We start from the raw sequence: 72089 nt of genomic DNA, 5'->3' as shown, positions 1-72089 counted from the left end.
TTTTATTATTATTTTTTTCAATTCCAGATAAGCACTGAAACTAAGGGCATAAGTAAGTCTCTTTACCCAGGTGGTCTATGTTTAACTTTTTGTTTTGTAGATTATAGATTCTTTCCTGGAAACACTGAGTGTAAGTTAATATATTTCTAAGTCTTGTCGTTTACTGATGTGTGTTCTAAAGTGATTTGTGCTGTAAAACTTGTTTAGTTTTGTTTGTGTAAACATTGGTGTTCTTTTTATAAAACTATCTTTGGTTCCTCTTCATATGCATTTTTGTTGATGATTTTATTATATTTCTCTGACCACTGATTCAATTGTGACTATTTCGTTGTAAAAACAGAGCCTAGGCATAATCTGCTGGTCTTCCGTTTTGGTTTGAAACCTAAATTTCTTCTTGATCTTTGTCTGATAATGAATAATTCAGTAGCTCCTATGCCTGTAACTACGGAGCCTGTTGATCCAGTTCATTGGTATGGTTGCTGGCTGGTAAAGTTTTTATTTTTGCGTATATAATTATAACCGTTTTGTCAACATCTTTCCATTCATGCATCTTGTAGATATATCAAGTTATAATAATCAGTTATATATTGTTCTCATGGCAGTATTACCGTTTGTATCTATCGATGGGTGGGTCAAGAAAAATAAGAGGTGTTCAAAATTTGTAAACAGTAAGACCACATCAATTACTAGAGCAAATGGTGTGTACTGCTTTCAGAGCTGCAGCTGACACTCTTAACCAGACTAGATTTGGTGGGTTAAAGAACATGACAATAAAAATCGACCAATTATACTTCACCATTGCTTCTGCATTGAAGCCTTTACAAGGTATGTGTAATGTCTCAATTACAATTTTTAGACACAAGGGTAAAATAGTCATTTTTTTAATCTGACTTATTACATTGGCAGCGAACAAGCTACCGGGTGATATGGAAATAATCCAAGATGTAAAATGGCTCTATGTTGTATTCGAACACGTGGAGAAGCTGCTAACACTTGGCAGTGGCAGTGGGAATCAATGGAGTCACCAACAGAGGGAGATTGGAATCTGGAGTTGCAAGGACTGTGGGAAAGTGAAAGCAGGGGGTCCATACACATTGAAGTAATAATATTTAATTTTTAAATTTTCTTCTGATATTTTAATATTTTTAATTTACTTATATATATTTTTTGTTTGTTTGTGTATGAAAGATTATATTACTGCAAGTGTTGTTACAGTTAGGACCACAATTTGAAGGCTAAATGAGCCAACTAAGAGTTAAGTAGAAGGTTCTTCAATGTTGAGGTCTTTCAAACATTTAATGGTATTTTGACCTTTAAAACAATGATTTTGTAGGTATATGCCCTCCTGTTACCAATCTACAAGAAGTGAAGTATAAACCAACTTTACATACAAATATTTACAAGCTCATTCTATTTATAAACAAGATGATATTTTATCAGTTGTGTTTTTACGTGTATAGTTACCGATACCTGAGATTTTGCTTTTCTATCACTTATTTTGGATTCAGGTTTGATGCAAACCTGAGACCAAAGACTAAGGTTCTAATAGATCAATGCCAGGTGCAACCATCAGGTTTTTATTTAAAATATCCTTTATTATTTTTATTATTATTATTATTATTATTATTATTAATTTCAATTTTTCTCAATCCATGCGGGCTTTATTATTATGAACAAGTTTATGATAAATCTGATGTTTTTGGTGCTCTTTATTTTACTGCAGCGGGCAGATGAAATCTGAACAGGAGACCATTATGGCCCAGGCTTAACAACATATAGCTATCCAGGTACTACAGAGTTTATTATTATTATTAATTATTATTATTATTATTGTACTTTCAATGCTTTGAAACTTCATGTTTTTATTTGTCGAAAATGGCCTTACAAGTTGGAGGGTTTAATCTTCCCGGATTACCTAGATTACCTGATGAGATTCCAACTAAAGTTTTGAGTTTAACTGAGGTACCTTATGTTTTTTCTTTTTTAAAAAGAAAAAATGTAAATGATGTTTAAATAATATTTTTGAGAAAATGTTAGGTGTTGGTTAATGTGGAAAACCTCATTTTGAGAAAATATGATATTTTTGAATAATTTTGGAACATTTTTGTCACTTCAGGGTTTTTTGAGGGCAGTGAGAGTAATTCTTGTCCAGATTGTGTTTGTGTTCTAATGAAATCGGGCAGGCTGAATCTCAATGGGCAGATTTGTTTGAGTATCAAAACTTTTTTGTAAGTGATTAATTAATCTTTCGTTTTTTATTTAATAAAAAACGGGTTGTGATGATGAAAGTAATTGACAACCCTTTTCTGTAAATGATGTTGTGATTGTGGGAGAGGTGTTGTGTTTTTTTTTCTGTTGCTAGGTAACCTTTTCAACAACAGCATTCTACTTAAGCAAGTGAGTAATCAAGATTAAGGGAGACTTGTAATCATGTTTGGCATTCCTTTTCGGTAAGAAACAGAGTTGTACGATTATTTTTTAGTTTTATAGGAATGTATAACACATTTTAGCAATGTATTATTTTTGTTTAACATTTGAATGATTCTTTGTATGACATTATAATTTGTGCAATTTATTTTATTTTTTGAGTATGAAATTTTATTTTATATTATGCAATGGATTGTATTTTTTATATATGGTATTTTATTTCTATTATAAGAAATTAAATGCAAATTTAATTTAAAAACTAATAAATATATAAATTTATTTTTTTAAAACATTTAAATTTACGATACGCAAAAATGTGTGTCATCTTCATTTATGACATGACCTTTCTTGATAGGGGCTTTCTTGACACGCATTGCGTGTCATTAACACGCGCGTCGTAAGGTTACGACACGCGAATGCGTGTCGTCTTCCTTTATCACAGGGCCTTCCTTGATACGCATTGTGTGTCGTAAACGCGCGTCGTAAATGAGCGTCGTAAATGCGCGTCGTCTCTCTTTATGACAGGACCTTCCTTGACGCACATTTGCGCATCGTCTGAGCCTTTTACGGTGCGCAATGAGCATCGTAAAATGCTGTTTTTCTAGTAGTGGACTCAATTTGATATGACCACTAGGATCAAAATATCAGTCATCTTTTTAGTCATTACCGAAACAATGGTAACGACATTCTTGACTAAAACGAGACCAAATCACTAGCTTCTTGGTAACCTTGTGACCTTCCCTGATCCAAGCGTGAGTCCTACTCATACTCGTCCCAAGTATTGTCTCTCAGTCCCCAAGTCCTAAAAATCACAAAACAGTTAAACACATACGAATGTGTCCAATTAATCATACAAATTTTCCTAGACTCTACTAGGACTTCTTCCATGTGTATCTTCAATCATCCACTTTACTTCAACTCAATTGGTGATGGAAATACCAGACGATGGGACAACTTCAAGAACTACACCAATCGTTCCATCGTCCTGCCAATCGAAGGTGTACTTCAGACGTACCGTACTCCTCTAAACGTTCCATTATTTTATCAAACATAAACTAAAGGCAAGACACCACTCTTACGATATCTTCCGATAGGTGTCATTCACTATCATAAGCCCTTTTCATTTCCTCCATTTACTCAATTTTCTACTGGTCTTCACCATGACCTCTTGTATACCCAAGCAGACGTTCAGTGTACTGAGCGAGAATTTAAGATAAGAAAGCTTTATTTACGATAGACGTATAAATCTCCTTATCACTCCGAAACGTTTACATGCTAGTTCTAATATCGTATCAAATGTTTAGAATCCTAAACACATTAGGTCTCCAGATCCGGTCGGCAACAGACCATAGATCCGAACAAATAATAGCATATATGGAAAACATATAACATTTAGCACATAAAAGCATTTTAGGCATCATTCCTAAAATATACTAGTGCTCGTGTCAATTTAGGTGTACTACCTAACATATTTTGGACACACTCCTCACAATCATTACTTAGCATCCTAAGTTTAAGTCTAGAAATCCTACAAATTCCTAGTTCGCTTAAACTAATGCTCTGATACCAACTGTGACATCCCTAATTTCGCGGCCAGAAAAAGACCGATTTTTTTATGCTTTGTTTTAAAATCAGAGTAATCCTTTTTAAGGAAAACAATCGCGGAAATTGTCCCAAAAACAAAATATGATAACCATTTATCAAAACATTTCTCAAAGAGAATGTATTTTCATTAAATAATAAAGCATCGGGATGCCATGTTCCGATACAGACCAAAAGCATAAACAATATAAAATAGACCTTACAACAGTTATTTATAACTACTGATCTATAAGCCAAATTCTCTCGTCAAGACCACCGACTTATACCCTTGTGTCATTACATGTAATGCAAAGAAAACTGAGTGGGTCAGGCTTGGGAGCCTGGTGAGCATATAGGGTTTTCAACCCACAATAATATAATTATTATATTCAATCATCAAACAATCAATCCAATTACCCATCCCCATTATCTTCGTTTATTCTTAAGTACCTTCCCTAAGGAATTATCCTAAGGGTCAACTCATACATCGTATTTACCTCTCATCTCCTTACATCACATTTCCTTATATGTTTGTTCCTAAGGATCATCGCATGAATACGTAGCCACAACATCGCCTGGACTAGTAATTCATAGTAAGGGTTAGACTATCATCGCATGAATACGCAGCCACAACATCGCCTGGACTGGTAATTCATAATAAGGGTTAGACTATCATCGCATGAATACGCAGCCACAACATCTCCTGGACTGGTAATTCATAATAAGGGTTAGTCTATCATCGCATGAATACGTAGCCACAACATCACCTGGAATCATAATTCATAATAAGGGTTAGACTATCATCGCATGAATACGCAGCCACTACATCGCCTGGACTGGTAATTCATAACCTATCTATCATCACCTAATTATCCTCACATTTCTATCCTCACCTATCTCTCATCACCTATTTCTCATCACCTAATTATCATCACACGTCATCTAATTCATATACCCATGTTTTAACCAATAGATTTGTAGATATAAAATACATTTATAGATTAACTCATTTAACACCTATATAAAACATCCATTCCACATTCATCTCAAATAAACAACAATATATAAACACATAGTACGTATTTCATAGCAAATACTTAATATATATATATATATATATATATATATATATATATATATATATATATGTTAGAAGAAAGTGATCACATACTCACCCAAAACATATACTTAATACATTCACACAATACTTGTATAAAATCGTGTTATGAAAGGGACTATACACTCACACATATAAACAACAATATATATACACATAGCACGTATTTTATAAAATACTTCATATCTATGCGTAAGATGAAAGTGACCACACACTCACTTGATCAGAAGATGATCGGACAGCACTACGGCTCTAAGAGTAGATATTCTTCGGTGAAACCGGGATCACTTCACACACCAGGTTTCTCGCGAACAGAGCTTCGGCTTGGAAACTCTTTTCTTCTCGGGATCTTCGGGCTTCAAAACTTGCTTCGGGTCTCGGGGTTGATACCGGGGCTTCGGGATATTTCATGCACATAAATCGAGGTAAAACGGGCGAGAGAAGAGAAAATAGCAACCCTAAACGGTTGGCCCTTCAAATCTATTTATAGGGCAAATTTGGCCCTTGCCATGTCGTGGCACCCTTTTTCCACGTCGTGGGCTTGGTCGTCACTGCGTACGTCATCTCAATTTTCTTCTGGGGGACTCCCAGAGGTGTCAGGAGACTTGCCACATCGTGGCACTGCTTGCCACGTCGTTGACTCTAACACAGCTTTGGGGTTCGCGCCCTGAACTTCAGAAATTCATAACTTTCGCATACGAACTCCGTTTTCAACGTTCTTTATATCGACGCGAAGGTGAGATTATGGTCTACAACTCTCGTTTAGACTCCATTGGCTAATTTTGACTTTATTTTTAATATATTATAATTATATTACTTATATATTATTTTTAGTAGGCCGGGACAGGAAAACTCCGTTATAAACTCATAACTCCTTCGTCTGACGTCCGTTTTCGTCCGTCTTTCCGTCGTTGCACTACTATCGATGAGATATTCAATTCTCATTTAGATTGTTTTGCATAAATATCTCTCTAATGTAAATTCACTATTTACGTCGCGCTGTGTCGTGCCGGTTCTGTCGCGAAACTTCGACAGGTCATAACTGATGGGTTTTAGCCATAAGAACTTTCCTATGTGCGCATGCAAAACCCTAATGCTCGGATCTAGGCTTTCTAATAAACATGCTTTGAATCCAAGACTTCTAATTACTAATTAGGTTAAATAACAACATTGAAACCGATCTAGAATCATACCTTTGAGTTCCTTGTTGATCTTGAGGTCTTGGAGCTTCTAGAGTCACAAATGTCACTCCTCTAATGGCTTACAAACACCAAAGCAAGAAGAATGATTTAAGAGAGAGGAGAGGGAAGGAATTTCGACCAGAGGTTCCTTACTTTAGGTCAAGTGTCGAATTCCCCATGCCATAGGGTCTATTTATACTTGTAGACTCCTTAAGGGTTACAACCTAAACCCTAATTGGATAATCTTCTCTTAAGGCTATCCAAATCCATTCCTAGATAACTCATATGGACGATTTTAGCTATCCCTAAGCTCTTAGAATCCGTCCAAAGTATATCCCAATGGATTTACAGTCTAAAGTTTAACTATCAAACAATTGACAGTTTATACCCCTTTATTTAATTAATCTCTTTAAGTCACCAAATTAATTCCAATTAAATCTATGACTTATATTAATTAAATAACCATATATTATTCTTTATAATATTTACTCTCTCTCAATAAATCATCCCATCAAGTTGCTATGGTGAAGGCAACCCAAAAGGACCATGCACAACCGGGTCAAGTACTTGCCCAATATAGTTGCAGCCTTAGACACTATTCCAACAGTCTCCCACTTGGATAAGTCTAGTAACTATACAAGTACAATTCGGTTTGCAATCGTAGCTCTCAAAGACGCTGTCAACTCTGATCTAATCAATCTTGTCCTTTAGATAAGGGAACGTACAGTCCTCTGTTAGATATCATGCTGACAATCCTATGGAATGGTTAGTCAAGCATTTAGGTTTCTCGATCTCTGATTTATTTGACATAGAACTTAATCGAACACATCAATTCAGTTCTGACCGGGCCCGGCACATAAGTCAAATCAAATCATCGAGCGGCCAAGATATCGCTTTTACCCTCTTAGAGAAAAGTTACAAATAAACTTCGACTTATATGCATTTACTTATTCATTAACCAACTATACACAACAATACGTTTTACAACACCAAGTTACTGATGCGTTTTCGTATTATCAATGTACAATCAATTAACAAATAATAAACCATATATCTAGGTTTTAAGACTATATGATATTATCATCTTGCGATCACCTTTTATATCGTATTCCATAAGGTGATTCCAGCAAGTGCGGGTTTGTTCCAATGCTCAAAACTTAGTTCATAAGCACTCATGAACGTTGCAGCAATCTTTTGCTATGTCTAACACCATTTAGACATTCTACACACCAGTTCATGACAATCTTCATTCATATCTACTCCCAACATATGAACGATTGTGGACCATTTGAACAATTCGATTATTCCTAATAAACTCAATTATTCTGGAAGTCAAAACATGCAAAGTGAAACAATAGCTAAACAATTAACATAAGATAGTAACATTACTCATGAATAAAACTCCTTTATTTAATCATCAAATGTTAATTACATTTATCTATTATACGTTTCTAATACTATCTAATCTATGCTAATATCATCCTTCAGCCCAATACTCCTAGCATGCTGCAAGTGCTTAACCCTACTCAGTCCCTTCGTAAGCGGATCTGCTGGGTTATCTTCTGATGATATCCTCTTTATACGAGTTGTCCTTCTTCTACACGATGTCTAATGAAGTGATACTTTCTGTCGATATGTCTTGATCTACCATGATCCCTCGGTTCCTTGGTCAAGGCAACCGCACCTTCGTTATCACAGAAAATCTCCATTGGCTCCTTTATGGCAGGTACAACTCCAAGATCACCGATGAAGTTCTTTAGCCATATTGCCTCCTTCGACGCTTCGCTCGCTGCAATGTACTCTGATTCGCACGTTGAATCAGCTACGGTTTCTTGTTTGGAACTCTTCCATGTCACTGCTCCTCCATTTAGGGTAAAGACCCAGCCCGACTGCGAACGGTAGTTGTCCCTGTCGGTCTGAAAGCTGGCGTCACTATACCCTCGCACCTTCAAGTCATCACTCCCTCCGAAGACTAAGAACCATTCCTTCGTCCTCCGAAGGTACTTAAGGATGTTTTTTCACCGCAATCCAATGTGCTTTGCCAGGATTCCCTTGATATCTGCTAACCATGCTCAAAGCGAAGGTTACATCAAGGCGAGTACAAGTCATAGCGTACATGATTGAGCCAACTGCGGAAGCGTATGGTACTCGGCTCATTTCCGCTATCTCAGCTTCAGTACTCGGACTTTGAGTCTTACTCAATTTGGCATTACTTTGTATCGGTAGTTCTCCCTTCTTTGAGTTTTCCATACTAAAACGTTTTAGTACCTTCTCTAAGTAAGTATTCTGACTAAGTCCAATTAGTCTCTTACTTCTCTCTCTTACTATCCTTATTCCCAAAATGTAAGAAGCCTCTCCGAGGTCCTTCATAGCGAAGCACTTCCCGAGCCAAGACTTAACCTCCTGCAGAGTCGGGATGTCGTTTCCTATGAGTAATATATCATCGACTATAGAACGAGGAAGCTTACTATACTCCCACTGGCTTTGACATATACACAAGATTCGTCTTCGCTTCGTACAAATCCAAACTCTTTGACTTTCTCATCGAAGCAAAGATTCCATCTGCGAGACGCTTGCTTAAGTCCATAAATGGACTTCTCAAGCTTACACACTCTATCCGGATGCTTCGGATCCACAAACCCCTCTGGCTGAGCCATGTAAACATCCTCAGCCAACTTTCCGTTAAGGAAAGCGGTCTTGACATCCATTTGCCAAATCTCATAATCATGAAATGCGGCAATTGCTAGCATCACTCTAATAGATTTAATCTTCGCAACTGGTGAGAAGGTCTCATCATAGTCAACTCCGGGAGTTTGAGTAAAGCCCTTCGCGACCAATCGCGCTTTATATGTGTGTACGTTTCCATCCACGTCGGTCTTCTTCTTGAAGATCCATTTGCACCCAACGGTCTTACGTCCGGGCACGTAATCAACCAAATTCCAAACTTGGTTATCATACATGGATTGGATCTCGCTATCCATTGCCTCTTTCCATTTTTCAGACTCCGGGCCTACTATGGCTTCCTTATAGCTATTAGGTTCATCAAGATTTATTAGTGTACTATCACTAATATACGTGTCCCCTTCGGTAGTAATATGAAGGCCATAAAACTGGGGATGAACTCTAACTCTATCGGAACGTCTAAGAGGTAAGGATTCGTCAATTGGTTCAACCGGAGTTTCCTCCTCGGGTTGAGTGCCAGCGGTAGAGGTTCCTTCATCTATCGATTCTTGAATATCTTCAAGTTCGATTTGCCTCCCACTGTCTCCTTGGCTTATGAGTTCTCGCTCTCGGAAAACTCCTCTCCTCGCAACGAAGACAACATTGTCCTTCGGTCTATAGAAGAGATATCCAAAGGATGTTTGCGGGTAGCCGATGAAAATACATCGCTCACTTCGAGGTTCAAGCTTGTCGTGAGTGTCTCGTCTTACGAAAGCCTCGCAACCCCAAACCTTGATATGTGCCAACGAGGGAGCTTTCCCTGTCCACATCTCGTGAGGTGTTTTGGCAACCTTCTTAGTAGGGACTCGGTTAAGGATATGGGCGGCAGTCTCTAAGGCATACCCCCAAAAAGAGATAGGTAGTGAAGCACGACTCATCATAGAGCGAACCATATCCAATAAGGTTCGATTATGCCTTTCTGCCACACCATTCAACTGCAGTGTCCTAGGAGGCGTCAATTGTGAAACTATTCCACACTCTTTGAGATAATCGTGGAATTCAAGACTTAGGTACTCTCCTCCTCGATCGGATCGAAGCATCTTGATTTTCCTGCCCAATTGATTCTCCACTTCATTCTTGAACTCTTTGAACTTTTCAAAGGTGTCTGACTTTTGCTTGATTAAGTAGATATACCCATATCTACTATAGTCATCGGTAAAAGTCACATAGAAGCGGTTCCCATCCTTCGTGGTTGATCTAAATGGTCCAGATACATCGGTATGTATTAGGTCCAATAGACCCTCGCCCCTCTCACATGTACTCGTGAAGGGTGACTTAGTCATCTTTCCAAGTAAACAAGACTCGCATGTGTCATCTTCCCTAAGGTCGAATGACTCCAACACTCCATCCTTTTGGAGTTGGGCTATGCGTTTCTTGTTGACATGTCCAAGACGACAATGCCACAAGGATGCTTTATCCATGATAGTGGAAGAATCAATATTCAAAACATCATTTCCTAAGTTATCAACAATCATAACGGTTTCATATATTCCATTACATGGTATAGCTTCAAAGTAAAAGACACCATTTAGATAAGCTAAAATAGAACCATTCTCATTATTAAAAGAAAATCTAAATCCTTGTCTATATAAACCATGAAATGAAATGATGTTTCTAGCCATTTCTGGCGAATAGCAACAATTGCTCAAATCTAAAACCAAACTATTCCTAAGCACTAAAGAATACACTCCAATCTTGGTCACAGGCGACGATCTTCTATTCCCCATGATTAGATTGATCCTTCCTTGCTCCACATCCCTACTTCTTCTTAGTCCCTGCACATTAGAACAAATGTGATAACCACAACCGGTATCAAGAACCCAAGAAATAGCATGATTAGAATCGTTAGATTTGATTGTGTATATACCTGCGAAAGATGGCTTGATCTTTCCTTCTTTGATTGCTTGCAGGTACTCTGGGCAGCTTCTCTTCCAATGTCCTATCTTGTGGCAGTGGTGGCACTCTGCCTCCTTCGGGTTAGGACAGGGCTTAGCGGGATCAACTTTGGTCCCACTAGAAGAGGCACCATCTCGGGCTTTCACCTTGCGATAGTTCTTTGATGAAGCTTTCCTCTTCTTTCCCTTTCCTTGACCAATAGCCAAGACAGGAACATCGTACGGATTGGGAGTAGGTGCAACAGACTTGTCCTTGAAGTTGCTCTCAGCAACCCTCAAGAGACCTTGGAGCTTGCTTAGGGTGACCTCTTCTTTGTTCATGTGGTAGGTCATCCTAAATTGGTTGTACATCGGAGGCAAAGAGTGAAGCACCATGTCGATCGCCAAGTCTTCACCGAAGTCAACATTTAACTTGCGAAGGCGGTCAACATACCTTTGCATCTTTTGCAAGTGCACGGTAAGAGATTCTCCATGACCCATCTTCGTGGAAATCATGTTAGTGAAAATCTCATACCGCTCTTGTCTCGCGTTTTGGTGGTACCTCTCCAATAAGTCTTGGTGCATCTCGTACGGGTACATGTCCTCGTAGGACTTTTTGAATTCGAAGTTCATGGTAGCAATCATGATGCAATGTACCTTCGTTGCATCTCGCTCATGAGTTTCAAAGGCGGTGATTTCGGCTGGAGTAGCGATTTCGGTGTTGATTTTCTCGAGCTTCTCATCAAGGACATACTCCTTGTCCTCATAGCGAGCAATGGTGCGAATGTATCTTATCCATTCGCTAAAGTTCGTTCCATCGAAGGTGACCTTTTGGCAAAGGCTCATCAACGTGAAAGAACTAGCAGCAGCGTTGTTAGCGTTTGACATCTACGATTAGAAAAAAAAAGGACAAAGATAGATTAGAATAAGAATCCCTAATTATCACCCAATAAGAAAATTAGGGCTAGGATCCAACAATAACATTTACATATTAGAAAAGGGATGCCGTAATCTAACATGCAAATAAATTGAAGGTAAGTGAATGACGATTCACTAATTCTCCATCACAAAAACCTAAACTATTAGTCCTGAGTGTTTTTGAGAATTCCTAGGTTCGGATGAGATTCATTGAAACTATTCAATGGCATGTTTAAATCTCGATATGCCCCTCTCGTTTGTGACTGGGATGCCGAGGATCACAAAGCGGGTGTGAATTACCATGCAAATTCACATGGTGCCTTCATTGTAACGATCACCTATTCGATGTGCCGGTAAACCACACACGCTCCATCGAACTATGATAAACAATGAATCACCCTTTGCCACCTTCGCTTAGAACCAATTAGTGTGCCGGTAAACCACACACGCTCCACTAACATCTCAGCAAGGTGCAAAGTGTAATTTCATGGGATTGCATCAATTCACTTTTCCTAAAGTAACTAGGATTGGGAAATTTTAAAAATATGTGTAGTTACTTTGTATTTCTTATTATACTTTTAATGAGAGGATGAGGTTTCCCTATCCTACCCGTTCGGCTAACGACACTCCACCAATCAAGCAAGCGGTGGGTGTGAGTGTACACCCATTAAGCGCCATTTTATAGGCCGCAACCTTATACCCACCTTATAGATTGGCTTCGTGAATGATGCCTACTAACGGTAAGACTAGCATTTAGTTATACATATATATATATATATATATATATATATATATATATATATTATACTAGTAATATCATATTAGTATAGGGTTGTATTTTAAAACTTTTTAAAATCTAGGGTTTGAAATTTAAGTTGTCTAAATTAAAGCTTTTAATCACAAATATAAATTTCAAAACTTGAGGGCAAGTTTTAAACATTTAAAACATGGAGGATCAAATAACAAATAATTCCAATTAACAATTAATATCCTAATTATCTATATTTGATTTATTCAAGATTTCTTTTAAGATAATTATCAAAATAATCAAAATAATTAATTAATTATCATATAAGGAAATTAAATATTTTATTATATGATAAATATCTTTAATTAGATCAAGATAATAGTCATATATATCATAAAATCGGATTTAGGTTGATCTATTATGATTAAGGTAAGTTTCCATAAGATAATCACAAAGAAATCCCGAATCTGGTCATTCCTGACGCCTGGACTCGCCGAGTGCACAAGGGGACTCGCCGAGTCAGTGACTCAGAAACCTAAAAATCGAATTTTGCAGGTTTGTTTCAGTTAATCAAGCAACAATTTAAAGAAAACCAAGCTAGGCTCTGATACCACTGATGGGTTTTAGCCATAAGAACTTTCCTATGTGCGCATGCAAAACCCTAATGCTCGGATCTAGGCTTTCTAATAAACATGATTTGAATCCAAGACTTCTAATTACTAATTAGGTTAAATAACAACATTGAAACAGATCTAGAATCATACCTTTGAGTTCCTTGTTGATCTTGAGGTCTTGGAGCTTCTAGAGTCACAAATGTCACTCCTCTAATGGCTTACAAACACCAAAGCAAGAAGAATGATTTAAAAGAGAGGAGAGGGAAGGAATTTCGACCAGAGGTTCCTTACTTTAGGTCAAGTGTCGAATTCCCCATGCCATAGGGTCTATTTATACTTGTAGACTCCTTAAGGGTTACAACCTAAACCCTAATTGGATAATCTTCTCTTAAGGCTATCCAAATCCATTCCTAGATAACTCATATGGACGATTTTAGCTATCCCTAAGCTCTTAGAATCCGTCCAAAGTATATCCCAATGAATTTACAGTCTAAAGTTTAACTATCAAACAATTGACAGTTTATACCACTTTATTTAATTAATCTCTTTAAGTCACCAAATTAATTCCAATTAATTCTATGACTTATATTAATTAAATAACCATATATTATTCTTTATAATATTTACTCTCTCTCAATAAATCATCCCATCAAGTTGCTATGGTGAAGGCAACCCAAAAGGACCATGCACAACCGGGTCAAGTACTTGCCCAATATAGTTGCAGCCTTAGACACTATTCCAACAATAACTTCTTCGTTATAAATCGGATTTCGGCGTTCTTTATATTTTAGGAAACCTTGAGACATATACTACAACTTGGTTAAGATTAATCCTTCTAAATAATCTTCCATAAAAAAGTCATTTTTGATGCTTATTGTCTCTAAATTGACTAGCCCTAATCTACGGGCGTTACAGATGTGACGAAGGATAAGATCGCCGCCATTGAAATCAATCTAAACTTTATAGAGAGCACTCCTTTGTAAAAGACCTAGATAGTGGTCCTTGCGATTTTTTTATAAGATAAATAGTTCGTGCGTTCATTTTAAGAATTATAAAGCGACATACTTACACGCCACACTTTTTATAAGGGGCGCTCTATGTGTTTCTATTTTTTTGGTTCTGACACTAATTTTAGGTCATATAAAAAAAGTGTGTCCTATATCCTTAAAATTTTGGGGGAGATGACATTATTTTAGGGCACACACTTTTGTGTATCATAAATCACTATGTGTCATGGTTTGCGTGTCATTAAAGCTCTATATTCTAGTAGTGATTATTATGGATAAAGTTGAAACCCTTTCATACTGAAACCAAGGCATGGCCAAGGAAGGCCCAATTCATTGTGGAAGGACTCATCGCAATTATTTCGTCGTTTAGCAGCCACGTTGTGGTGACCTATTGAGTTGACTTTGTCCGTTGACTATTTGAGTAGTTTGACTTTTGCTCAAACTTGTTTAGAATTTAGTATTTAGATAAGTATTGATCTTGGTTTGGCATTAGGTAGCTCTGGGTAGTTGTGTTGTTTTGGAGGTGGCTGTTGAGCTGATGTTGAGTAGTTCAGGTGAGTCTTCTCACTATACTATGTAGGATGCTAGCTGTCTTTGTGAGTCTTGCATAGAAGACCAGGGTTTGGCCCCTGGAATTTGTATGAAGAAATAAGGTTTGGCCCCAAGCATTTGCATGGAATACCTGGATTCGGACCCTAGAAATGGTATGGAAAAACAAGATTTGGCCACTGGCACTTGTACAAGTAAAGACCATAATTCGGCCTATGGTAGGAAGTGATTATAAGCTTATGATTTGGCCTATAGCATTCACATGGGGTTGATATAGACCTATTATCTTATGTATGGTATGTTGTATGTTAGGAAACTCACTAAGCTTTGTGCTTACAGTTTTATGTTTAAGTTGTTTTAGGTTTTCTTATATTAAAGGAAGGGTGTGCTCGATTTCATTGTATCCATTGGAGATTTCCATGCTTAATAACTTTATGACGATACTTTGATAAATGTTTTGAATCAAATGGTTTTATATAGATCTTTGAATTTGTAATTTAAACAAATGCTTTTATTTTCAAAAAAAAAATTGTCGAAATTTGGGACATTACAAGTTGGTATTAGAACCTTGGTTTAATGGATTTGGGCATACTTCCCAGTGTGTCTGAACTCAAACTGAGGACTAATAAATTATCTTAGAATAAAACTATTTTCTAAAAAGGTTTTTATAAACAAAGTGGTGTGATGCATGGAATCAGATAAGGCTCAAGTAAGTGATTCCCAAAATACCCATACATGTTGATATATTATATGTATTATAGTATGATATGTATGCTAGAAGTTAGAATATAGATCTGATCAAGGTTTCATGCTTGAATAATGTCTGCTTAGGAGAGATTTCATTTATGCCTGATATGTGAACCGGTAGAGATGCCTGATAACGAGTAGACTAAGGATCTTAAGGAATTTCGTGTGAGGATTACCCAATCTTTTTGATGCCTTATTGCCATTCAGTTTCACTACTCGAATGATGCTTGATGTGTGCTATGTGAGGCCTATATTTATGCTAATTAACTATTAAGAAAATACATTAGGTTGTATGCCACAAAGATTGGATAATTTTAGATTGCTTCATTTGGCTCTACTACGCAGTTCTTGTTTAAGTCCAATAGTTGTAGGGAAGGATTTAGTCGTAAGAATTTTTTTAATCTTTTTTGCATGTAATTGTATTCATAAGATAGTTAATTGACATTGGTAGAAGTTTCTTTTGTGGTTGAGAGCGGGGTGAGGTAGGGTTCCTAGTAGATTAGGAACAGTGTTAGAACATGCTTATATAGGATGTGGAATCCTAGGAGAGCCTAGGAAGTACCTTAGTACACTGTTTAGCATAAGGATCTATGAGTATGGTAATAGGGAAGTGACTTAGAGAATCCGGGATGATTCTTGTGGTAAGTACAAATAGGTGTGGAAGGTAGTATTGGTCTCGTACTATTGGAAACATAGGGTCCGTACTTAAATCGAGGGAAATCATGGGGATTCTAAGGAGCTAGTTGAGGTTAAATAGCATGGTTTGGCACCATGATTCATTGCAATGTTTATGTGTTTATCGGTCTTTCAGTTATGGTTGTCCATGATGAAGATGATTCTGGTATTTGTTCGGGCCTTAGTGGTCATGGTAGTTTGGATCTGAAGGGTACAGATCTGTAAGAGTCGGTTGATTTAAGGTGTCAAAGACCTTATTCAAGGCAGTTCCAGTTTGATTCATAGACTCATGTAGGAGGCGTATGTGATAATCGACTCGAGGATTGCAACCTGAGGATGGGTGGTTGGTCGATGGATTGGGACGTCGTTCTCTACGATGGGGTTATGTTCTTTCATCCTCCCATGTTTGCGAGCAGAAGAGATCAAATGTGTGTCAATCGATACATATAAGAAAGGGAGGGTGTTCTCTACATCATTTTCTACTACAAGGGAGTATCGTTCGACTCATGATGAATCATTTATGTCTTTCAGCAAGGAATTTTCAAGACTCGTTTGTTCCTTAGGTTTGATGGCCTAGGTGAAGACCATGTCATGATTTGGATATTTGACATATTTTTTAGATGATCGGGCGTACCCGATGAGTATCAACATGTTTCTGACTCGGAGAGGATAGTTCTATTGATATGTTGATTTCGAAAGAGCTATTATTTGAGCATCTATAAGGGATTTTTGAAGCTTTAGAGGAGGATATGGTTGTGGATAAATTCTTCTAATCCAAGTTTTAGTTGCACGAAGTTCAGTTTGTAAGGTGCGTCGTCAATCCAATGTTATTATGATCGATTTCGCTAATATTAAGGAGATGGTGTTGGGGAGAGTTTCTGAGGTTCATGGTTTCTTTATGATTATTTGTTCATTATCCGAATGATCGTCATATGCTATGATATATTCCAAGAGTCAAGGTTGGTATATATCTACTTGAGCCAGTCAGAGGCTCTAATGTAGTAGACTTGATTCCATGATGGTTTGAGCCTAAGTGGGGTAGAATTGGGTATTATGCTTGGAGGATCATCATCCGATTTAAATTTTATGGTTTCGGATCAATGGGTCCGAGCAATCTGCATTGCATGTATGCTAGATTTTTGGTTCAGTTTTATTGCGGCATAAAAGAAGGAAGGTGGGCTACCATCAAAGTTCTTAGAGTTGGGAAGTTTCTCATCGTGTTCTCAAGGATTCGTCGAAATCCTTCATCGTTACGAAATACTTATGGTTTGGTCAGACTGTAAGTGCAGAGTTAGTTGCCGCTAGGTTCTTGTCTTCAGGGATGTGTGTTTGCTCTTCACATCGGAAACTGTTAGAAAAAGACCTTGTTAGGGGCCAATAGTCCCTTTTAGGGACACTGAAGATTAGGTTAAAAGGTGATGGATCTACTTAGGTTGAGTATCAGTTGTTGAGGGATTGGTTAATTCGTTGTATAGACCATTATATGTAGTAAGGGGAAGAGTGGTTGTTGATTGGCAACCAGGATCAAAGTTGGGTATGTATACTTTTCGAATGGGATTTGTTCAATAGTTGGTTGAACCATTGGATTAATTTCCAATCCATTTTCGATAGTTGGTTATATCCTTCATCGTCATCAGTTGAAATTGTTCGAAGGTTTTGAGTTGTATCAGTTGAAAGTGTTATGGATGCCTCAATCTTTCATCAAGTTTTGTGTTGTGTATATCTTGTCTCTTTTGAATGTGTACCCTCAATTGATAGTTGTCGTTGTTAAGGACCAAGTGGTGTGGTGTGTTGATTGGCCTGAATTTTATATGGCCATGAAGTATCAGGGCATAACTAATTCTAATTAGGGGAGAGTCACTCCTTTAGGATGCAAGATCGTATAATTACAAGTTGTCTCGAGGTTTATATTTAGGGTTAGATGGAAGCAGATGTAGGTTGTTTTCAAGGATGAAACTTATGCAAGGAAATGTTGTCTAGTAGTAGGTAGTGACCAAGGAAATAGATGCTGATAATTAAAGGTTGTCTCGTCTATAGAATTGAAGCATTGGTAGCGGCGTTATATTGAGTTAGTGTCTAGGATCTGGTCGAGAGTTGTGTGAGGGAGTCTCTGCTTATACGTTTCTAATTAAGGCTTTGGGGTTCGAATCATGACCTAAACTTCTGATGAGTTCGAGCAGACTAGGGGTCCAACTCGTGTTAGTTCATGCTTGTTATCGTATAGTTTTTTTTGAATGACCATGGGGGAGCCTATAGAATTTGTAGGAGTATTGTACGACTATGATTTGGCCCGTAACAATGACTAGGTATGAAAGGAGACCGTTAGTTGAAATAGGTCGGAAGTGACTATAAGTTTGTTGTTGGATCATAGCATTCACATGGGTTGAATTTGACTCATTATTGTTTTTTACTTTTGCGTTCATTGAGGCTCGGGGGAGGGGTATTAGATTTGTATTGATGTATTGGATAGTCTATTCACAGGTTGTCAGGCACAACCTCGGAGCCTTCAGGTTAAGAGTAACGAGTTAGTTTCTCTCAAGGTTCATTAGATGAAATGTGTGGGTATATGTTTCATCATCGGATCAAATATGTGAATTCATTTGGTCAATGTGGTTGAATGGTATTACATCGTGTCATGAACCAGTGATTATATGAATTTTATGGGTGGGTTACATTAGTCATTTTTTTAGACTCTTAGGTCTCGCATCGTTAGTCTTATTGGCTTGGTTGGGTCTTAAAAAATTTAGGGAGGCGGAAGGCTCAGTGACCAACTGGTTTGGATCATGTGAATAGTATGAGTGTGTTTGTTGGAAGTATTGGTTGTGCATAAGAAGTCGCTTGTTGAATGTTTGCATATGTTGACCCCCGTTTTCTTATGGGTTGTTTAGTAGGAGTTTGGTTACCAATGTTGGGTATTGGTTCTGAAACTTCAGATCATAAAGTTCGTTGTAAACGTCTTGAAGGATTTGTTTGGTGGTTGTATTGTGACATCCCCTTTTTCACGGCCAGAAACGACCGATTTGTTTATGCTTTCTTTTATAAATCAGAGTAATCTTTTAAACAAAAAAGTTGCGGAATTTGTTCCCAAACAAGATATGATAAAACTTTATCAAAACATTTCTCAAAGAGAATGTACTTTACATTAAATAATAAAATATCGGGATGTCATGTTCCGATACAGACTAAAAGCAAAAACAGTATAAAATAGACCTTACAACAGCTATTTATAACTACTGATCTATCATCCAAAATCTCTCGTCATGTCAACTAACTTATGTTCTTGTGCCACTACCTGTGATACAAAGAAAACTGAGTGGGTCAGGCATAGGAGCCTGGTGAGCATATAGGTTTTTCTACCCATAATAGTATAATTATTATATTTAATCATCAAACAATCAACCCAATTACCCATCCCCATTATCTTCTTTATTTCTTAAGGTTTTACCCTAAGAATCAACTATCTTTCCTTCATTCATTCCTAAGGATTGACCTAACGAATTGGCACAAAGTCCATTGTTGCCTGAGGTTCATCTACACAGTACTAAATCCATAGCTACCAAGGCTCATCTACATAGTACTAAATCCATAGCTACCATTGTATTTATATAAGGCACTAACTCTATAGCTTCTAGGGTTTTTAGAGTACACCGGTGAACACATCGTTCACAACACCTACAGGTTATGAACCTACCAGCATTCCACTGGACTGTCTAGAATCGTCTGTGGTTGTCATCCCTACTCTGCTGAATGACGGGGTCATCGTTTGGGTAAAGGTTTCACTCATTTTTTACCTGTCACCCTCATCTCATGATCTATATCATCTTACGTCTCATCCTTAAACTCATCTTTCATCACACACCAACTATTTCATCTACCCATGTTCTACTCAACATATTTGTAGATATAAATTACATATATAGTTTAAATCATATACAAACCTGTATAAAACATTCATCCAACATCCATCTCAAATAAACAAACAATATATAAACACATAACACGTATTTCATAGCAAATACCTCATATCTATGTGTTAGACGAAAGTAACTACACACTCACTTGATTAGACGATGTTTGGACAGCACTACGGCTCTTCGAGTAGTATTCTTTGATGAAACTATAATATCTTCAAACACCGGGCTGCTCGCAGGTAGACCTTCGGCGTGGAAACTCTTTTTCTTCTCGGGATCTTTAGGCTTCGGGATTCGCTTCGGGTCTCGTGATGTTACCGGGGCTTCGGGGGTACTTCTTTGCACATAAATCGAGGTAATATGGGTGAGAGAAGGGTGAATTAGCAACCTTGGCCGGCTGCCCCTTCAAATCTATTTATGAGGCTGATTTCTCGATTTTCACGTCGTGAACAGTATTTTCACGCCATGGGCTTGATCGTCACTATGCGTCATCGCAAGTTGGGTCTGGCAGATTCCAGGAGGTATCAGAAGACATTTCACGTTGTGAACACTATTTTCACGTCGTGGTCTCTGACAGTTTTGGGGGTTCACGCCCCGAACTTCAGAAATTCATAACTTTCGCATATGAACTCCGTTTTTGACGTTATTTATATCGACGCGAAGGTGAGATTATGCTCTACAACTCTCGTTTAGACTCTGTCGACTAATTTTGAATTTAATTTTTATTATATTTATTTTTAGTAGGCCGGGACAAGAAAACTCCGTTATAAACTCATAACTTCTTCATCTGACGTCCGTTTTCGTCTGTCTTTTTATCGTTGAACTACTATCGACGAGACCTTTGATTATCATTTAGATTGTTCCAGCTAAAAAATCACTTCATCGTAAATTCACTATTTATGTCGCGTTGTTTCGTACCGGTTCTGTCGCGAAACTTCGACAGGTCATAACTTCTTCGCTATAACTCGGATTTCAGCGTTCTTTATATTTACGGAACCCTTGTAACATATACTAAAATTTAGTTAAGATTAGTCATTCTAAATAATCTTCCATAAAAAAGTCACTTTTGATGTTTATCGTCTCTAAATTGACTAGCCCGGATCGACGGGCGTTACATGTATACATGAGCTAATGTAGGAATTTGGATGCATTGTGAGATTCTTGGACTGACCATTATTACGCTTGTGAGAACGGTGGGTAGTGATGACTTTGTAGGAAGTCAAGTGTTTATTTGAGGTCGTTTGTGCAGAAATTTTGTATTTGATATTTGTTAAAATACATGATTAGGATGTTCCATGGTTTGGTGGCGATCCTAGTTACGGACTAAGGGTAGGTATGACCAAAGGATGATCATCAGTCTTAGGTATGGTTTCTATAGTTTAGACTGATGGGTTCCCAGTTTTGGGAAGTATATTGTTGGAGTTGGTTGTAGTACTAGTTTTGAGAGTTTACAGAATTTAATGGTTTTCACTATGAGACGGATCTTATACTTAGGGAGAAAGAGGTAGTTGTTGCAGTTGAATGTTTTCAAGTGTTGGGTCGTTTGTTGGCATCAGTAGGGTTCTGAGTAGTCACTCGAGTTTTCTTTATGGATGCTTTAATTTTATAAAGTGGTTGGAGGGAGCATATGGATTGTGTTGGTTTTGTTTTCAGAGATTCTAACCAAGACGGATTTCGATGACGAAATCCAATTTAAGTAGGGGAGAGTTGTAACACCCAATTTGGGGATGTTTCTTATTTCAGTATTTAAGGAAAGTTCTTGGTCTATAAAGGAATAAAAGTTTAGAAATTATTGGATGTTGATAGTGTTGATTAATTGATCTAAGCCCTTGATTTGTGCTTTGAACTAAAGGGTAAAATGGTAATGTGATATTTTAGACTTCTTGCATGAACTAATGAGTTTTAGTTATATATGTTTTTAGTCAAAAGTAACTAGACATAATTGTGGGCTTGTCAATACATCTACGTGCATATGCAGATCGCCGAAAATAGATTTGAAACAAAGAAGTTATGGTTGTTTGAAGTTGGAATATATTTAGGTGGAAACTCATCGACATGGAGCGGAGAATTGTCTTCGAAGGGGTGGCAATCACCATAGAGTGGAGAATTTTCTTCCACTCAGTGGAAGTTGAGTAGGCCTAAGCCCATGATTTTTCATGATTTTTAGGGTTTTCACCGTATTTAAAGGTAAGGATTCATATTTTAGGACATTTTCTCAGCCTCCATCTCATCTAGAACTCCTTAGGAGCAACCCTAGCATCCCTTTTCATGATTTAAGTCCCCCCCCTCTTTTCTCTCCTCTTTTGGATGCTTTTGGTGGTGTTTTGATGAAGCTTGAAGATCAAGAAAGTTCTTTTGTTTGGAAGGAATGTTGTTTCAAGTTTGGATCCATCAAAGTCACTTCATTTTTGTAGTATTTTGAGTATAAAGTTCCTAAGTTGCTCTTTAATTCTTTAGATCTTGACATTTGGGATTTTTGGCACTTTTGATCCATTTTATGGGTGATCTTGGAGTTAGGTGGACTCCAACATCTTTTGATCAGTTTGGAATGCTTCTTATACCTCATGAACTAGGAAAGTTATGATCTTTCACCTTCCCTTTAATTCATGCAAGTTATCTTAGTCCTTTAGGTCATTTTGGTGTATTAAAGTTTAGATCTTGAAAGTTTGTGGCATTATTATGGATAAAGTTGGAAACTTTATCCATCTAGACACCATGTTGATTAATATCTGAAGGTTAGAGACTTTGACTTAATGGATTAAGTTGAGAAAGATGCATTCTTGGTCCCTTTGAGACTTAAAGTCAAGATCCTGGTTGTTTGGACCATCCTAATGGATAGAGTTGGAAACTTTATCCATTATGAAGCTATTAAGGACCTGATATGATGTTATGAGCCTTGGTGTTTTTGTATTAAGCCCTTAATAAAGAAAAGCCATTCAGACGGAAACCACGGTGTGGCCAAGGAATGCCCACGGCATGGTGGCGGAACTCATCGCGATTGTTTTGTTATTTAGCAGACATGGTGTGGCCAAAAGTTCACCACGGCGTGTGACTAGCTGAATTAACTTTTGTTCATTGACTTTTTGACCGGTTTGACTTGTGGTCAAACTTTTGTAGAATTAAGTATTTGGCTAAGGAATGATCTTCATTTGGCATAAGGTCGCTCTGGGTAGTTGTGTTGTTGTGGAGGTGGCTGTTGAGCTGATGTTGAATAGTTTAGATGAGTTTTTTCACTATACTATTTAGGATGGTAGTTGCCTTTGTGACTCTTACATGAAAGATCAGGTTTGGCCACTGTCATTTGTATGAAAGACCAGGGTTTGGCCTCCTGACATTTGCATCGAAAACTAGGATTTGGACCCTTGCAATGGTATGGAAGACCAAAAATATGGCTCCTAACACTTCTACAAATAAAGACATGATTTGGCACATAACAGAAAGTGATTGTAAAACTATAATTTGGCTCATAGCATCGCCTAAGGTTAAAATAGGTCCGTTATGTTATATATGGTTTGTAGTATCTTAGGTTACTCACTAATCTTTATGCGCTTTCGATTTTATATTTAAATTGTTTCATATATTCTTATATTAAAGAAAGGACACGACTTGATTGCATCTCATGCATCGGAGATTTCTCCACTACATCATATGAACTTTGCTTTCTGGTCGGGAAGTGTGCCCTTTCCCCTTCTTATTACTCGTTTCATTCACTTTTTCTTTAGACGTAATTTAAAAGTATAATTTAGAAGGTTGGAAACAAAAAGTGTTTAGACCATGTAAAGGCTTAAGTAGTTAACAATTTTATTATGACATATTATAAACTTGTTATAAAAAAAATCAATTAAGAACCCAAAAGGCCAAAACTATAACGAGCGGGCCCCACTAAACTTCTTGACCGGGCCCATAAAAAAAGCCCAATAAGATCGAAAATTTTACAAATTACCTGACTTCACATGAAACAATACATGCAACTAATATTACACCATTACACAAACCAATCCCATGAATTTCAACTCAATTACATAACACCTGAAATGAAACCTAAGTTTGCATATAAACAAATTTTTATCATCATCTTTGATCTAATCAAAGAAGGAAAATAGGGCATTCTGCAACCCCTAAAGAAATCACCATTAAAAATATAACAAGAAATACGCTGATTATTTTAAACAAGGAAGACCTCAGAAAATGTCCACCACAGTATGCCTTCACCAAAATCAACGGCTGGATTTGAATGTTGGAAATAACACTAACACCCCCCTCTTGTTTCTTCTTCGATCTCAGCCGTTCATCTTCTCCTTGATCAGTTTTGTATGCATTTGAAGTTATCCCAGTGTCTTCTCCAGTGTCACAAACCTGTATAACCAAAATGTTGAAATGACTATAATGCCCCTCCATTATTAAAAAAATGTTGAAATGACTATAATGCCCCTCCATTAAAAAAAAATGTTGAAATGACAATAATGCCCCTCCATTATGACAAAACATGGGTGAGAAAGATTTGGAATTACCTCAGATACTGATGAACTTGTTTCTTCTTCATTCTCATGGTCGTTGCTACAGCTATCACCATGGCTGCTTGATCCAGAAGAAGAATCAATCTGCAGACGGATTCTTCTAGAAGCAGTCCCCTGCCCCATGACATGTTCCGGATTTGGATCCGTTTGAGATTGACGGGTCCGGATCTTGATGTCAGGTCGACCCGTTTGACCACTCCCACTCCCACTCCCACTAGCATTCGTTCCACTAGTTGATTCAGAAGATCTTGGAGGCATTAAAATCTGAAAGACATGAAAACTTCAATTAAAATTGATATAATGGAATGGAATCACAAAGGAATGGAATGGAATGAGTCATTTGTTACCTGTTTTTGGGGCAAATCATATCCATTGTCTATCATATGTGAATTAACAGGAAATATATGATGTGATGTCTGAAATGGTCCAGACATAAATGTTTCACTTCCCATTTCTTCATTTTTCAGACTACATGGATCTTTAAATGATGACTCACTACCCTTTTGTAGGAGTGACAACAATTCTGAAAGGGATACATCTGGTTCACATGTCCCATCTTGGAAACCTAGCCCATTGTCATCACTACCAAAATCATTTGCAAATCTTGAATCTAAGTATGCTCCGATTTCTGGAATCTTGTCCACGTCAGCAACCCTGCTTTCAAAACAAACAGGCTCGATTCCATTTGTTTGAAGATCGAGTGGTGATGGTGGTTGTAGGAAATCAAAAGATGCATTTTCAGGAGATGATTTATGTGGTGTAGGAGATAAACTACTTGGTTCCGGTTCATCATACTTTGAGGGATCCATGATTTCTTCTGATTTTCTGAACAAACGACAAAGAACATATGCTACCTGCATTACATGAACTGAGAAATCAAGAGATGCGTATAGAAATTTTGAAAATGGAAAACAGAAACAATTACCTGGCCAGGGTTTGTGCCATCGAGATCTTTTTCTGTGGGACGATACTCATGCATAATCCAATGGGTGCGCTCGCCTTTGGGAGCTCGACCTCTGTAGAAAACTAGCGTCTTCTTCATGCCGATTATCTTAGCATCTGATCGACCACGAGTTTTTATCGTTCTATCCTTTCCTGTAGCTTTCCAGTAACCAGCATTTGTGGCACGATTTGATCGATGGCCATTTGGATACTTTCTGTCCCGAGGACAAAAGAAAAACCACTCTGGATCATCCGTCTTTATAACTGATTGATCTGTAGATGTATAGAATATAGAACATGTTAAGAGTAGAAATTGATTCGTCTAGTTGGAATTAAGAAGAGATGAGGAGTTACGAGAGCGAAATCTGAAAAATCTATAATCTATTTCAAGTGGATAAACGACAAGTACTATTAACTATCACCTAACTAATATTCCATGAATAGATGCAATTGACCATTAATGATTGATAAGAACAAATTCGAGATTCCAGATTTTGGGGTCGTGTGGTCAATTTTATGCATATAAAACGATTACAAAAAGTTAAAACTTCTAAAGACGAAATCGTATCACAGAAACTATGCTGATGCGAGAGAAAAACACAGAGATGCAGACATGTAAGCACATAGTAGATTTAATAGGAAGGTGAGAAGGAGAGAAACCGGGTAAATCCCAAGGCTCTAGCTTGCAGACATCGACTTCAGGGATGATATGAACCTCTGAATGGTGGCCGTTGATTTTCTGGCGGAGGTAGTAATTGATAAGTTCCTCGTCCGTTGGCCGGAATCTGAAACCCAACGGTAGTGCTTCCATTTCTCGATTTCTCGATCAGAAGAAGCAACAATGTGCAGCAAAACCCTAGTATTGATCTCGGAAGCAAAAATGAAAAAGATGGCTGAAAAGAATTCTACTTTTGAAACATGGCTTCTTTATAAAGTAACCATGGTTGCAAAATAAATAATGATACAATATCCTTATTAACTTTGTACAAATATGATAAAAGTTGGGATATAATTAAATTAATCCTTATAAATGGCACTTTATAATAAAAATAATTTAACTTTTTTCCGGAAACTAACCATTTTCTCCGGAACACCCCATGCTACCGCTCTGAAGCCGGTGTGAGTATGGTGACATTTGACGTAAAGTTTTTACGGAATCTGATAACATACATTCGAGACCAACGTAATCAATTTCGGACTGACGCCCTAAAACTTTGGAATGCCATCGTATATCACAAACATTCCAAACATACATTATGGAGTGTCTTTGTACGTTAGGATGGGCAAGTTGGTCGACCACCCCGAGCCTCACGACTTTTGGAGGGCCCAAAATTAATTCTGTCAGGTATTTTAATATATAACTATTTTATTTTAAATAGACACACAAACTTTGATTTTGATGAGATGGAAATGCATTTAGCAAATATGTAAACAATTGGCTGGAGTTCGAATCTTTTTACTCACAAGTTATTTAAAATACATTCAAATTTTCTTTTTACTCACAAGTTATTTAAAATACATTCAAATTTTAGTTTAGTAGTTGACAAACTAATAAAGTTCTTAAACACTGTAGTCCGTTGAATTCACAAATGTGAGACTTTTTTTTTCTTTTTTTTGTTAACTATTATTTTTATATGTAAATCATTTATATTTGTTTTACACTTTTACCGTTAAAAAATAAACCATATTTTTTTTTTTTAAGAGTCTCTCATTTATTGTCTTTGTCTTCCTTTATTTTAAACAACCTAATCAATGATTTCATATATGTTAAATTTGGTACGCTAATCAATAAAAATATATATAACTGAAAAACATATTGAAAGATTTTTAATAGTTAAAGAGTTAAGAGGAGATTTATTTAAATTAGATTTTCACAATATGTTGTTTAACAGTAGACGTGGAACGACAAAAATAACAAAAAGTAACTATTTGCATAATGTCATACATAAGTTTTTGTGAAAAAATTAATTTAAATACGAAGAACACGAGAAAAATAATCATAAAACAACATATAATGTTACTAAATATACATGACTTTTGAACATGAACACGAATACGACGTTATGTGTTATTATCGTGTCGATTTCTAACACAAACACGACATGACACAACAACATATAGGGTTGGACCGGTGACCTAAGGGACCTTTTTTGCTTTTTTTGCGCCGGACCTCATATATGTTTGGACCGGCCCTGGTATTTATATATTTCTGATACATATTTCATAATCTTTGTAATACATATCCTACACATCATCTTTTCTTTCACTAACAACCAAGATTTCGTAAACATGTCCTGTAATATTAGAAAATGAGTTCATATCGTGATTAGGAAAAAACTTTGCCAACCTCTCTATTTACTTGTATGACCTTCAAAGAACTAATCTCATAAGTTTCAACAACATCACAAAGACATTATGAACCGTTTTTCAGTTCTATTTTGTAGTTTTTGGATGTGTTGTAAGAAACTATTTGCCAAATATTAATTATTTATTTTTAGTTGTTAATTTTATTGTAATTAATGTTGAAAAAGTATATATGTTCATACATCCATAATGGTGATTGACCAAGTAATAATGATGATGTGAAATAAGCAATGACATTTTATTTAACATTTGTTTCAATGTAATGAACATTGATATTCCAATTGCCATCAACATGTTATCGATAAATGAACATAATTTACCAAAATTAACGCTCATTGAGGTTATCCATGGCCTTTTAGTTCATTTTGTTGAAGGAGTTTGAAGGTTGAGAAACTTGGAGCGGGAAGGAGATTGTAGGTCCAACATCTACAACGTTTGGGCACCCATTTGATGGTAACAAGTTGTTTCCTTGATCATTCTAGCATTAGATCCCCTTTTTCTTGGGTTTTAGGCCATTTTTAGTATATTTGTTAAGCATTCCGGGTGTTAGGTAAAATCTGGAGTTGCAACTTCAGATTTGGACTCCTCTAAGTCCTTAGAGTTATAAAGTCATTGAATTTATCAAGCATTGGCCCTTCTCTTTGGCTAAAACCCCTCCCTTAGCTTGGTTTTGGCACTTAAGAGCTTGCATGCACGTAAAGTTTGCAACTGTACGTGGAAACCATACCTTAGGAAGATAGATCTGCAATTTGGAGCTTTAGGGTAGCTTAAAAACGTCTGAACACAAAAAGAACCGAAGGAACTCATCGATTCCCTTATCCAACTCGACGAGTCGGGTAGGGTTTACCCGTTTTCAAGATTCCGAGTGATTTCAGTGAAGGATTGGAGTTTTCGATCTACATAAGTTTTCGGTCTTCGGGACATTGAGGAACTCGACGATTTGACGAGTTACTCAGGTAACTCGACGATTTGACGAGTTACACTCGACGAGTTGAGGTCAACATGGACTGTTGACCTTGACTTTGACCAGGGTTGACTTTAAGGGCATTGATGGTATTTTGGGATTGTGAAAAGTTAATCACGTGATGATTATAGGCAATTGAGTTGGAGCAGTACGTAGGACTATCTGATCTTATCTTGTTCGTTCAACATTCACGAGAGGTGAGTCTCCTCACCATACCAATGGGTCGAAGGCACCAAGGCACGCCCATTATTGTTATGAGTTATGATTAGTTGGTTATGGGATATGTGATATGCTAGTTATTTGTTACACTCTCATGAAAGACCTTGTGAGGTTCCCGAGGCACTTATATGTAAGAGCTTGGAGGGTTTGCATGGCATTCTAGTATATTTGCTTGTGTGGTTTGTATTTCATCTCTTGATTGTAAAGATTGTGTGGGGGTTCCCACGACAGGAAGACCATGTAGGTGTTCCCATGGCAGGAAGACCATGTGGGGGTTCCCATGGTAGTTAGTTAAGACCACGTGGGGGTTCCAGTGGCACTAGGTGTAAGACCCTAGAGGGTTTCCATGGCTTCCTTATATGTTTGTATGCATGGCTTATGTGGTATATGTAGGTTTTATAGCTAATATGATATGTGTTTATATGGATTGTGTGTGGGGTATGCTCTGGGGAACTCACTAAGCATTAGCTTACAGTTTGTGGATTTGTTTCAGGTACATCTGAGCCCAAGGACAAGGGCAAGGCTTGATGGCGCGACATACACTCTCTCTTAGGCGTTTTTATTAGACACTCTGATGATTGGAATAATATTTTTATTGTTAAGAATTTGAAAACAAATGTATTGAGATTTTATGGTTTATGGAAAATGTTTTTGATTATTTAAAAATAAAAATTTCTTTTGAAAATTGGGTCGTTACAATAGAGGTAATATTTATTTATTTTTAAATAAATTTTGGTACAATTAATGGTCCCCATCTAGGTGCCGATTAATCTTTGGCTAGACCAATTGTAGGGCCAAGTGTAATTCAAGAAATTGCAGATAAAATAAAAATCAACCAAGAAAGAATGTTGGCGGCTCAAAATCAACAAAAGAGTTATGCAAATCTTAAGAATCAGCCGATGACGTTTGAAGTGGGTTATCAAGTTTTACTTAAAGTATCCTCTTAGAGAGGTCTAATTTATTTTGGGAAGAAAGGGAAATTGAACCCTCGATGTATTGGGCCTTGAAAGCAAGCCTATCGACTTGAGTTGCCCAAAGAGATGGAGGGCATTCACAATGTGTTCTATGCATGCTATTTAAGAAAGTGGCTTGGCGATAAAGTATAGTTATTTCACCTTGAAGAAATTCACATAGATAAAAATAAAAGACTGATTGAGGAACCAAAAGCAATCATGGCTAGAGAAACAAAGAAGTTGAGAAGAAAAATGATTGATTTGGTACTTGTGAAAAGGAAGCACTCTTCGAGATCGAACCTTACTTGGGAGACTAAAGTGGATATGAAAAGGTGTTATCTGCACCTTTTTCCAGATATTGCAATTTCGGGGACGATATCGTCCTAAGGGTTGTAACATCTCGAATTTTGGGCTAAAAGTTTAAAAATTATATATTTAAATAACTCAACAAATAAAAAAATAATTATATAAGTATGGATAAATGAGTGAAAATACTTACAACAATAAATAAATATTTTTTAGAAATAAAATAAAACATTTCATAAGTTTAGAATAATAATTTCGCAATATTTTAGTAATTGGGGACTAAATATGTCGAATTACCAAAAGTATGACATGACTAGACTTTGACCCATTTAACTACTTAGGAATAGTTTGATCATGTTTTGGATGGATAAGGACTTGGGATGTACACTAGCAAAGTTACATCCCAATTGATAGAACTTTGGGTAAAATTTGCCAAAAACTCAAAATTTGAGGGTTAGAAGTGTAAAATTCAGAATTAAGAGCCTTACACTCTTCAGTCCAACAAATGGGAAATGTTGGGAGAAGCTAGGGCTGTGAAAAATGGTGATTCGAGCATAAGAAGATCCTAAGATTCGATCTCAAGCTTTTATAGTTCATTTGGTGCAAGTTGTGAAGTAATCTAGAGGTTCAAGGTATACCTTATTCCTCCTTTTGTGTATACATTCGAGTTTCACATGTTGCTTGGGAGTTCAATTTGATTTTCATATAATCTGAGGACTAGGGTTTTATGTTCTAAGCAAGCTAAGATGATTATGTTGGTCTCTAACTCAAACCCATCATCCCATGGTAGATTTGATGTTGGAATTGCTAAATCTCCACAAACCTTAGATTTTTCCAATGATAATAATGATGTAATAATATAAAATTTATATGATTCCATGACCATTGAGAAAAGTTTGATTGCAAATCTTCATAAAATAACACAATTCAAACAATGGTAGGATGTGATGATTCTTCACGTTGAGCTTCAATTCATAAACCACAACATATAACCATGATCATTTTTTTAAATGATGAGATTTGGGGACAAGTTTGAGTTATGAACCTTAATGGTGATTGGTGGTGTTATAAGGAGTATTTATTGTTTATGATCATGGTTATATGTTGTGGTTTATGAATTGAAGCTCAACGTGAAGAATCATCACATCCTAGTGGGGTTCTAGTGATTGTTGGGACAAAAGGGTAAAATGGAAATAAAATAGAGAAATGATGTTCTTAAGGTCAATTCATTAGTTTGGATGGTTGAGAAACTCATCATACTCATATATATCGATCTATTTGAATTTATGTTCATGGAGGAAGTGTGTGGTAAAGAGAATAAATCTTTTAGTCAATTGAGTACTTATCCATATAATGTGGTTTAATGACCAATTGATGCCAAAATCATTGGGAAAGCTTTATGGATTAAGTCAAATTAATGGGTGTGGCTTAATGGCTTCATACTTGTTGTGATATTTTGTTGGGGAATAATTAAGTGCTTAAAGCTAAAAGAATGGAACAAAACAAGAGGTTGGAATTTGTCTATACAGAAAGCGCGGCATGACCACCCCTTGGCGAGGTGCGCTCTGCCTAGCATACTCAGTTTTAATGCCAATTTGTTCCTCGAATCAACTTAAGTCCAATTTTAAGCATTCCTTGGTTTTTGGGACTTATAATCTGAATTGTTGATACTTATACTTCTATTTCTTAGATTATTTTAATCAAAATCGTAATGTACTTTCAATTCATATAGGTAGTGATTGGGGGCGGTAACTCATTAAAGAAAAATGGTGTAAGAAACTAGGAGTTAAGGTGTGACAACCCGAACCTTTTTCCGTTAAAGTTAGCCGTTTTCTGTTAAATAAATTTCACATTTTTATTTGTTCCGTTAAATTTCTATGGTTGGAAAATCATTTAAGTTTTATATAATTAAATTTATATGTGATTCGGAACCAAAAATCGCGTGAAAAACCCGAGTTCCCTTTGAAAAATCAACAGTTTCCGGCCTGACTGGTGTTCATGGTCGTGAACCCGATCACGGCCGTAAACCCGTTCACGGCCATAAATCAGTGTAGGAGAGCTATGGTGGCTTGGGACACACATCACGGTTATACATAGCTAAGTTTTTGCAGAATTAGAGTGAGAGATTCCGCCTTAATTTTTGTTCCATGTTTGGTTGTGGATTTAGGGCAGAGTTACTCCGTCGGCCATCTTATTCATCTTATTTATACATGATTTTATATGCCAAGCGATCATAGAGTTACCGAGAAGGATCATAATATAAAGTATCGTCACTATTCATCAAACACTATAAAGCCTACACGGAATGCACTGTCGAGCACACTCGGGATACACCATCATTATAATAGACGTCTCTTTCAAATCGACTCAACACTTGTTCTATAGGGAGTCCTACGTCGTCATTCGACGTGAATTGGCGTGGTCCTCACCATACCAAGTTCATATGTTACGAAAATCCACCGCCGTAACAGACTGATGAACAAAACCCTCTGTGACAACCTTATATTTTTCCAAAAGCAATGTAACACTCAAAAGTTAAATACAACGAAAACTATTTGGAATCAACGAAATTAACCTCAAAATAAAGTGTTCAAATATCTGAATTGGGATGCATCAAATGTTAGATATCGTGCCAAGGTTTCCAAAAACATAAAGAACATTCGAAACCGGGTTATATTGAAGAAACTATAACCACTCAAATATTTACGACACACCCGGTAAAACACTATTTAACGTAAAAAGTGAAATTACAATAAAATGCATTTTAGCCTTAAGTATCTAAACAAAAGTTGTAGAGTTCGTTAAACTGTAAACGTACATAAAAAGATCGCCCAAATTGGACCTCGTATGAAGAAGTTACGAATTTTCTAAGTTTCGTAACAGTAGTAGAGGGCTAAAAACTCGAATTGAACACCGAGCGATATTTAGCTAACGCAACCTAAACAAAAGTTGAAGGTCTCCACAATAGGAGTAAGATGATAAAAAGACAAACGAAAACCGACGTCAGATAAAGAAACTATGAATTTTTAACGGACTTTAGCAGTCCCGACCTATTAAAAACATAGCATTAAAAATAAAGTCAAAACTAGCCGACGGAGTCTAAATGAAAGACGTAGAGCATAATCTCACCTACGCATGGATATAAAGAACGCGAAAAACGGAGCCCGTACGCGAAAGTTACGGAATTTAGAAGATAGAAGCCAGGATTACGCCCGACGTAATTCAGGAGTACGCCCAGCGTAACGCGTACGCGCAGCATACTCCGGTGGTACGCCCAGCGTACTCGCATTTTCAGGCCTATAAATAGAAGGCATAAGCTCCGGATTTTAGCACACATTTCTCAAACTCACACTTAATCTCACACACTTGCAAGCACCAGAGGCCGTCCCGACACCCTCGATTTCCGCACCCGAGCCCCCGACGAAGGTTCTACGCTACCGAGATCCCCGAGAAGCTCGAAGACGCAGCTTTCCGTGGTTGAAGTTCTGCTCGACTCTAGTCCCACTCTCTTCAAACCGAACAAGTGAGTTCATACCCCTAATTTTCATGTCTTTTCATATTTTAGGGGGGGGGGGGAATACAAGTATAATGCAAGAAAACATCTCGTTTTATATAAACTTAAATGCAACAACTATCTTTACGTATAAAGTTTAGTGTATCACCAAGTTATTTTCACCAAATGGAACGTACTTTCTGAAAAACTATAATGGATATAGTTTGCAAGTTATTCATACATTCTTACATATACATCATGAAAAACGAAATACTTTCATCTAAAGTGAAATAAAGACTTTCTTATCGTAAATCCATTTATACTAAGTAATGTGAGATATTCAAACTTCAACGTACTCTTATGTATGCATTTCAAGTCCTGTATTATAAACCATAATCTCTTGGAGGGAGAGCGTGATACTTGTGTATAGATCTATACGGGATTGACAACTCCGCACCTAAACTGTTAGCTACAGTTAAACCAGCAGGTCTGGGGTGACAAATGTCATAACACTACAACACCTGAAGAATGTTGTTACGGGCAGTTCGTGTCAATAGTATGGTTATAAGACTCACACGAAAGTATAAAAACAAGTTTGATTTACGAGATTCAGACATGCATTCGGTATTTACATTATTTCGAGTACAAAACTTATCTTTATCATTTAAATACAAAAGATACTAACGCCCTCCAACCTTGGGAACTTTTCAAACTATATGTGGAAAATATTAGATTTTCTGAAAACCACATTCATCGATTTTCTTTCAAAAAGACATACTTTTCAGTACAAAACACTTATGAACTCACCAACTTTATTGTTGACACTTTTTCGAAACCACTTGTATTTCTCAAGGAATCAGTAATACAGGTAACTACCAGCTTTTGAAGAAGGAACGTTAAGGGCGTTTATTACTAAACATTTTACATCATCATATTGTAATATTCTTTTGGAAACATGTATAATGCAACAATGTACGTTTTTATTATATATATGATGGTTGTGTTACTTTCTTTACAATATTCAATTGTTGTGATACTACGTGAAGTCATCCACCCCCGAATGCTTCTGCCATTCTGGTTTGGGGGTGTTAACCCCTCGTCACTCATAACGATTATCCAACCCAGACCTCAGAAATGCCTTTTTTATTCTAAACCCCGAAGTACTCATGAGAAGAGTACCATGGCTTCTGAAACCTTGCCAACATATATCCAGTAGATCTTCCAGAACCACCACTCGTCCGACAGTTCAAGTTCATGTGTAGAGACTAACACGAATGTATATTCATGAGATAGTATGTCTCCATGGTGTGCCTGTGTCCATTATCTCCAAACAGGATAGCAGATTCGCCTTGAGATTTTGTCAGTCACTGCAAAAGTCTCTTGGAACTAAGCTGGATATGAGCACAGCTTACCATCCACAAGCCAATAGGCAGAATGAGAGGACCATTCAGACCTTGGGAGACATGTTAAGAGCATGTGTGACTTTGGCAAGTAGTGGGACACCTATTTGCCATTGGTCGAGTTATCCTACAATAAAAACTATCATACTAGTATCAAGGCTGCACCCGTTGAAGCTCTCTATGGCCATAAGTGAATATCCTCTTTGTTCTAGGCTGAGGTGGATGACACGCAACTAGCTAGATATCAAGTCCCTGATAGCTCTCTCACTGACCCAGAAGTCATCCGTGAAACCATAGAAAAGATCGTACAGATTCGAGATCGATTAAAAACTTCAATAGATAGACAAAAGAGCTACACCGATAAAAGAGACGAAAACCTTTGGAGTTCCAGGTTGGTAACCGTGTTCTATTGAATCTCTCACCCTAAAAAGGCATGATACATTTTGGAAAGCGTGAGAAGTTGAATCCGAAATACATAGAACCATTTGAGATCCTCGCTAGGATCGGTCCCGTAGCTTACAAAACTTCGCTTACCCCAAGAGCTTAGCAACATTCATCCTGTTTTCCACATGTCGAACCTTAAAAGCTGTCCATCCGAAGAAACCCTTGTGAACCCCCCCCCCCTTGATGAGATCGAGATCAACAAGAACCTTAACTTCGTGGAAGAACCAGTCGAAATCATGGACCGGGAAGTCAAACGAACGAAACAAAGTTGCATACCAATAGTCAAGGTCCGCTGGAATGCCAAGCGGGGACCTGAGTTCACTTGGGAGCGAAAAGATTCATAGTAGCGGAAGTACCCTCATCTTTTCCGAGTCCATGATTTGCAATCTATGTTAGAATTTCGGGACAAAATTCCTTCTAATGGGGGGATGATGTGACAACCCGAACCCTTTTCCGTTAAAGTTAGCCGTTTTCCGTTAAATAAATTTCACGTTTTTATTTGTTCCGTTAAATTTCTATGGTTTGGAAAATCATTTAAGTTTTATATAATTAAATTCATATATGAGTCGTAACCAAAAATCGCGCGAAAAACCCGAGTTTCCTTTGAAAAATCAACAGTTTCCGGCTTGACTGGTGTTCACGGCCGTGAACCCGATCACGTCTGTAAACCCGTTCACAGATGGTGGACCCCACCACCGACCATGATCCCCCTATATATACGTGATTCCTACCCTCATTTACACTTTCTGGCCGAAAACTTCCCCATTGTCTCTCTAAACTTCCCAATCGCAAACACCAAAATACCCTCTTTTCTTCCAAAAATCATCAAGAATCACCTTTAGGCGTTATTGTGGAACATCTAAAATGCATTTTTCTTCGGATCAAGCATCACTGTTCTGGAGTTCACGGCCGAGAACCCTTCAAATCTTCAAACCTTCAAGGGCTGCAAACCGTTCACGACCGTAAACCCTTAACAAATTCATAATTCCTTCAAGAACACAATTCACGACAGTAAACCCTTCAAGAGGTTGTTCACGACCGAGAACAGTTCACAGCCGTAAACCTCTACACAGCCGCAAACCCTCCCCAAGTGATGAACTTGACTGGAAACCCACATTTTCAATTCAATCATGTCCCGATAACATTCTTACACCAAAAGCAAGTGTTTTTCCAACACTATAAATAATGGTTTTTGCTAATAAATGCATATGTGATATTTAATTGATATTAGGATCTTGTTAAGTGTCACGTACATCAACTCAAGGGTCTTCACTCCCAGTTTCGTGGTCCGACATTTCACACAACCAGCAGTGAGTTCATACCCCTATGATTTTATCATTTTTAACGTTTTCAGGGGGAGAATACAAGCAAAATACAAATGATTGTGTGAATTTATACAAAAAGATTTCAACACACTTAAAACTGATGCAAATATTATAACCATATGGTTTCCACATCTTTATAAAATATTTAGATGTTTTTATCTCTTTTGTAACATGCTGAGCATAAGGGACGTTTTCAACTTATAAGCATAATTGCTTAGTTTTTCCGACCAATACATAAATCAAGTACATAACATGCATACAAATTATAATATGTATAGTTTGGGAATTTAATAAACGATTTTACATATAAGGGCACACAAACTATTATAAGCATACAATTTTAGGGAACGAAAGCATTCTGTTTATAAACTCATATATTATTTATGAAAAGGGTTTCCAATTATTACTTGTAAAGTCGTTAATCTAGTTTGAGAGACACGTCTTTAGGTACTTATACATGTACTAATGGAATACTACCCTTATGATCCAGAGTCTCCTGGAGGGAGAGCGTGAGTTTGTGTATAGATCTATATGGGACTGACTATCCCGCACATTGCTGCTAGCTACAATAGGACCGACAGGTCTACGGGTGATAAAGTCATTAAGGATATTGGCGTCCGATTCACGTCGTATCAGTTACTATGGTCATAAAACTCGCAAGTAGATATCAACGATATATTTACGTAGTAATATACTTTGCATGTACAATGCTTATATGACATAAGTATGGAAAATACACGGTTTTATTTTAAGTAATGAAACTACTATACATACTAGTGGTAACCAGGGGCTTTCATACAAGGACATACTATACATTATTGGTGTTAGCCAAGGTATTTATAAGAGAACATACTATACATTACTGGTGTTAGCCAGAGTTTTTATACAATACATTACTTTACATTACTAATGGTATTCATGGATTTTCATATACATTTACAGAATTCAGTAACAAACATACACTCTGGTCTTAGAGTTTAAGACTACTTTTCAATACTAAGAATATATTGGATTTTCTTGAGAACATACAAACATTTTCACTGACTCAATGACAAGTTTTCATCACAAAAACATGCTTATGAATTCACCAGCTTAAATGTTGATCTACTCTTTAAAAATAACTTGTATTCTCAGGAAATCAATAGACAGGTACTCCCGCAGCTTTTGAGAAGACGGAGCATATAGATTCACGTCTTTATATTTTGCTACTTTTGATGTATATGAGTATAAATCACACAGTTGTAAATACCTTTATATATTTAATGTAATGGTTGTGTTTACTTTGATTACTGTGATGCAATTGTTATGATAGTACACATGACGTCATCCACCCCCGAACATTTCCGCCGTTTCGGTTTGGGGGTGTGACATAAGGCGAGTTACCGGGAACTTACATCCCCCACCTACTCATTTTATCTAATAATTCTCACTTTATTTTCATTGCATGGTGATTTAAGTACTTATTAATTCCTCTATGAGAAATTTTGCATTCGTGAAATTTTATTTTTGAAATGTTTTGATAAATGAAGCCAAAGAACTTGAAATCTTGGAAAAATTTTGTCATATCTATGTGTGCATATTCATACTAGGATGGGTGTGACTTGAGATCCCGGGTACTCAAATGGACATTTGTTAGTGTTCTTGTTGTGAGTAGATTTCTAGACAATCCTCACATGCATTAGTAATGTCCCGTTACCCCTCGCGTGGCTCAGGTTGGATGTTCCTTAGTGACTTGATTGTGGATGTATGGGCATACTTGAGAAATTTTGTCTGTCATATGTTCTTCACATCCGACCATCAACTTGTGAGTTGTACTTTTAGGTTAACATGGGATTGGGAATAGATGCATGCATAGCATTGCATTTAACATGAAACTCTTATTCATCTTTTGACATTGTTGGAACAAAATGTTTCTGCCCTTTTTCAATTAAAATGTTAATTATAAGTTTTTGGGAGGATTAATTCAATTATTGGGAGTGTTATACCTTACTCAAAATGTGTTGATCCTTGGGTAACTCACTAGACATTTCATTGTCTAACTTATTTTGGATGTAAGTTCATATTGAGAGGCTTGGTTAGTTCTTAGGAGATAGTATGGGCTTTAGAAGACCCCGACTTGTGGGGATCTTGAACCTTTGTTATGATACCTGATGACCAACCTCGCTCCTTAAAACTTTTATTTCACTTTTGGGTACCGTTAAATTTTTCCACATTAACTTGAAACTTTTGATGTTAAAAAAGTTTTTTAGAAAAGGATTTTACAATTGGGCCCTCGTGAGGGGTGTTACATAAGTAATATAAAGGAAGGCTATTTAAAACCCAATTCACGAGTGTAAGTCTACCTCCAAAAGAGAGGTTCTTTGCCTTCCAAATACTCAACTTCACTTTAAAATTCTCAACAATTACACTCTTATGCTTGCTAAATTTCATGTTTGCGTCAATGGGATGACTGAGATAAAAAAAAAAAGGGAAAATAACTTGGCATACATTTCAAAATGCTAGAAAGACGAGCAACCTCTAAATCTTCCACACCAAGACCATAAATTTTACTTTTATGAAGATTCAACTTTAATCGAAAAGCAATAAAGAAACACTGAAGAAGTCGATTTTGATTTATAAAATTCAAATCGGACCAGTCGGCCATAAATAACACGTCATTGACACAATTTAAGTGAAATAATGTTAGGTCATTATTAGAAAGATAGACACTGTTAAATGGAAGACACTCACATATTGTCACCATAACAACACAATGCTTTCCATAACTATATTAAATAAGAAAGACACAAGTGGATCTCCCTATCTTACTCCTCTTTTAATTTCAAATTCTTTGGACAGATAACCATTGACCAAGACAGGAGCCCTACTTTATGAAAGACAACCTTATACACAGTTTTTCCATCTCGCCCCAAAATCCATTTACAAAATAACCGAATCATGAAAATCCTAATTTTATGAATCAAAAGCTTTATCAAAGTCAACCTTGTAAATTAAAACTTTCTTTTAAGATTTTTTAGCCATGTGACAAGCTCATTAACAACAAGAGGGCCAATGAGAATCCTTCTCCCCTAACATAGACTGATTACTTCGGTTTAATAATACTATCAATAACTATTTTAAGTGGGAGGGATAAAATTTTAGAAATCAACTTATACGTGGAACGAATTAGATTTATTGGTATGTAGTCTTTCAAAGAAATAGGTCACTAACTTAAGCTATGAAAGAGATAAAGCACGTGTTTCACCCATTGCTTAACTTTCCTATCGATTCAAAATTCTTGACAAAGCTGAAAAAATTGTTTTGAAATCATCCTAAAAGGTGTACCATAAAAGGAATCTCTAAAATTTCTGTTATGACAGTAAACCCATATTTGACATGCGGAAGTGATAAGAACACAATCAATGCGATATGTTTTGGAGACAAGATTGTGTACTACTGTGAGGAAATTACAAAAATGAAGATTGTGATATATCTAATCTACACTAAAGAATCTCAACTCACACAAGGACTACATCTTACCACACCCGCTAAATGAATACAACAAGTCTGTTTATAGGTGTACATACAAGTCAAGGTAAACAACCTACATGTCATAAAAGGCTCCCTGTTGTCATCCATGTAGAACTTTGAATCCAACATTCTCCCCCTCAAAGTTTGGAATTGATGACAAGCCTTAAATTAAAGCATCTAGAAAATATAAAGTGTAATTGTGACAAGGAATATCAAAGCAATCCACGAATCTAGATTCTTCAATAGTCTTGAAAACGAGTTTTAGAATATAAGTATGTAAAACCATGCACCAAAGGGAGTATCAACCTTAACCCCTAAGAGATCCAAAAGGATGTTCAACCTTCATCTTCTAAAGTAATCCCAAAGATAAACACGAAACCAAACCCGCCATAAAAACCACTTCGGAACTTAAATTCCAAATCACGTCATAAGCATGAAGAACTCCCCCTCCTTGTCACAATGATCTTCAAATAAGCATTAAGAACATTTTCGAATGTCATAATCACCAAAAATTGCCATGTAAGGAATAAAAATCTAGATCCCCGACTAAACTTGATCTAGAAATAGCCAAAATTTCAAGTCAATCAAGGCACCATGGTCATTGGAACCTCTTCTTAAGCTCAACAACGCCTAAAATAATACACCCCGCTTCTATATTTCTTTCAAATGATTCATCAAAAATCACAACTTTGATAAGTAACAATCTTCTTTCGAATCACCATGTTAAATTCTCCACCTTTTTATAATCAAAATATGATTATAAAACCTTTAAATAAGCTTGAGAATGTGCTCAAAGCGGATGTATCAAAGCTATAATGCCCCTTGACAAGTGGAATAAACGTGAATCTTCAAATCCAAAAAAGTTGAAAAATATGATGATTTTAAAAATTTTGATTTTTGAGGACCGCCTTTGACTTAAAACATAATCCAATAAGTAACGTTCACATGAAATATGCTTGTGAAAAAATCAGATTCAGTCATCCCGAACATCAGCCCTTGAAATTTCTAGTAATACAAACCCATACTACCTTTTACACATATCCATATTTGATTTAGAATTCATCCCAAAGCTCCCAGACACTAAGCTACATCGTACTAAGTGCATCGGCACACATACACACACATACATATATATATATATATATATATATATATATATATACATACACACACATACATATATATATATATATACATAAACACACACACAGATATATATATATATATATATATATATATATATATATATATATATATATATATATATATATATATATTCCAATGAGCCACATCTAACTCCTAGGTACTCGTCCTAAGTTCCTCCTTGACCACCTTCCCACACTTCTAGAAGTCTCCACTAATATCGCTAATTGCTCTACGTATATCAATCATACATAATCCATTATCCGATAGACGGTCGGATAAATGATTCCACAACAAGTCCACAACTAAACAAGGAACGTGAAATAAGGCTATACCAAGCATTCTAGGGCTATGATATCCTAATTATGTACAACCATATAGTATACAAATATCAATTAACGATATTAATTTCAACTCCAAGCATATCATCACAAGCATTCCCCTAGGCTACAAGGCATCACAAAATCAGACAACTCTATCATGCAATTCATATAACAACAACTCGATTACAACATATAAAAAAAGTATGGATATTTTGGGAAATCCCTTTTCTCAAGCTCTAGGTGACTGTACACATCGCATCTCCCCCTTCATTCTTTCAGAATTAATCTTTTCGGAAAAAGGTTTTTATGAAAATTCTCAAATCCTTAGTATAAATCTAGAATCACATGTATGTTCATCCAAATCACTCAAAACAAGGCTCTGATACCAATGTAACATCTTGTTCTTCTAGGTATTTACCATTTTTATCCTTAGTATATGATTATTTGCAAAATGGCTCTTTTATGGCATTTTTGTATTTTTAGGGAGATCATGGGTATGTTGGGTGTATATGATGGTACATTGGGCATGCCTGGTCTCACACGAGTATTTTGAGTATACACTAGTATGCGGGGCATACGTGTCTTGGACCAAACCCTAATACTTAGGGTTTGTGCACTATTTAAACACTCTTATAGCCCCAAAATCCTTCCTCTTATCAGCCTCCATCCCTCATATCGACCCCCTTGCAAACCGTAACCCATTTTGAGCTTTTGAGTGAGTTGTGGGCATTCTTGTTTGTGAAGGAAGATCATCATGAAGTGGTTTTGCTCTCAAGTCCTTGGATCTAACTTTTTCTCTTCATTGTTCACCATTTGAAGGTATAAAAGCTCCAACCTTGATTCATGTTTCTCTAGATCTTGGTTAGGCTTATATTTTTATTCCTTTTGTCCGAAAACCTTGGTCTTTGTGAGTAAGAGGTACTCCAAAGCCTTTAAGTTTACCTTTAAGACATTTTAGTTTATTTTAAGTCATAAAATGCAAGCTTGGATCTTGGTTTGTCCCCATGAAAGAGATATGGTATAGCAAATGATTGAATTAGTTAGGTGTTTAGTGTTCGGATCTTTGTAGCCATGCAAAGGCATAAAGATTGCAACTTTATGGCCTTATAGATTTTAATAATCTCAGATATGACGTTTGGACGTAAGGTCTTAATGCATTAAGAAATTAATGGGAGTTTTGACCTAGGGTGCGTACGCCGGGCATAAAAGCTTGTACGCCGCACATACTGCACCTCGACCCTGTTGTCCCTTTTGCACCAATCCTTGTACGCAGGGCATACAAGGTAGTACGTGGGGGCATACAGCCTAGTTCCAGCTTTTGGGCCTTGGACGATTAGGTGTTGGGTTTTTCAGGTTGGGCCGAATGGCAAGAAAAAAATGACCTTTTTTTGCCCCTAATTAGGATATTGGGATTTTTGGACCATTTATTATGGGTTTAAAAACCTAGATTATTGATTAGGCTTATTTTTGGGAATTAATTAGTGTGAGGAGCTATGTTAGCAGCATCTCCAGTTTGTGGCTCGGTTGTCTTCTTTTGGAGGTGAGTCTTCTCACTAGACCATGGGTCGAAGGCACCAATGCCAGCTCATTACTTTGTTATGTAGAATGCTAATTGTCTCTGTGATACTACATAAAAGACCAGGATCTGGCCCCTGACAATTGTATGAAAGACCAAGATCTGGCCATTTGCAATTGTATGAAAGACCAGGATCTGGCCCCTATCATTTGTATGAAAGACCAGGATTTGGCCCTCGACATTACAAGGAAAGACCATGATTTGGCCCATGACAAAAAGTGACTGTAAGACTACGATTCGACACATAGTATTCATTATCTTGTGTGTGGTATGTGGTACTTTGGGAACTCACTAAGCTTTGTGCTTATAGTTTTGTTTATGGTTTTAGGTACTTTTGGTTCGAAAGGGAATGGCCCAACGTGATGGCACAACATCCTCCCTTCATGATTTCTACATTCCGAATAATTGTACTCTGATGTTTTGAATATTATAACTAGGTGTTTTATTTTGAACAATTTATGAATGAATTGATAAACTTCCAAATGCAAAAAAAAAATCACTATTTTTGGGACGTTACAAGTTGGTATTAAAGCCTTGGTTTGAGGGATTCGAGCACACTTTCGGGTGTGTCAAAACTCAAACCGAGGAAATGATAATCTTTTTAAAGAAAAATGAAATTGAACTTCTAAAAAGATTTTTACTAAGAAAAGATGTATGATGCATGCAATCATCCGAGCTCAAGTAAGTGGTTCCCAAAATTACCCATACATATGTGTTATGAGTAGTATGCTTGATATGAGAATTGCATGCTAGATTAGGGCTAATGATACATTTAGGAATCATATGATAGAATTGTTTTATTTATGTGATGCCTTATAGCCTAGGGGAATTTGATGTTATGTATTACATGGAATTGATATCGGCTCAATTAATTGCTAAGTGTATGCTTTCAAAGTTGTATACGACTAGGATCATATAGCCCTATAATGATTGATTTGACCTCATTTCATGTTCCTTGTTTGGTTGTGGACTTAGGGTAGTGTCATCATTTGACAATATATCTGTTTCTATTTGTGTATAACTTGCATGAAGAAGGCAACCAATAATGTTGGTTGAGGTTATTGGTATCGCGAGTTGTAGGAGTTGAGATTTCCTAGAAGAGTCTAGGATACACATGTTGTTTAGCATAGGATTATTATATGGTTAGTTTGGTGACTTAGAGGAATCGGGCCTTGTATTGAGGAAGGTACATATAGGTTTGAAAGGTAGTATTGGGCCCGTACTACTGGAAGCACAAGATTTGTACCTGAGATGATATCGGGCCTAGAAACTCTAAGGAGGCCATTGTAGTTAAAATCCCTTTGAGTCTTATGCTGATTATTTATATGTTGTGCTTCAGTTGAGGATGGTGATGATTACTCGAGGAGGTTCTGGATCTAGTTCTGGTTTAGGTTCTGGCTCAGGCATAGAACCGACTGATGAGCGGCTGTGCAAGTTCATTTTGGTTGAGGTTAGTCACGGTATCTTGGATGCTACTCATGTGATGTTCGGTACCATCAAGGATGACAGTATGGTGTTGATGGATGAGAGGCTCAGGTCATTTCGAGCTGAGATTGGTGCGGGTCAGATTGGAGTTTAAACTCCCTCATTCTGGGAGTTCAAGGCCTATGGAGCTCCTAAGTTCTTTAGGGTTAAGGACCCCATCGCTAGCCGACATTGGATCACTGACATAGAGAATGCTTAGCTTACGAATTTTTTCCCTGAGAGGGCAAATTTGGGATTTTCATCCTACCTGTGGAAGGACTGAGCACGAGACTGGTGGGAGGAGGTTACCCGAGCTGTGGGGTCAGCCGTAGTGGTAGTGATGACCTGGGAGGATTTTGTTCAGAGGTTCTAGAGGGATTTTGCACTAACTATTAAGGTGCAGTAGCTGGCGAGGGATTTCCAGGATTGTTAGGGTGCAAAGGAATGCTTGGATGTGTCTTACCCTCTTGTATTTGTAAATGGGTTAAGTCTTTCCTATAAATAGGAAGTAAGTGACTCCCATTATGTAAGAACTTGTAATGATCATTCTGGAGTGTTAGTTTTAGAGAGAGAAATAACAAACCCATATGTGTACTCTTTCTAATGAAAAACTAATAAGAGCTTAAACCATATGTATTTACTCCATGTGTTCATGATTTGTATGATGATTCACTAGATCTTTCATATTCCGCATTTGACATCATAATCAACACCACTACAATTGGTATCAGAGCAGGTGTTCCTGATTTGATCAAGAATTGATCCATGATGACATTCTAGATTTGGTGATTCTTCATTGTTTTCAAATCTTCATGTTTTAGAGAGTTTGGATTCTAGAAATCGAATTGTTCATTGATTCTATTCATAATTCGATTTTCTTCACTAGAATTCAAGTGATTTTTTCTTTATCTCTCTAGAAAATCCATTCAAAATCACTTTCTCTCTCTAGAAAAACTCAAGATCTTCTCGATTGATCAAAGATGGTGTACTTAGATTATGATTCTTAGGTTGTGATCAATGAAGATGTGAAATACAAAGTCAACAAAAATAAATTATATAGATTATTGTTGAAAGGAGGCTTTATTTCACGGGAGACTATGGTTTCTTATGGAGGTTTGAAGGATGATCATGGAAGATTGATATTTCAACCACTTTAGAAGATTGAATGCTTGCTTCAAATTTCCATGCTCATGTTATCTTCTAGTGAAAATCGAAAAGAAGGAGAAGAAAGATATTTATTTAATAAGAAATATATTTCTCTTAGGTATCAGGAAATTCTAATCTATAATTCTTGGAAAGATCCTTAGCGTACATACTAGTATGTATTTCTAACGGATCATATATCAACTGATATGATAATATGAATATTTCGAGAATCACTTTTCCTTACTGAGCCCCACCTGACTGTACGCTTCCCATCCCTTTTCTCTTTATATCATTTTTTAGATAATTTTTTTAAGATATTCTAATCCTTAGTTTGAGTCTAGAATCATATAGGTGTTCATCCATTTCGCTCAAACCAGGGCTCTGATACTAACTTGTTACATCCCGAATTTTAAAGGCAATTTTTTCATTTTTATATAGTAAAAATATAAGTCTTACAAAACATTACAACTCATTATTATATAAAAGAGTATCTTAGCGGAAGTCTATAAAACATTATTGATTCTTCGATGTCGATATAGTCATGCATTAGCCTTTCCACGATCAGATGAACATCCTATAAAGCAGTTATTCAACAACTATAAGTTGAGGCTTAGTGAATTCCCTCAAAATATTCCATACCACAACACATATACAATGCATACACACAATGGCCTTCAACATATAGTTGGTCTGCCCCTTTAGCCTTCACCATAAAGCTGGTTCGCCCCATTTTTCCTAAAACATATAGCTGGGCTGCACCTTGGCCTTTAGCATAAAGCTAGTTCGTCTTAGTCTATTGGCGTTCATCATGAAGCTGGTCCACCCTCAATTCCTACATAATATATTAACACATATAGCAAGCATTATTCCTACGTTACCTACAACTATCTAGCCTAATTGCTTAAGTGTATAATACAGATATCTATATCCTAACATACAGTGGATACATATTGGAGTATACAATATAGTGAGATGAACTCACCTGGACAGATTCTCAAGGGATAAACAGTTAACCGGACAATTTAGCTGATGACCAACACTTCAAAAAGGATTGACCTATATTACTATAGTTTATTAGTTCTATGGGAATCTATAATGTAGGATTGACCAGGTTGGGCATTTGGGAGGCAGGATAATTTTGGCATATAACTTTTCTGAAATCCAACAACCAAGCCAACATGACCATTCTAGGCACCTTTCCTATAAGTAGATTAATCAGTATTTTGACTTGGGATTACTGATAAACCTTATTTATATAACAATAAATTATGACTATAAGTTACACTGAAATCAAGAGAGTGTAGCTCAACTTACATAGCTTTTAGCAAAGACTAGGGAAAATATGCGGACAAAATCCTGACTCGAACTTTTTTATTTGTCGAGCATTTTAGGACCTTAGAACCTTACTAAAATACCCCAAAAGTTGCTACAAAATAGGATTTGAAGGAACTAATGAAATTGGAGAGAGATATATGGAAATTGGGGTGAGAACGAGTGATTTTCGGAAGGGTATTTCTGGGGGAGGTGGAGGCGCGCTACGTAAGACCAAGAGGCGCGCCGCACACTTGGCCCTTGCTGGCTCCTCCCTCCTTTTGACACGTGTCGTGCTCCGATGAATCCATATTTCTTTCTTCTAGAAGGTGATACGTATCACAATCTTATGGTTCCATGTGTCACATCCATAACATGCCACATCACAATGTCTCTTGGAGGGAATGAAAGGTCGGCTTGCCATGTGGTGCACTCCAGTGCTGCCACGTCATCAACACATTATGTTTCTCGCAGATCTTCGGAGAGCCATAACTTTTGCATACAAGCTGCATTTTCGACATTCTTTATATCGCTCAAATGATCTCGATGAGATCTAAAACTTTAATTAAGACTTTAACATCTAATTCTTGCTCTATCAAAATTTTATATTTTCATAGGCTTAGACATCTAAGATTGTTGTGGGAATCATAACTTCCTATCATGAAGTCAGTTTTGGGCGTTCTAAATATGTACGCTCTCAGTTTTATGACCACTACAAAATTCATTTGGATTGCTTAAGCTAATAAGCCACCTGTCTAAAACTCACTTTTTCGACACGCTGAGCAGCGTCGATTTAAACGCAAAACTTCAAAGAAGCATAACTTCTTCATATGAAGTTGGATTTTGGCATTCTATATATCTACTGGAATCGTATTGACATTTCCTACCTGTCTATGACAATTATGTTTTCTCAAGATTAATATATTTTTATTTCGTATTTATAATATGAAGGTTTGTTTCGATTAGATACACTTCAAGTATGAATAACAAACGTAAAACTAATCTAAGAAGAATAATAAACAGAAGGTAAATAACACAGAAGTTCTCCAAATTGTTCTTTCACCGAGAAAGAGTTTTGGCTTCACCAAGAAGACGGGCTTGTCAAAAAGTCGCTTGAAACAAAGCCACGATCACCAAATTAGGGTTTTCACTAATGTTGTATAAATACTAATCTATACATGTATATCCCTTGATTGAAGGGACTGCGTCTAATCTATACTAAAAACCGATCTTATCACAAAGATACCGGATTTGTGATTTATTCTATACTTATCTCTATTATTACCTAGTAAACAAAAGATTACAATCAGATAACTGAACTGTAAGCTGGCGTTGATAAGCTTGATACACTAGCGCTATAGATGTAATAGACGCTGATGCTGATCTATCAGCGTGTCATGTGTTTGATTCAACAGATCATAAGGTGTGACCTTACAATATCCCCTTAACTGATGATGTCAAAACTAAACTTCTTTGTATATAAGCGGAATGCTTTTGGATCGTGCTCCCCCTGAGAGTAAGAATGAAATCTTGACTCTTGCAGTTTTAACAAATGCTCCCCATGAGAAGATGAATGACTTATAAAACATTTATGAATTACAGAAGACAAGGGACGAATAGATAATGAGCTTGAACTGAGTTGAGAATGTTGGCATCAGCTTGACTCGACTCCTTCTTAGAATGTGCTTTTTTGTAGTTCTAGTAGCGGGATTTCAGCTTTACCAAGATTTTCTCCCCTTTTTGACATCAACAGCTAATATCGAGCAGAATATATTTTCAAATTGTAGTCAAGTAAGATTGTGATGTCTCCTGATAGCGTGGGCTTAAACTACCATACACTGACATAGTATTGTGAGATCTGATCAACATGTGGTTTCATACATCGAATCATAAATCACTTTTATTAAAAGAAAAAGGGAAAGAGTGGATAGGTGCGTGTAATATATCATGGAAAATGATATACTCATTGGCATAGATTTGTCAAGCTCTCATCATCGGATGGTACATTACGCTGAATCATAAAACTTTAAAGAAGAATGTAAGGGCAAGAATGGATTGGGGCGTGTGATAGCCTACGATACATAGACTAACCATCGGCATAAACTTTCTAACTTTCATTAGTGTGTGGTTTTATACAGTGAATCATCAAGTTATGTATTAGAAGACTTATGGAGAGAATGGATTGTTTTAGTCACGTTGAGGTGAATCGTTGTGAAACATTAACAGTTTAAGTCATCAACAAGAAGTGATTTAAACTTTTGTATCATGGAGTAAGTTTCAATCTAGAATAAAAGATTCACCGTTAAATCATAATGGTACCATGTCATACCTTAGACTAGATTATCATGGACATGAACAACCCTTTGTCATTTAAGGACTGCCACACCCCAAAACCAAGAAGGGCGGAAACGTTCTGGGGCGGAGGACGTCATGTACAGTATCACAACAATGATAAGTAGTAAACAAGCAACAACATCATCCATTGCATTAATAATATCATTATTATACAATTGTGTTCTGTCAAATTTTGATAAACACTAAAGTATAAATCAAAATGAAAGATGCGTCTTGATGGAGCACCATCTTCCTGAACCTTGCATCGGTGCCTGCCTATGATGACCTGAGGATACAAGTAATTTTGAAAGCGAGTATCAGCTTTGAAGCTGGTGAGATCATAAGTATTTTAGTGTCTTAATTTGTATATAAATACTTGTATGTATTTGAAATGTAAGTATTTGTATGTATACGAATTATAAGTATTGAAAATGTAAATGAACTGTAAGTATGAAAATGTATATGAATTGTAAGTATGAACACGTTTGTAAAACAACTGTAAACGTTTGAAAAACCCTAGAAATCCCTATGATTCCTACTAGTAACAAAAAGGAGTCTTCTACAAAGACTTAACTGTTCTTAATGTAGCCTTCTACCAAGACCTAACTGCTCTGAATGTAGTCTTCTACCGAGACCTAACTGCTCAGAATGTATTCTTCTACCGAGACCTAACTGTTCTGAATGTAGTCTTCTACCAAGACCTAACTATTCTGGATGTAGTCTTCTACCAAGACCAAGCTGTATTAGTATTACCCTTTGGAACAAGGGCAACTAACAATGTTAATTGAAGTCATCCGTAGATGTACATTTACCTCTGTTGCTAACAGCTGGGTATAGGAATAGTCAATCCCCAAAAGTATACCTGTAATGGTATCAACCATTGACATCCGTGGATGTGCTTTTACCTCTGTAGCTAACAGAGATTCTAGGAATGGTCAGTCCTGCAACGTATCCTTGGGTACTAGGATATTAAATCCAATCTATCTCGTCGATTATGTGATTGAATCACAAGGTAAAGATAAGAATGAGGATTATATAACAGAATCTATACATATAAAATGTACTAGTAATTCTTGTAAGTGTACTCATGTAAATGTGATCATGTGACCATATCTATGTAATAGTATGGTAATGTACTGTAATGTTCTCGCTGTAGTGTACATGCTCTCTATCTAGAAAGTATAGTAATGTACTGTAATGTTCTAGCTGTAGTGTACGTGCTCTCTATCTAGCAAGTATAGTAATGTACTGTAATGTTCTAGCTGTAGTGTACGTGCTCTCTATCTAGCAAGTATAGTAATGTACTGTAATTTTCTAGCTGTAGTGTACGTGCTCTCTATCTAGCAAGTATAGTAATGTACTGTAATGTTCTAGCTGTAGTGTACGTGCTCTATATCTAGCAAGTATAGTAATGTACTGTAATTTTCTAGCTGTAGTGTACGTGCTCTCTATCTAGCAAGTATAGTAATGTACTGTAATGTTCTAGCTGTAGTGTACGTGCTCTCTATCTAGCAAGTATAGTAATGTGCTGTAAGGTATTGACTCATGAATGAACTGACTTATTGTATGGTATCGCGTTCTAGCAATAGTTCTAGTATCTTCCTAAACTACCCATACGGTAGTTTACTAGTAATCTAACTGGGACGTATGAATATTGATGTATATTGTTGCTACCCAAGGGCATTGGATGAACTGGAAGGACCCTTTTATGACTATATATGTACACATGATATATAACTAATATTTAAATGACCTTCAGACGAGTACCCGATATCCTATCAGACCACATCCAAATCGAGGAAAAAGAAACAAGGTGGATAGCCTTCCTAAGTCTTTTAAACATTACATATATAACTATACATATAGAGGCATGCAATTTATAATATAAAAGCATAAAATAAGTTTTGTAAAACCTTTGAACATAATTATTATCTAAGAAAAGATCGACTTGATGTCAATCTATAAAACGTTTTGAAGGCATGGGTTTGATAAAACAACTTTAGTATAAGGAAACATTTGTTTGAGTCACAATTGTAAATAAGTTCGAAATAAAACATACATAGTAAAATGTACAGTGTAAAGAGGAGTTTTAAACACATAAAGTGTTTATGAAAAACATTTGAAGTAAATTATTTGGTAAAACGGCTAATGAGTAGCCAACCATTTGTATGTTTCTTATTAATCACATGTGATTAATATAATAACTAGCATTATTCTACTTGTATCCCCCCATAAAAAATTTAAAAATAGTTAAAACATTGATTAAGGGGTATGAACTCACCTGTAGTAAGTGGATCGGAAGGAAGTGTCGGATAAGTGCTTGGTGTCAAGTGAAGACTTAGACACGCACAAAGATCCTAATAATATATAAGAATATATGTATATACACAATTAGTCTTTAAACAACTAATAAACAATTTAAGACACTCTAGGACATGCTAAACACTTTATACAAGTGTTATAAGTCTCAAGGGTTGCATCTAAGTGTTGTAGGAAAACCTAGTGTGTTTGGGGTCCAAGGGTAAACTCCCTTGGAGTTTACGGTTTTGATGGTCATGAAACCAAGAGTTTACGGCAGTAAACTCTAGAGTTTATGGTCGTAAACTCTAGTCCAAATGACTAGGTGTTGTTTGGTGGTTTAACAAACCTCCTGGAGCAATTCTACAAAGTGGTTTGGACTTTGGAATGGACCAGGGCATCAAAACACCTCATTTGAGGAGTTTACGGCCTCATGGCGTTTTCCCTTGGGTTCTTAAACCATAAACCCATATGGAAGAGTGTAAAGCCATGTTTTCAAACCCTAACACAATTAGGTAAGTGTATGTGCTAGTTTCTAAGCCTAAGGAAGGAACATGACCAACTTAAACTCACTTTTAGGGTGTTTACGATTTTGGGAGATCCCCAAACCGTAAACCCCTATATTTGATGGTCTTTGATGTTTTTCTAGGTTTAAAATCAATGAGGAAGGGTTTAAACATGTCAAAGAAGGTTTAAACATCAACTAGGGCTTAAATTTGAGGCTTAGACACACTTTGGTGTCATTTATGGTGTTTACGGCCCAAGCATCTCCTTGGATCGTGAACACCTCAAGTCTTGTGTTCTTGACATATTTTATTGATGTTTAAATGTAATACTAGCTTAATATCACTTAAGGATAGAAGCACTTACTATTGGAAGGCTTGATTTGTGCTAGAAGGCCAAGAACACTTAGTGTGTGTTCTTGGTGTTTTGGAAAATCTAAACAAAATACATAAATGAATGGATGAATAGATGCACAAACACTAGATTAAGTGTTTTACTAACTTGAAATGGTTAGAAAACTTACAACTTTGAAGATTTGGAAGTAAATCTTGGATGATACTTGAGAGGATATTTTGGAGTTTACTCTTTTGACTTTTGGGGAGTAAACACAAATGACTAACTTTTTGGGGAGTAAACTCATACATAGGCATGAGTTTACGGTTTTGGGTGATTTCTAAACCCAAAACATAAAAGTTTGGTCAGGTGTTTCTAATACGCGAAGTGTTTGCGGTTTTCAAAAATCAAAACCCGAGACGACACTTTCTTTCACCCGTTCGTTTAAAAATAAAATAAAAAAAATCAAAAGAACTTTATATTTCTTAAAAATAAGAAATAATGACTTTGACTTACGATACGAAGTGGTTGACCTTTAGGGTTTGACCGAATGGAAATTTTGGGTTGTCACATCATCCCCCTGTTAAAGGGAATTTCGTCCCAAAATTAGAATTTAGCTAAGGAAGTAGGCATGAATGATCGAGCCGAGAGGAGGAAACTTCCAAATCGATTGGTTCTAGCGCTCCTAAGTGAAATCGGGTTCTCGGTTGGTATCCTAACGAACCTTCACTAACGGGCGACTGCGTTGCTTCGTCTGCTTGACCTCTCGGTCGAGGGTCACTACGGTTCTAATACGAAGACGAGGATCTCGACGAGTGGACTTACGAGAGTCCTAACAGAAAGGTACGGTTTGACAATCGAGACGCGAAGAGTAGAATGTACGTTACTGAGTTCGCGGAGTAGATCTAGTCTGTGAGATACAGGACCGATTCTGGCAAGAATCTCGGAGGCCCTATCTATCTTGGATTTAGCTTTCCACGCTTTACGAAGTGTATTAAGCCGTTCCCAGAGTGAGACTTCCTAAAGAACTTGGTCTCTCACTTGGAATCTCCATGGTTTCCTTTTCTTGTTTAACTTCCCAGTCAAGGGTCATTCCTTGCCGGGTCAAGGTCGTACAGTTTCCTGTGATTTTTGAGGGGTTCTGGATGAACTATGACAGTAGGTCTGTTAGACCTAGAATTTAGCGAATGTCTGTCGGCGTCTCTAGTTTCGACAAATTTTCAACGGTTTTGACAAATTGTAAGAGTATTCAAAATTTCCCACATCACTAACACTGTGTCATAGAAATTTAACTCTTCAATTTCAAAACTCGTGCCTAGAGAAATTCGCGAAAAGTTCCTCTGAAGGAAATGTTTCCATGGGTTTCTTCTTACTACGAGGGTAGATAAGTAAGTCATTGCAGGGAGAAATGACGAACTGATCCAAGTAAGAAAGACGTACCCTACTCATTTTGCTCATGAAAACTATGGGCATATTGGTCCTATCCGAAGGGTATCACTACGGAATCGAAGTGTCCGCATCGAGTTCGGAAGATAGTCTTCCGGACATCCTTCCCTAACACTCGAACTGGTGATATTTCAGATCTCGGATCCATTTCTGAAAGTAATTCTTTGCTTGCGTTTGCTCAACCATTTCATCTATGTGAGGCAGAGATAACGATTTCTAATGAAAAATCTTGACGGAGTCCCCGATATCCGAGGTACATACGATGCAATCCGTCGATCTCTGGAAGAATAAGACCAGAGTTCTCTAGGGTGAGAAGCCTAGTCTTCTAATTCTATTTTTGTGTAGTTCGTTAAGTTGTCAGGGCTGTTCTTGTATGTCCGTAGGTGTTTAGACTGTAGGGCGATCGGTTTACAGGAGTCGTACTGGGTTCTAAGTTTGTTCACATGACGATGTGATTACTCATAGATTTAGGCAGTTCTCCGTCCTAAAGTTCATATTAGAATTCATACATGGTTTCACAATCACAATCTTGTGTATACGATTCGTGTATAATTAAGACTAAAAAGGTAGTCGAATAACTGATTCTTCTTTAAGCTCATATCCCATTGGGGAAAAAAGATGTTAAAGTGGAATCATCAATTCTAAACCTGTAGAACCTTGATTATATATTACCCTTATGTATACATTCCTCAGCAACAGACCAACCGTATGAATCTTTGGGTTGAACTTGACGTACTGCACGAGTGGTACTTCGGGGATTTCTTCGGAAAGGAGAGGAACTATGAGGTACTCTAGTCATGGGTACTTCGGTGTTATGAAATGACGGTTTCGTTAAAAATACATTTACTGATAAAGAGATGTACGTATGAAGCTGGTATGGTGTCGATCAAATTGAATCTAGTTGTATGACAATGTCAGAATCATACAGAAACATAAAGACATTAGATTGAACATAAGACGTGTACAGACAAAACACAACCGTGCAACCATGAACAGAGTTACAGAACTTTAGATTTACCACAAGACTATTGCTGCGAATAAGATATACTACAAAACACAAGTATACGCAGCACGAGAATCCCTATACAGACAGGATCTCGCAAAAGGTAAGACTCCAGTTGCACTAGTTTTGGGATGGTTTATAAGTCTGTTACAATGAAGCGCCTAAATTACATTAACGTGGGTTCCGGAGTAGGTTCTCCTGCAGCTGTGATCCTGAGAATCTTCCCATCTGCTCCCGAGTTCTTCGCTATCGGGCAATCCTTCTTGAGGTGTCCAATTTCACCACATTGGTGACATATTTGGACAACACCAACATTGGTGGTGGAAGTGAGGTGTTTAGCCAGTGTTATGTGGACACGAGTGCCTTCCTCATTACTCCACCTTGGAAATTGCTTCCTAAAGCGTTCGGCTTTATAACTACTCTCGTGTGTAGGGTTAGTCCCAATGAAAGGGACTTGAGTGATGGGTCGTGCCGGTGCTCCACAGTTACGAGCATGGTGCCCTATGTTTAGGCAATTGCAACATTGCATCTCATGGCAAGCCCCATGATGATGGAAACTACACTTATCACACTTCGGGAGTTTTCCCTCGTATGGCCTGCTCGGTACGGGAATGGCAGGAGTTTCCACTTGCTGCTGTTGCATAGCCAGCCTTTGGGATTTCTTGCGTTCTTTCTGGGCTTGACGCTTTCGTTTCTTGTTCTCTGCTTTTTGGGTTTGCGAGCCTGTGACTGTTACCGTTTGATGACTTCCTGGATGGATACCACGATTGGAAACTTCAATTCCATCATTAGCATTGATTGTATTGATAGCGCTATGGTACGCAAGGACAGCGGTTACGGCAGCTACCATGGCAGCTGTAACTGCTGTTTGGAAGGTAGCGGCGTCCATAGGAAAGGCGGAGGTCTCGCTGTTCGACTGATTACTTCCGGATGACGACATGATTCTGTAACACAAAAGATAAGGATTTTGTGAGCGACTCTGGTTGACCCTTGATGTACTTAGATTGTTCATGTAAAGAGTATGACTATGTTCTTGAAAGTTTGACCTACATCCCTATGATGCAGTCCTAGAACGGATCGGAAGTATGTTCACGGAGGTTTGACCTACATCCCTACGATGCAGTCCTAGTACGGAATGGAAGTAAGTTTGTAGAACGGTCTCAAGACGTTTTTCGTTCAAGCCGAGGTATCGTTGGTGGGTGAATAACAAGATCCAACCATTAAAAGAGACTTGGAAATGTCTCCGGAGCTAAATTACTATAGTCCAATGACTTGACTAAAGCAGGTTTCAGATAGACTCCAATGAAAGTATTATAAGAGTACTTGACTAAATAATGACACAGAAGTTAGCCGGCTATCAATATCTTTGATATTCACGACGTAAAGATTCGGGAAAATTGACCTTGTAAAGGTCTTACATCATATCCAGCGAAGATAGTCTTGACAGCATAAAGACCTAACCAAAAGTACTTACAGTACAAGATAATTTCATAGAAAATGCCACATCGGGCATAGACAGAAAAACGATTCCTTTTAATAAGGAAAATAAAGTAAAACGTCTACTATTGGCGACGGTCATCCCTCTGGTGAACTCTTAGTTCAGCCAATTGCCGTTCCATGTCAAGTAGGTGTCTTTCGTACACCCTCTGGCGTACTCGGAGCTCTATGACTTCGGCTCGTGATTCAGCCAGTGCTTGCAGTAGGGTTTCATGATTTCTCTCAGATCTCTCGCGAGCATCTTCTAGACGAATGGTGCGGAGGGTATGCATTCTAGCATCGGCGACAACTTCGGTGATCTGATGTAGGGCTGTCCTACCTTAAATCTCATTTCGGGCCACTCTGCAGTCCAAGATTGGCAAGACTCTGTCTGCTGAGCCCCCATTGCTCAGGTCATAAAAGCTTCAGTCACCATCAAATGGCATGGGCTGATCTTGTCCTTGGCTCCATGTTTCCAAACATTCCACCCATGGAGGCGTCGGGCCATGAAAAGCCAGACGAGGGTTAGGAATTGGAACGAGAGCTGCCTGGGGTAGGTTCTCAACCTCTGGTTCGGAGTTAGCATCGTCTGAAAGGTTTTCATCATGGTGATCATTCACGGGGATAGGATGATCATTCTCTGGTTCTTCTTCAAATCAACCAGCTATGACTTCGTTCGGAAGATACTGGTTGCCGTGGGGATGGAGTCCAGCTATGTTATCTATGCGAGAATTTGGGGTAAGAGAATATTTATTAGACGAACTATCTAGATAATTATTTAGAAAACCTTCATTAGTTACATCGCCATTTGTGAAGTGCATACCAGTTATGTGTAATCTAAACAGGATAGACCTTCGAATAAGTGACCTTAACTCCGTATTCACACAATAGGGGTGAAGTAAAATTTTCACAGATTCTAAGTCTATAACATCCTAATTACATATAGCCTTAGTGTATCCACTTAGCAACTATCAACTTAGTAATGAAGATCCCGTTTTAGTTCTCAAGTATAACGTACTTATAGTAACACCAAATACTCCTATAGTATTTTAAGTTTAATATTATGTTCTATTGTTCACATTGTGGTAGGGTTGGTAAGATTTTTGATTTGTTGCAACCACACAACTACACTTAGGCACATGCTAGTCAACCCTCGGATAATATAGGTGATCAGGCTATATCTTCCCAGTTTTGACTATATGTCTCTAAGTCCACCTGTGTTGCCCAACAACCGTAATTCTTTTGTACTGTCCTAGTGACACTGATTTTTGTATGAATGCAGCACATATACTTAATTAAATATTTTATTATTTAAAGTATAAACTCTTGGCCAGAGTATTCTTAATCCCTTATGTATTTATAGTTAGTATATCTTTTATGGGTTGATATACTTAATTCACTATAAACAATGCTCTGATGCCAATCTGTCACACCCCAAAACCAAGAATGCCGGAAATGTTCTGGGGCGGAGGACGTCATGTACAGTATCACAACAATGCAAAGTAGTAAACAAGCAACAACATCATCCATTACATTAATAATATAATTATTATACAATTGTGTTCTGTCAAATTTTGATAAACACTAAAGTATAAATCAAAATGAAAGATGTGTCTTGATCGAGCACTGTCTTCCTGAACCTTGCATCGGTACCTGTCTATGATGACCTGAGGATACAAGTAATTTTGAAAGCGAGTATCAGCTTTGAAGCTAGTGAGATCATAAGTATTTTAGTGTCTTAATTTGTATATAAATACTTGTATGTATTTGAAATGTAAGTATTTGTATGTATACGAATAGTAAGTATTGAAAATGTAAATGAATTGTAAGTATGAAAATGTATATGAATTGTAAGTATGAACACGTTTGTAAAACAACTGTAAACGTTTGAATAACCCTAAAAATCCCTATGATTCCTACTAGTAACAAAAAGGAGTCTTCTAGCAAGACTTAACTGTTCTCAATGTAGCCTTCTACCAAGACCTGACTACTCTGAATGTAGTCTTCTACCGAGACCTAACTGTTCTGAATGTAGTCTTCTACCAAGACCTAACTGTTCTAGATGTAGTCTTCTACCAAGACCAAGCTGTATTAGTATTACCCTTTGGAACAAGGGCAACTAACAATGTTAACCGAAGTCATCCGTAGATGTACATTTACCTCTGTTGCTAACAGCTGGGTATAGGAATAGTCAGTCCCAAAAACTATACCTATAATGGTATCAACCGATGACATCCGTGGATGTGCTTTTACCTCTGTAGCTAACAGAGATTCTAGGAATGGTCAGTCCCGCAACGTATCCTTGGGTACTAGGATATTAAATCCAATCTATCTCGTCGATTATGTGATTGAATCACAAGGTAAAGATAAGAATGATGATTATATAACAGAATCTATACATATAAAATGTACTAGTAATCCATGTAAGTGTACTCATGTAAATGTGATCATGTGACCATATCTATGTAATAGTATGGTAATGTACTGTAATGTTCTCGCTGTAGTGTACGTGCTCTCCATCTAGAAAGTATAGTAATGTACTGTAATGTTCTAGCTGTAGTGTACGCGCTCTCTATCTTGCAAGTATAGTAATGTAGTGTAATGTTCTAGCTGTAGTGTACGTGCTCTCTATCTAGCAAGTATAGTAATGTACTGTAATTTTCTAGCTGTAGTGTATGTGCTCTCTATCTAGCAAGTATAGTAATGTACTGTAATGTTCTAGCTGTAGTGTACGTGCTCTCTATCTAGCAAGTATAGTAATGTGCTGTAAGGTATTGACTCATGAATGAACTGACTTATTGTATGGTATCGTGTTCTAGCAATAGTTCTAGTATCTTCCTAAACTACCCATACGGTAGTTTACTAGTAATCTAACTGGGACGTATGAATATGGATGTATACTGTTGCTACCCAAGGGCATTGGATGAACTGGAAGGACCCTTTTTATGACTATATATGTACACATGATATATAACTAATATTTAAATGACCTTCAGACGAGTACCCGATATCCTATCAGACCACATCCAAATCGAGGAAAAAGAAACAAGGTGGATAGCCTTCCTAAGTCTTTTAAACATTACATATATAACTATACATATAGAGGCATGCAATTTATAATATAAAAGCATAAAATAAGTTTTGTAAAACCTTTGAACATAATTATTATCTAAGAAAAGATCGACTTGATGTCAATCTATAAAACGTTTTGAAGGCATGGGTTTGATAAAACAACTTTAGTATAAGGAAACATTTGTTTGAGTCACAATTGTAAATAAGTTCGAAATAAAACATACATAGTAAAATGTACAGTGTAAAGAGGAGTTTTAAACACATAAAGTGTTTATGAAAAACATTTGAAGTAAATTATTTGGTAAAACGGCTAATGAGTAGCCAACCATTTGTATGTTTCTTATTAATCACATGTGATTAATATAATAACTAGCATTATTCTACTTGTATCCCCCCATAAAAAATTTAAAAATAGTTAAAACATTGATTAAGGGGTATGAACTCACCTGTAGTAAGTGGATCGGAAGGAAGTGTCGGATAAGTGCTTGGTGTCAAGTGAAGAGTTAGACACGCACAAAGATCCTAATAACATATGAGGATATATGTATATACAAAATTAGTCTTTAAACAACTAATAAACAAGTTAAGACACTCTAGGACATGCTAAACACTTTATACAAGTGTTATAAGTCTCAAGGGTTGCATCTAAGTGTTGTAGGAAAAGCTAGTGTGTTTGGGGTCCAAGGGAAACTCCCTTGGAGTTTACGGTTTTGATGGTCATGACACCAAGAGTTTACGGCAGTAAACTCTAGAGTTTACGGTCGTAAACTCTAGTCCTAATGACTAGGTGTTGTTTGGTGGTTTAACAAACCTCCTGGAGCAATTCTACTAAGTGGTTTGGCCTTTGGAATGGACCAGGGCATCAAAACACCTCATTTGAGGAGTTTACGGCCTCATGGCGTTTTCCCTTGGGTTCATAAACCGTAAACCCATATGGGAGAGTGTAAAGCCATGTTTCCAAGTCCCTAACACAATTAGGTAAGTGTATGTGCTAGTTTCTAAGCCTAAGGAAGGAAAATGACCAACTTAAACTCACTTTAGGGTGTTTACGGTTTTAGGAGATCCCCAAACCGTAGACCCCTATATTTGATGGTCTTTGATGTTTTTCTAGGTTTAAACTCAATGAGGAAGGGTTTAAACATGTCAAGGAAGGTTTAAACGTCAACTAGGGCTTAGATTTGAGGCTTAGACACACTTTGGTGTCATTTATGGTGTTTACGGCCCAAGCATCTCCTTGGATCGTGAACACCTTAAGTCTTGTGTTCTTGACATATTTTCTTGATGTTTAAATGTAATACTAGCTTAAAATCACTCAAGGATAGAAGCACTTACTATTGGAAGGCTTGATTTATGCTAAAAGGCCAAGAACACTTAGTGTGTGTTCTTGGTGTTTTGGAAAATCTAAACAAAATACATAAATGAATGGATGAATAGATGCACAAACACTAGATTAAGTGTTTTACTAACTTGAAATGGTTAGAACACTTACAACTTTGAAGATTTGGAATTAAATCTTGGATGATACTTGAGAGGATATTTTGGAGTTTACTCTTTTGACTTTTGGGGAGTAAACACAAATGACTAACTTTTTGGGGAGTAAACTCATACATAGGCATGAGTTTACGGTTTTGGGTGATTTCTAAACCCAAAACATAAAAGTTTGGTCGGGTGTTTCTAATACGCGAAGTGTTTGCGGTTTTCAAAAATCAAAACCCGAGACGACACTTTCTTTCACCCGTTCGTTTAAAAATAAAATTAAAAAAATCAAATGAACTTTATATTCCTTAAAAATAAGAAATAATGACTTTGAATTACGATACGAAGTGGTTGACCTGTAGGGTTTGACCGAATGGAAATTTCGGGTTGTCACAAGGACCATACAAGTAAGTCCTGCACTTTGACTATGCAATCAGGGTAAGCCATTAGGTTTTGCTCAATGTGTCAGTAGAACATGAGGCTTGATGCACACATCAAACATGCTTCCAGGGACAGGGTCAGGTAAAGATGATTAAATTAAAAATAAACACCACAACCTTTTTATGAATATATTTTTATTTGGACCAGGCAGTCTCACTTTGAGACGTTAGATAATGCTAGACAATCATCATGAGAGGGTGACTCAATGTTCTCATCAGATGGTCTTGTTTATAAGAAACTTAGAGAGATTTTGTCACATACAGCAGCATGCTTCTAGGGACGATGATGTATCAAAATTTGCATACTAGGATCAAAATTGCCACCGTTGGATTCCTTTACAAAATGGTACAAAATAATAAACAATATAAGAATACAAAAAAAAAATTATTCAAACAAGAAAATAGTTTTTAAAAAAAATGTGCAGCTTTTCAGAAAGGTGATAAAGACTCGTTCCATCAAATCTTTGGAATTGAATGGTCATTAATGCATTTCCATTATCCGAGATATCTACCACTTGAAATTTCAGCTATAAAAAAGAACAAGCAAGATTAACCATATCACACACACAAAAAAGACACAATATATCACAAGTGATGTAGCCTTTTATTATTGAAGTGTGTCACACCCCCAAACCTGAACGGCGGAAACGTTCGGAGGCGGATGACTTCATGTGGTAACGTAACAAATGAATACATAGTAAAGAAAGCAATACAACCATCACATATATAATTGAAAGTTTACATTTGTCAAAAGTTTACATGTTCAAAACCAATTACAATATGATGTCAAAATATGAGATTAAACTGGCGCTGCAGCATCCCTTCATCAAAAGCATAATGATACCTGAAATTACTGATTCCCTGGGACATACAAGTAATTTTGAAAGAGTAGATCAGCATTTAAGCTGGTGAGTTTCATAAGTATTTAAATCACAATGTTTGTATGAAAATGAAATGTTTTGTCCTTGTTTGTTTGTGTTTAGAAAATCCTATATTTTCTACTAGTATAAAAGTAGCCTTCTCTCAAGACCAATGTTTGTTTCTAAAATGTATGTAAGTGTGAAATAACCAATGTGTTTGAAAACCTTGTAAATCAATGTGTTTTCCAATACTCCATGTGAGTTTTATAACCATACTATTGACTCGGAATGCCTATACACAACGTTCTTCAGGCGTTGGAATGTTATGACGTTTGTCACCCCAAATGGTGGACTGTAGCTAACAGTCAAGGCGCGGGTTGTCAAGCCCGTATAGATCTATACACAAACACCATGCTCCCCCTCCAAGGGATTCTGGTATATAATACAGGACTTGAAATGTGTACTCGAACGTACGTGAAGTTTATGTCTCACAAAACCGTGGTATAAAAACAGATTTACGTGTTAAAATGTTTGTTTGTTCTTGTATATGAAAGTGACTTCTTGAAAATCATGTTTCTAATAGTTAGAAATTTGATCGTAAAACTATACCTATTATAGTTTTAAAAGTGTGTCTCGTGTGTTTAGAAATACCTAGAAAAGAAACCATTTGTTATGAAAGCATGGATTTCTGTAGAGCCTAAGATAGACAAGTATACATAAAATCTAAGAAAAAGTTTAGTTTATACATGCATTACAACAATTTATATTTCAAAAGATAGAATTCTATTGTAACATATTTTATATACGAAAGTTTCCTATAAAGTTTATAAATCACATGTGATTTGGATATATAAAAGCGTATAAAATAACTCTTTATGTAACACACGATAATACTCGTGTGTTTTACTTGTATTCCCCCCTTGAAAGCATATAAAAGCATTTAGAATATCTTAAAAAGGTTAATTAAGGGGTATGAACTCACTTGAAAGTTTGAAGATAGCGAGATGGAAAAACCGGGCAGAGTTTCGTCTTGGGAAACGGATTTTTCTCGGGAATCTCGGGAGTAAAATCGACCCTTGGGACTTGAGCAAAAAGACCAGAGCTTCGGGTTTGAACAGGCACGAAAATCGAGGCAAGATCGTGAGAGAAAGGAGAGAAATGGGGTGATTTTTCCGGAAACCTCGCATTTCTATTTATAGGGGGTCTGAGAAGCCTCGGTACGCGGGGCGTACGCTCGTACGCAGCGCGTACGCGTACGTCATGCATGAGCGAGTCCTCGACTGCCTCGGCTTCGGATGGGACGGATCGGATGGAACGGGTCGGATGGGGCGGGTCGGATGGGGCGGGTCGGTAGCTTCGCATAGGGGCGACGTGGACGGACCGAGACCAAGGCCCTCGGGTACGCAGGGCGTAACTCGGATATGGACGCTGACTCCTTCTTCGGATATTACCGGATGTTTGATATAAATTTATATATAATTTATTTAATAAACTTCAAAAAATCATATCTTCTTCATACGAGCTCCGTTTTCGATGGTCTTTATATCCACGCGAAGGTGAGACTACGCTCTACAACTTTCGTTTAGATTCCGTTGGCAAATTCCGAAATTATTTTTATTATTTATTTATAAAATGACGTGATTAAGGAATGTCTTTAAAAATTCATAACTTCTTTATCTGACGTCGGTTTTTGCCAAACTTTTCACTGCTGAAATACCATTGTCGAGACCTTCGATTCTCGTTTAGGTCATTCCGGCCAAAAGTCGCTTGATCTCCGATTCGAGTTTTTAGCTGTCTGCTGCTAAGCCGAACTTGGAAAAATCTTAACTTCAATATACGAAGCCGAATTTGGGCATTCTTTTTACGTATGATCCTGGTTTAATGACATTTAAACATAGAAGGAATTTAAATAAAACTTTTTGGACATTTTATTATCAAAGTTAATTTCTTTAACTCAAAAGTGGTTACAATACTTGACTTATTAGGCCATTACAAAGAGTTGAAATATCGGGTTGTCACTTTTTCAAGTTTGAGACGTGGAATGTTGGATGTATGTTACTAAGTTCACGCGGTAGGTTAAGCTTGTAAGCCACAGGGCCGATTCTGGCAAGAATCTCGAAAGGCCCTATGTATCTTGGATTTAGTTTCCCACGCTTTCCAAAGCGTATTAAACCCTTCCACGGTGAGACCTTTAATAAAACGTGGTCTCCTACCTGGAATTCCAAAGGTTTCCTCCTTTGGTCAGCGTAGGTTTTCTGTCGGTCTCTAGAGGCTTTCAATCGTTCACGAATCTGAACGATCTTCTCTGTCGTTTGTCGTATGATTTCCGGACCGGTGAGAGTGCTTTCAGGAACTCTTCCTCTAGCTAACTGGGTATCACCAACTTCAGTCCAGCACAGAGGGGATCTGCACTTTCGACCATAGAGGGCTTCAAACAGAGCAGCCTTTATGCTTGTATGATAACTATTGTTGTATGAAAATTCTACAAGGGGTAAATGGATATCCCATGCCTTTCCAAAGTCAATCACACAGGCTCTCAGCATATCTTCTAAAGTTTGTATCGTTCTCTCACTTTGCCCGTCTGTTTGTGGGTGGTAGGCTGTACTCATGTCTAGCCTAGTCCCCAGGGAACTTTGTAGTGACTGCCAGAATCTTGAAGTGAATCTACTATCTCTATCGGAGATAATGGATATCGGAACACCATGCAGTCGCACTACTTCCCTTAAGTAAGTTCGTGTAAGCTTTTCCATTTTGTCAGTCTCCTTGATGGGTAGGAAATGTGCGGATTTGGTCAATCTGTCAACAATGACCCATATGGTATCGAGTCCACTCGTCGTCTTGGGTAACTTGGTTATGAAGTCCATAGTAATCCGCTCCCATTTCCATTCTGGTATCTCCGGTTGTTGTAGTAATCCTGACGGTTTCTGATACTCGACCTTAACCTTAGCGCAAGTAAGGCATTTACTTACGAAGGTAGCAATTTCTGCTTTCATGTTAGGTCACCAGTACAGTTTCTTAAGGTCCAGATACATTTTATCTGAACCTGGGTGAATGGAATATCTTGAGTTGTGTGCTTCGGTCATGACTACGTTTCTGAAACCACCATGTTTCGGGGTCCAGATTCGGTCCATGAGATAGTAGGCTCCGCCACCCTTGACTTCTAGATTCTTTTCTATTCCTCGCAGGGATTCACCCGCCATATTTTCAGGTTGCAAAGCTTCCATTTGTGCCGCCTTAATTTGTGTGGATAAGTGGGAATGGATAGTCATAGTCAGAGCTTTGACCCTCCGACCAATGTATTCCTTTCGACTGAGGGCGTCAGCTACCACGTTGGCCTTGCCAGGATGATAACGAATTTCGCATTCGTAGTCATTTAGTAACTTAACCCATTGTCGTTGCCGCATGTTGAGTTCCTTCTGATCGAAAATGTGTTGAAGGCTCTTGTGATCGGTGAAAATAGTACTCTTTGTTCCGTATAAGTAGTGTCTCCAGATCTTTAGAGCAAATACCACTGCTCCTAACTCAAGATCGTGTGTCGTATAGTTCACTTCGTGTGTCTTAAGCTGTCGGGAGGCATAAGCAATAACCTTCCCTCTCTGCATAAGAACACAACCAAGTCCTTGATTTGACGCATCGCAATACACTACGAAGTCTTCTATCCCTTCGGGGAGGGATAGTATCGGTGCGGTGCACAAGGCCTGTTTTAGCGTCTGGAATGCCTTCTCTTGTTTCACTTCCTAGCCAAAGGCCACGCCTTTCTGGGTTAATGTAGTAAGAGGTTTCGCAATGCTAGAGAAGTTCTTTATAAATCTGCGATAGTAGCCAGCGAGACCTAGAAATTGACGAATTTCTGTAGGTGTCTTTGGTGCCGACCAGTTCTCAATGGCCTTAATTTTGGAGGGGTCCACGTGTATCCCTTTCTCGCTAACAACGTGGCCTAAAAATTCGACTCTTCGAATCCAAAATTCGCATTTAGAGAACTTCGCATAGAGTTTCTCCGTTCGCAGTGTTTCTAAGACTTTTCGTAGGTGCTGACTATGCTCTTCCTCACTTCGGGAGTAGACAAGTATATCATCGATACAGACGATGACGAACTGATCCAAGTAAGGACGGCATACCCTATTCATTAGGTCCATAAATACTGCTGGTGCATTGGTTAATCCGAACGGCATCACTACAAATTCGTAGTGTCCATAACGAGTTCGGAAAGCTGTCTTTGGAATATCCCCCTCTAGAACTCGTAATTGGTGATATCCGGATCGTAGATCTATCTTTGAGAAGTAGTTTGCTCCTTGAAGTTGATCGAATAGGTCGTCAATACGGGGTAGAGGATAACGGTTCTTGACGGTAAGCTTGTTCAACTCTCTGTAGTCGATGCACATACGGAACGATCCGTCCTTCTTCTTTACAAACAGGACCGGTGCGCCCCATGGTGAGAAACTTGGTCTTATGAATCCTTTTTGAAGGAGTTCATTAAGTTGACTGGAAAGTTCCTGCATCTCTGTTGGTGCGAGGCGATAAGGTGACTTCGCTACTAGGGTAGCCCCTGGAACTAAGTCGATTCTGAATTCGACTTGGCGTTGTGGTGGTAATCCTGGTAGTTCTTCTGGAAAGATATCGGGAAAGTCACGTACTACTGAAATGTTCTTGATGTCCTTCAGTTCTTGACTTGTATCAACGATGTGCGCTAGGAATGCTCGACAATCCTTCCGCAAGCACTTTCGAGCTTGGATGCACGAAATGATGCGAAGGTTTGTACTTGATTTGTCGCCGTAGATAACTAATGTTTCGTTGTTAGGGAGATTAAGATGGACTGCTTTCTCAAAGCACATGATGTCGGCGCGAAGAAGACTCAACCAATCCATGCCGACTATGACGTCGAAACTTTTGATTTGGACCGGCATGAGATTGATTGGAAAAGAATGGCCGTCTAAAGTTAACGTACAGCCCATGTATATGCAGTTAGTGTTTTCGGTTTTTCCATTGGCCATCTCTATGATTTTTCTAACTTTCTAGGGTTAGGTTTAAGTAAATGAATAAAGTTTTGACTCACGAAGCTTCTCTCCGCTCCACTATCGAATAATATGCATGCATATGAATTATCGAGAAGGAACGTACCAGCAACTACAGTTGGGTCAGCTACAGCTTCATCGTGGCCTATCGCCAAAACTCGTCCCACACCGACGGTGCCTGCTGCCTTAGGGCAGTTCCTCTTGTAGTGGCCCACCTCGCCACAACCGTAGCAAGTCTGGCCTACACCCGCACTGGGAACTTGAGTGATCGGTTTTGCGGGGTCCTTGCAGAAACGGGCTGTGTGTCCCTTCCTGTTGCAGTTGGCGCACTGCATTTCCCGACAAGGTCCATGGTGGTGGTAAGTGCATTTGTTGCACTTTGGAAGGTTACCCACATAAGGCTTTGTGGGGTAGGGATTTGTAGGGACTGTAGTAGGTACAGTGGCAGCATTCACTGAAACCAGTTGTTTCCTTGCGGATTCTTGGGAAGACCCACCCTTCCCTTTATTCCATACTCTCTTCCTGTTGTTGTTGTTGTTGTTGTTGTTGTTGTTGTTGTTGTTGTTGTTGTTGTTGTTTCCTTTCTGTGGTTCTGGTGCAGAAACGGTTGAGTTCTGATGACCTCTGTAGTCAATCAGAGATTGTGCCAGTTCCTTAGCACTTTCAAAGGTGTCAGGTTTGGAAGCTAACACGCTTGATCGTATTTGGGGCGTCAGTCCCCAGATGTACCTTTCTATTTTCTTGCTCTCGGGAGTAATCATATCTGGGCAAAGGATTTCCAGATCGCAGAATCGGTTGGTATAAGTTGCGATGTCGGTACCAACCATTCCGAGAGTCCATACTTCGTGTTCGAGCTTTTGAATCTCTCCCCGTGGGCAGTATTCTCTCATCATCATGGCTTTTAGGCTCTCCCAGCTTATGGAGTTTGCCACAATCAGGGTAAGTACTTTAACGTGGCCATTCCACCAAGTTAAAGCTCTATCAATAAGGGTGAAAGTTGCAAATTTGACTTTGCTGTGCTCGGGACAGGAGCAGATTTCAAAGACTGACTCTGTCCTTTCAATCGACTGTCTCAGGGCTAACACACCACCAAATCCATAAAACATCCGGGGCTTGGCGTTAGTAAAGTCCTTATAGGTGCATTCTCGGGGTGGTGAAATCCAGCCATTTGACTGTACGAGAAATAAGGTTATAGGAGTTGAATAAAGTTGAAACTTGCAAAACATGTAAGTTAAGCTAGTTTAGGTAGCAAATACTCCTATAGTATTTAAATTCTTGTGTTTGATTCTAGTAACGATTTGGTAAGTTTTGACTTGTTGCTTACTATGATCATTCCTCGATATAGGTTGGTCCAATCTCGGGCAAATATAGTTGATCACGCTATATTTGTCCAAAATCTAATTACATATATCGAGACTTAATCGTAGTGTCAACTTGTCTAAATACTTGTTGTATAGTTAGATATCATTAAAATAATTTGTTGTATGCATGTAATTGTACTTAAATGAACTATCAATTTAAGTTAAACGTAATGCTGCTTAAGCGTAAAAAGAAAAATGTTTTGTCAGAGAGTGTTAGCCCCTTAAGCATTTATAGTTTGTATATCTTATGTGGTTCGATATACTTAGTTCACTATAAACATTGCTCTGATACCAATCTGTCACACCCCCAAACCTGAACGGCGGAAACGTTCGGGGGCGGATGACTTCATGTGGTAACGTAACAAATAAATACATAGTAAAGAAAGCAATACAACCATCACATATATAATTGAAAGTTTACATTTGTCAAAAGTTTACATGTTCAAAACCAATTACAATATGATGTCAAAATATGAGATTAAACTGGCGCTGCAGCATCCCTTCATCAAAAGCATAATGATACCTAAAATTACTGATTCCCTGGGACATACAAGTAATTTTGAAAGAGTAGATCAGCATTTAAGCTGGTGAGTTTCATAAGTATTTAAATCACAATGTTTGTATGAAAATGAAATGTTTTGTCCTTGTTTGTTTGTGTTTAGAAAATCCTATATTTTCTACTAGTATAAAAGTAGCCTTCTCTCAAGACCAATGTTTGTTTCTAAAATGTATGTAAGTGTGAAATAACCAATGTGTTTGAAAACCTTGTAAATCAATGTGTTTTCCAATACTCCATGTGAGTTTTATAACCATACTATTGACTCGGAATGCCTATACACAACGTTCTTCAGGCGTTGGAATGTTATGACGTTTGTCACCCCAAATGGTGGACTGTAGCTAACAGTCAAGGCGCGGGTTGTCAAGCCCGTATAGATCTATACACAAACACCATGCTCCCCCTCCAAGGGATTCTGGTATATAATACAGGACTTGAAATGTGTACTCGAACGTACGTGAAGTTTATGTCTCACAAAACCGTGGTATAAAAACAGATTTACGTGTTAAAATGTTTGTTTGTTCTTGTATATGAAAGTGACTTCTTGAAAATCATGTTTCAAATAGTTAGAAATTTGATCGTAAAACTATACCTATTATAGTTTTAAAAGTGTGTCTCGTGTGTTTAGAAATACCTAGAAAAGAAACCATTTGTTATGAAAGCATGGATTTTTGTAGAGCCTAAGATAGACAAGTATACATAAAATCTAAGAAAAAGTTTAGTTTAAACATGCATTACAACAATTTATCTTTCAAAAGATAGAATTCTATTGTAACATATTTTATATACGAAAGTTTCCTATAAAGTTTATAAATCACATGTGATTTGGATATATAAAAGCGTATAAAATAATTCTTTATGTACCACACGATAATACTCGTGTGTTTTACTTGTATTCCCCCCTTGAAAGCATATAAAAGCATTTAGAATATCTTAAAAAGGTTAATTAAGGGGTATGAACTCACTTGAAAGTTTGAAGATAGCGAGATGGAAAACCGGGCAGAGTTTCGTCTTGGGAAATGGATTTTTCTCGGGATTCTCGGGAATCTCGGGAGTAAAATCGACCCTTAGGACTTGAGCAAAAAGACCAGAGCTTCGGTTTTGAATAGGCACGAAAATCGAGGCAAGATCGTGAGAGAAAGGAGAGAAATGGGGTGATTTTTCCGGAACCCTCGCATTTCTATTTATAGGGGGTCTGAGAAGCCTCGGTACGCAGGGCGTACGCTCGTACGCAGCGCGTACGCGTACGTCATGCATGAGCGAGTCCTCGACTGCCTCGGCTTCGGATGGGACGGATCGGATGGGACGGGTCGGATGGGGCGGGTCGGTAGCTTCGCATAGGGGCGACGTGGACGGACCGAGACCAAGGCCCTCGGGTACGCGGGGCGTACGGGGTTACGCAGCGTGTAACTCGGATGAGGACGCTGACTCCTTCTTCGGATATTACCGGATGTTTGATATAAATTTATATATAATTTATTTAATAAACTTCAAAAAATCATATCTTCTTCATACAAACTCCGTTTTCGATGGTCTTTATATCCACGCGAAGGTGAGACTACGCTCTACAACTTTCGTTTAGATTCCGTTGGCAAATTCCGAAATTATTTTTATTATTTATTTATAAAATGACGTGATTAAGGAATTTCTTTAAAAATTCATAACTTCTTTATCTGACATCGGTTTTTGCCAGACTTTTCACCGCTGAAATACCATTGTCGAGACCTTCGATTCTCGTTTAGGTCATTCCGGCCAAAAGTCGCTCGATCTCCGATTCGAGTTTTTAGCTGTCTGCTGCTAAGCCGAACTTGGAAAAATCTTAACTTCAATATATGAAGCCGGATTTGGGCATTCTTTTTACGTATGATCCCGGTTTAATGACATTTAAACATAGAAGGAATTTAAATAGAACTTTTTGGACATTTTATTATCAAAGTTAATTTCTTTAACTCAAAAGTGGTTACAATACTTGACTTATTAGGCCATTACAAAGAGTTGAAATATCGGGTTGTCACAAAGTGTTACAGAAGGATTACAAGCTTCATGTTCATCAAGAACAAGAGAATAAGTGAAGATTAGTCTTTGTAACCAATGAGTTAACTGGATCGAATCCATAAAACCATCATGTCTTCAAGGTTAACATGAGGGCATTCAAGGTTTTACATGATCATGAGTCAGTAGATGAAAACAAGACTTACTACATTGATGGTTGCCCTTTGCATCCATAACATTGAGAGAAGGAGAAAGAATGTATCCCCATGAAGAAGAGGACATGATGCCACTCTTTTTCTTAACACCAAGAGCATTGAGATCCTTCAAGAAAGCTCCAGTCCTTACAAATTCGAAAGTAATAAAATGCAGATAAATCTTAGATAGGCTTGTAAATAAGATTTTGCATTCATAATAAAAAAAGCACATGTTTTTGAGTTTTTCATAAGACGAAAAATA

The 72089-nt window shown here is 37.4% G+C and overlaps 1 protein-coding gene across 1 annotated transcript; it reads right to left on the bottom strand.

Moving 5' to 3' along the window:
• Window positions 1-24018: 24018 nt before the first annotated feature.
• LOC111890525 (protein NTM1-like 9) lies at window positions 24019-26467 on the bottom strand. Its single transcript, XM_023886628.3, has 5 exons — window positions 26190-26467; window positions 25513-25802; window positions 24935-25441; window positions 24582-24851; window positions 24019-24426 (listed from the first exon to the last, which is right to left on the bottom strand). The coding sequence occupies exons 1-5, from the start codon at window positions 26338-26340 to the stop codon at window positions 24157-24159; spliced, it is 1488 nt and encodes a 495-aa protein (XP_023742396.1). The 5' UTR covers window positions 26341-26467; the 3' UTR covers window positions 24019-24156.
• Between the last annotated feature and the right edge of the window lie 45622 nt (window positions 26468-72089).

The sequence above is a fragment of the Lactuca sativa genome, chromosome 6, assembly GCF_002870075.4.
Source record: "Lactuca sativa cultivar Salinas chromosome 6, Lsat_Salinas_v11, whole genome shotgun sequence".
In the NCBI taxonomy this organism is placed as follows: domain Eukaryota; kingdom Viridiplantae; phylum Streptophyta; class Magnoliopsida; order Asterales; family Asteraceae; genus Lactuca; species Lactuca sativa.
This window is presented reverse-complemented; position numbering and strand designations above follow the sequence as displayed.

Bases quoted from the DNA above. Each gene is read 5' to 3' on its own strand.
- LOC111890525 (XM_023886628.3), bottom strand. From the start codon at position 26,340: ATGGAAGCACTACCGTTGGGTTTCAGATTCCGGCCAACGGACGAGGAA. The intron at 25,803-26,189 runs GTTTCTCTCCTT...ATACATCTACAG, and splicing joins AGAGCCTTGGGATTTACCCG to ATCAATCAGTTATAAAGACG. The intron at 24,852-24,934 runs GTAACAAATGAC...CATGTCTTTCAG, and splicing joins ATGATTTGCCCCAAAAACAG to ATTTTAATGCCTCCAAGATC.